The sequence below is a fragment of the Antechinus flavipes genome, chromosome 3, assembly GCF_016432865.1.
Source record: "Antechinus flavipes isolate AdamAnt ecotype Samford, QLD, Australia chromosome 3, AdamAnt_v2, whole genome shotgun sequence".
Classification (NCBI taxonomy): Eukaryota; Metazoa; Chordata; class Mammalia; order Dasyuromorphia; family Dasyuridae; genus Antechinus; species Antechinus flavipes.
In genome coordinates this window covers 482,036,699-482,108,787 of record NC_067400.1, presented here as the reverse complement: position 1 = coordinate 482,108,787, position 72,089 = coordinate 482,036,699, and the positions used below count along the sequence as shown (strand labels likewise).

Genomic DNA, 72,089 nt, shown 5'->3' with positions numbered 1-72,089 from the left:
AGCTGAGCATTTTCTTCCAGGGAAGAAGATGGACACAATGAAACAGGTAAATTCCATTTATTCCTTTTTTTTTTTTAAATAAATATTTTATTTTATTTTATAATAACTTTATATTGACAGAATCCATGCCAGGGTAATTTTTTTACAACATTATCCCTTGCACTCGCTTCTGTTCCAATTTTTCTCCTCCCTCCCTCCACCTCCTCCCCTAGATGGCAAGCAGTCCTATATATGTTAGATATGTTGCAGTATATCCTAGATACAATATATGTTTGCAGAACTGAGCAGTTCTCTTGTTGCACAGGGAGAATTGGATTCAGAAGGTAAAAACAACTTGGAAAGAAAAACAAAAATACAAATAGTTTACATTCATTTCCCAGTGTTTTTTCTTTGGGTGTAGCTGCTTCTGCCATCATTTATCAGTTGAAACTGAGTCTTTCAAAGAAATCCACTTCCATCAGAATACATCCTCATATAATATCGTTGTCGAAGTGTAAAGTGATCTCCTGGTTCTGCTCATTTCACTTAGCATCAGTTCATGTAAGTCTCTCCAAGCCTCTCTGTATTCACCCTGCTGGTCATTTCTTGCAGAACAATAATATTCCATAACATTCATATACCACAATTTACCCAGCCATTCTCCAATTGATGGGCATCCATTCATAATTCCATTTATTCCTAATGAAAAAACCAGATCTAAAAAAAAAATTGACCTCCAAATATAGGGCTCAAGAGAAGCATAAAAAGATAAAAAGAACTCTTGAGAACTGTATTTTTGTTACAGGCATACATAAATAATGCATGTATAAATCAAATTATACAAATTTGATTTCACTGCTATAATATAAAAAAGGTAATTAGTAGTGGAAAAGGTATTATATCAGAAAGAGGGAAAAGGGGACATAAACAGAGAGAGACTACATCCCACAAAGAGGCAAAGGAAACCTATCATATCTCAGGGAATTAAAGGATGTGGATGAATATTGTGTGACTCTTACTTTCATCAGGTTTGTCTCAAAGAAAAAATATTAGACATATTTGGTTTACAGAGAAACTTCTCTCACCTCATTAAAAAATGGGACAGGAAAAGGGAAAAGGAAAATAGTAGGCTAAACAGAGGGAGATACAGAAATAATAAGGGAAAGGGATAAGAAAATCAATTTTGATTTTCGGGATCAAAAGCCAGAATCCTACAATATGTTGTTTACAGGAAACACGTTTAAAGCAGGATGATACATACAGAGTAAAGGTAAAAGGCTAGAGCAGAATCTATTATGTTGTCAAAAAAGCAGGGGTAACCATCCTTATCTCAGATCAAGCAAAAGCAAAATTTGATCTAATTAAAATTAAATCTAATTAAAAGAGATAAGGAAGTAAACTATATCTTGCTAAAGAGTAGCATAGATAATGAAGCAATATCAATACTAAACATATATGCACCAAGTGGTATAGCATCTAAATTCTGAAAGGAGAAATTAAGAGAGTTGCAAGAAGAAATAGACAGCAAAATTATAATAGTGAGAGATCTTAACCTTGCACTCTCAGAATTAGACAAATCAAACCACAAAACAAGAAAGAAGTTAAAGAGGTAAATAGAATATTAGAAAAGTTAGGTATGATAGATCTTTAGAGAAAATTGAATGGAGACAGAAAGGAGTATACATTCTTCTCAGCAGTTCATGGAACCTATACAAAAATTGACCATATATTAGGATATAAAGACCTCAAAATTAAATGCAGAAAGGAGGAAAGAATAAATGCATTCTTTTCAGATCACGATGCAATAAAAACTACATTCAACAAAATGCTAGGGGTAAATAGACCAAAAAGTAATTGGAAACTAAATAATCTCATCCTAAATAATGAATGGGTGAAACAGCAAATCAGAGACACAATTAATAATTTCACCCAAGAGAATGACAACAATGAGACAACATACCAAAATTTGTGGGATGCAGCCAAAGTGGTAATAAGAGGAAATTTTACATCTCTAGAGGCTTACTTGAACAAAATAGAGAAAAAGAAGATCAGTGAATTGGGCTTGCAACTTTAAAAGCTAGAAAAATAGCAAATTAAAAACCCCTTATCAAAAACTAAAATTGAAATTCTAAAATTAAACAGAGAAATTAATAAAATTGAAAGTAAAAAAAACTATTGAACTAATAAATAAAACTAAGAGGTGGTTTTGTGAAAAAGCAAAATAGATAAACCTTTGGTAAATTTGATTAGAAAAAGGAAAGAGGAAAATCAAATTGTTAGTATTAAAAAAAATTATTAAAAAAAAAAAAAAAGAACTTTCCACCAATGAATAGTGTTTGGTTTCTTACAAGGTACTAAATGGAATTGAGGAGATAGTGGTTTATCTAAATCTAAATCTAGTTTAGCATTGATTTAATCCTAACAAATAATGGTTTCCTAGTGATATAATGATTGGTATACACTCAGTGTGGAACATAGAAGGAGAAGAAGCTCTCAGGACCAGAAAGGAAAAGCCCACTAGAAGGTCTTACAGCCTTAGCCAGGATTCAGTCGAAGCAATTCAGAAGCCATAGAAGGCGGGCAGAACGAAGGAAGACAGAGAAGTGGTGGCAGGCTGTCCTGTGGAGAACACTGAAACCAAGATCTGGAAGGCCTCCAGAAAAACTAGCCAGAGCCCCACATGAAAGAGACAAAACTTTGAAAGAGACAATAAAGGATTTGTACTTTATTCCATTGCTGCATTTGTGATTACTGAACTGAAAGGAAGGCTGTCTCCAGAAGCCCCCCAAGAAACCTGCTCCCAGAGAAAATTACATTTTAGAGAACATTAGAGAAGAGGAAATTAGAGCAATAATTAGGAATTACTTTGCCCAACTTTATGCCAATAAATTTGATAATCTAAGTGAAATGGACGACTACTTCAAAAATATAAGCTGCCCAGATTAACAGAGGAGGAAGTAAATTGCTTAAATAGTCCCATTTTAGAAAAAGAAATAGAACAAGTTATTAATCAACTCCCTAAGAAAAAATCCCCAGGACCACATGGATTTACACATGAATTCTACCAAACATTTAAAGAACAATTAGCTCCAATGTTATATAAATTATTTGAAAAAAATAAGGAATGAAGGACTCCTACCAAATTCCTTTTATGACACAGACATGGTTCTGATACCTACACAGATTACTAGGTAATCTGATACCTAGATTGAAAATTAAAGAAAATTATAGACCAGTCTCCCTAATGAATATTGATGCTAAAGTTTTAAATAAAATATTGCAAAAATATTACAGAAAATCTTTCCCAGGATAATACACTATGACCAAATAGGATTTATACTAGGAATGCAGGGCTGATTCAATATTAGAAAACCATTAGCATAATTGACTATATCAATAACCAAATTAACAAAAGCCATATGATCATCTCACTAGATAAAGAAAAAGCATTTGATAAAATCCAACATCCATTTAGGTAATGAGGAAACTAAACTATCACTCTTTGCAGATGATATGATAGTATACTTAAAGAACTTCAGAGATTCTACTAAAAAGCTATTAGAAATAATTCATAATTTTAGCAAAGTAGCATGATACAAAGTAAATCCCCATAAATCCTCAGCATTTTTATACATCACCAACAAAATCCAATGGCAAGAGATACAAAGAGAAATTCCATTCAAAATAACTGTTGACAGCATAAAATATTTGGGAATCTATCTACCAAAGGAAAGTCAGAAATTATATGAGCAAAATTACAAAAAACTTTCCACATAAATAAAATCAGATTTAAATAATTGGAAAAATATTAAGTGCTCTTGGATAGGCCAAGCTAATATAATAAAAATGACAATACTCCCTAAACTAATCTATTTATTTAGTTCTATACCAATCAGACTCCCAAGAAAATATTTCAATGATCTAGAAAAAATAACAACAAAATTTATATGGAAGAGCAAAAGGTTGAGAATTGATTTTATATATATGTATATACATATATAGTGTTTAATATATATATACATATATAGTGTTTAATATATACTTTAACATATTTAACATGTATTGGTCTACCTGCTATCTAGGGGAGGAAGGGGGGGGAGGAGGGGAAAAGTTGGAACAGAAGGTTTTTGCAAGGGTCAATGCTGAAAAATTACCCATGCATATATATCTTGAAAATAAAAAGCTATAAAAAAATTTCAGGTTTTATCTGGAAGTTTCAAAAAACAATTTTCAGACAAATTGCTAACAGGAACATATACTGATATTTTGGCGAAAAAATGTCTCTCACAGTAATGTCACTCACAGTGCAGCTTAATGGAGTTCATAGGATCAAAGGTTCCCCAAGTGAACGAATTCCAATTCCCTTTTCTTCTTTATCTCCTCTATAACACCTATTGGGCAATCCACCCCTTCTTTAATGAATATGCCATGTAATGAGACAGATATTACTTATGTCTCATTGCCCTCAGAATATAGAAAGATGGACATTTCCTTATCCAAGTACATCAGAAAACATGGAGGTGAGGGGGTTAGAAAAAAAAAAGAAAGAAACAGACAGAAAGACAGAGAAAACTGGGAAACAAAAGATCATATCTACTAAGCATTCATTTGCATGCTTTTTGAATGTAAGATGCTATATACTAGCCACTGAAAATACAGTGACAAAGGAAAAACAGCTCTTACATTCAAAGACATGTCTAAAATACTTTGGCTATATCCCATAGTAATAAAAACCATAGAAATAGAATTCCTTTCCAGCAATACCTTTGGGTATTGTTCCATGAAAGAAGAGTCAAAATGATGAAATAGCTGACATGCAATTTGATATCTAGACAATAGATGAAGTACAGATAGAGTTGGAAAGAAAAAGAAAAAAAACTTGGGTATGAACATCATTTACTTTCCCTGTAACCTTTAGCAAATGACTTATTTGGGGGGTTCCAGTTTCTGCTTTTGTAAAATGGTGGGGTTGAACTGAATGTTCTCAGGAATCCTTTCTGCTTCTAAATCCAATGAACCTGTGAATTCTCTATTTCACTGAATGTGAAACAAAGCTATAAGAAAGGCAATGATTTGAGGCTATTAAAAGTGGAACAAAATCCCCACCAACTCTTTTCCACCTTTTCAAGCTTTATTCTTGAGCTGATTTTCTTAGAAGCCAGCAACATTATGAAGAACTAAAAACAAACTCTTTACTCTCTTTTCTTTGAACCAAGTTTCTTTGCAATATTATTAAGCAAAGTCTCGAGAATAATGTAAATGGAGCCCTGCTTACTAACTCAGTATATTACAAAAGTTAAAATAAATTTCATATAACAAATCTGACAAGTATTTAAATGAAAGGATTGCAAAGATAGAATTGGGAGAAAGGGGATTTAAATAACAGAGTACTGGTGCTGGGGACTTACTGACTTTTGCTGGTTGTGTGCCTGTGGGTCCTGTAAATAGCATTAAAACTATGAATACAAGAATGGAACTCTCTTCCTATAAGGGAGAGCCTACCCAGTTGCTTCAGTTCATCAGATGGTAGCAGAGAACAGCAACATAGATAATCAAAAGAAAGTAGCCCACTGGAAACTACTAGAAAAGAGCTGCAAAGATTGTCTCAATAGAGGTGTCCAGCAGAGAGCACAATAGTAAAAGGAACATAGTGGCAAAGGAATCCAACTCAATGGAGAAAGCAGCTTCACTACTGAAATCAACCAAAGACAATCAATTATAATTCGGAAAGTGGAAAAAATGTAAATCAACCTAGAAATCTATAATAGGTATTCCAACACAGTGTCAGTGGAGTCCTTCCCTGCTGGATTTATCATTTCTCATTTTGTGTGTTAGGGATCCCAAGAAAACAATGTGATAAGAAACAGAGCTATGAGAACTAATGGGCAAGTAAGTAGATGAAGGCTCAAAGAATAATGACTGATAAAATTGTTCTCAGAGGGTTGTGCAGAGTTCTGAGACCAATAGCTGCATATATTTATTATAGATGAACAAATCACTGAAAAAAATCCTTTATAGTTTATCAACAATTACCCATTGAGTCTTCTTTTCAACAGTTCCAAGCACAAAGAATAACTGCCACTGTTGGTTGTCATCATTATAATGCAAACTATTGTTATTTTGGTGCTATGATTATAATTACACTTGTATAATTTGTCATTTTTTCTACTAAATTCTAATAAGACATTTTCCCTAATCATCTGTTTAACAATTTTCTATCTAGCCAAAGATACTCAAGAATATCCGGATGTATTTTAGCACAGAAACACCAGAGTTTTATCCCAGGTCCTGACATTTTAGAAACAAACACTTTTTTATTTTTGGTTGCAAAATTAGCTACTCAGCATTCTTACTCATTTGCTTAGGAAAAAAGCTGATACATACCGTGTTTCCCTGATAATAAGACCTATCCCAAAAATAAGCCCTCCCTTTACTGTGTAAGATTCCTGTAAAATAAGCCCTCCCCTGAAAAAAAGCCCTATTGAGATTGCTACTGTAGTGAAGGTGATCCCCTGTGCTACACGCTACATTACGGTACCCTCTGTATGCACCGTTCTCCCCCCCCCCCGCCCGTCTTCCCCTTGGGGAAATGCATGCTCCGAGCTGCATCCAATCAGAGCTGCAGCAGTGAGCATGTCATCCTGTTCTTCCCCAGTGATTTGCTTGCTGGCGCCATTGAGAGCAGTGCCGCAGAGGAGAGCTGAGGCAGAACAACATAAAAACCCGGTATGTAAGTGGGAGTGAGGGGGCATGATGGAGGATAAAAGGGGCATGATGGAAGATAAAAGAAGAACTCAGGGGGCATCATGGAGGATAGAAGGAGCACTCAGGGAGCATGATGGGATTAAAACATTATTGAGGGACATGATGGAGTGAAAAGAAGGACTGATGGCCATAATTTTATTATTCTGTCTGCATGGGTCACCTGTGTTTTGGCAATTCATTTGGATGGAAAGAAAGCTACAGCTGTAATCATCAATAAGGGCAAGAAAGATAAGATTAAACGTGTATCAGGCATTTACGTTCTTGAAACCAAAAAAGCCTGGTGTACACAAGCCGTTATAAGAAAGTGGGTTGATTTAATGCTGCCACTTGTTATGTGAGGTAACCAAAAAGGTCTGATAATCTGGGATTCAGCCAGCACTCACTGCACTAAAGAAATGAAGAACCTCATTACAGACAGAAGAATAGATCAAGTAATGATTCCTGCAGAAATGACTGCCTATCTCCACACCCTTGATATTGCAATAAACAAGCCAATCAAGGACCATTTGCACATGGAAGTCAATGACTACATTAAAAATAGAATGGAAAGAAATCAGCGTGGAAACTTTGTGAAGCCCTGTCTGCAAGAAGTTGTGACTTGGGTGAAGAAGTCATGGGATAAAATTACTGACAGCTGTGTTGCCAAGGCACTACGAGCAGGTTACCTGGACAAGACATGTTCATTTAAAGAGAGCTATATTGCTGGACATAACAGATTGGGTCCATTTCTTCTGAAGGAAATAGAGGCGCAAGACATCCAGGATGGAATTCAGGGTATGGACACTTATGACGATGTTGTTGAAGAAGATGACATGATCATTATTGAATAAAGGTACTTTTTTTGTTCACATTTACCTGGTTATTAAAATTACTGTCAATGTTCATTAAAATAAGCCCTCCCCTGAGAATAAGCCCTCTGGTGTTTTTCTGTCCAAAAAAATTAATAAGACAGTGTCTTATTATCGGGGAAACATGGTACCATAAGGTATACCAGGGGACCTTCACAACCACAACTCTATCATTACACATTGCAGGAACAAAGTCCTCCCAATGCGATGTTTGAATAGAAGAATCATGTACTAGAGATCAAGAATCAATAAATATATTTACAGGAGAGAAGCAGCTAAGGAAATACTACTGGACACTATTAGACATGCCCTAAGCTATCAAAACTCACCATTTTTCATAGCATACTCTAGAATTCTTCTCTAATAATTCCCTTTCATCCTCAACTTGCTTTTCATAATTTCGTCAATTTTTTGGTGTTCACTGAAGCCTGCAGAAATAATATTTGTGGATATCATTTTCAAAGTTCCCTTTCATATACAGGATCTAGAAAAGAATTAATATACTTTTACTTGGCCTTGCCACCCCTGTAACTCAGCAACTATTTTGGGGGGATCCTTATAGTTGTCAACTGTGGAACTCATTCAATTCATCTCTTCCCTATCACATTCAGCATCCGATTTTCACATGTCTCATACTCCTTCTTTCACATCAATTGCCCGATTTTCTCAACTAATGATCTCTGAATTCAGACTACTTCAACCATGAAGAATGCTTATATCTCAGACACTACCTCAAACTTCCAAATACCAGAAAACTTGGTTCCAGATACAAGAAATTCTAGATACCATCTAGAGATCATGTTAAGAAATGTTCAGTGTAAACATAGAGGTTAAATAAAATTGAAAGAATGAAGAGGTTAAGGAAAATATTAATGACTTCTTCCCAGAAAAGGGAAATCCCTTAAGAGTGAGTCTCTTTAGAAGCTTCTGTAGATTACTAATGAGATCCCAAGGTTCTTATAAGCATCCATAAAAGACTTAAGACACACCATCAAGAGTTATGTTGACACTGACGAACACTATTTAGTTTTTTGTAGCTGAAGAGGATACTCTGGATAAAGTCACAGTTAGGAATAATAATCCAAAAATAAAATAAATTCCCAAAGCATTTCAGACAATTTATGACCTACTAAAAAGAATTAGAAGCTTCTACACCCGGATAATATTAACCTTCATAGAAAATATTGACCTGGAAGGACTCTGTGGATGAAGAGCCTGTAGAATTCAATGTTAGAGGGTAAGTATTTGATTAATTTTAAATTATTCTTTCTTCTAAATAGAGATTAACAAAACCTCAAGACTTTACAAAGGAAAAGATCCTAATCTCCTAATCAATTCTGGCATTATTGGCAATAGCTTAAGACTGGAAACAGGTGGTTTCAAAAGTAGATTTTGGAGGCATGAAAAACACCAGTTCCAAATTATAGTACTACAATATTTTAGAGTTAGAAAGAACCTCCCATCTACTTTAAGCTGTAAAATGCAATTGTCCCAAATATCTATCCAGTAGTGATGGTCATCTTGCTTCCATTTGAAGACCTGCTCTAAAGTGAATTCTCCTACTGCCAAGGAAACTATCTCACTTTGACTTGTTTATAATTATTAGGGATTTTTATCATCACATCAAACCTTAATTTGCTTTGATACTTTCATGCATTGCTCTTGAAGACAAACTGAAAACTCTAATCCCTTTTCAACATGAGAGCCTTAAAAATACTTGAAAATAATTGTAATGTTCCTCTAATTCTCCCTCTCTTCAGGCTAAAATTTCAGAAGCAGTTCAAATTATGCTTATAATGTACTCATATTCATGACCCTCTTTGTCCATACCTGAATGTTCTCTCAATGTCATTCCTAAACTACAGCAAACAGAGCAGGATAAAATGTACTATTTGTGGTTTGACCAAAATAGAGTGTGGTCAACAAAGCTATTACAGAAGCCTCTGACTTTGCATTACTAATGAGATCCCCTTAATCTTATATAGAGCCATAAAAGCTTTTCTATACATTAGCAAGAGCTCTGCAAGCAATGATAAATCCTGGAAGTTAAGAATATCTTCATGTAGACCAGAATTACATTTTTTTTGTTGTTGCCTTATTGTATATCTTAGTCTTATTGAATTTCCAGTCTACTAAAAAACCCAAATCTTTATCAAACTGACTTTTTAATATATTTTTTGGATTAATGAAACACATTTTAGTTGCTGTTTACAATTTTGCTTTTATGTCTGTATTAAATTTCATCATAAAAGTTTGAGCCCAATTTTTAACCTGTAGTGATATTTTGGGATCTTGTTTAGGTAAAATTGCAAATTTACTGGAAGTTACTCATCTCACTAAGCTTTTTAAAGTATTTGGATTTGATAAGCATACCATCTATACTTCAATCCAAGGTATTTAACAACACAAAATCAAACAAGAATTCCTAATGCATCCTACTGCAATCCACACTGGATATGACCTTCCAAGATAGCATTTTAAAATTAAAACTACTCGTTATGATTTCACCAAATTGCAATAAATGTCCAATCCAATTCAGTTCATTCTTTCTGTAATGTGGTTTTTATGAAATACTTTGACAAAATTTAGGTTCACTATATATTACAATAGTTCCCTGTATAACCATCACATTAACATGCCATTCTTTTAAAAGCAATCTTGAGCCCCTAAGAACCATTTTCATAGAGCTCCACTATACTGCCATCTTAACTCATTGATTTTCAATTGTTTGCCCTTAATAGTAACTGTACTTCACTGAGACTCTTTTTCATTATCACAAAAAATGGAGACAAAATTCATACTCCCCAAGTTGTCAAGTTCCAACAATGCTTTCTGGAAAGGTAGAGGAGTATGAACAAAGTTTTGTGAGATTTCAGATGTAGAATGGAAAGGGCACAGGCAAATTGCTAGATTGAAGAAAGGAAAGAATCATACCTCTTCTTGTCAGTATTAGGTCTTGGGTGATATCTTTATTGCCTTTCTCATCTCCAAAACAATTTTTAATAATTGTAGAAAACATTATTTAAAGGTCAAGATAAAACTACTATAAGTAAGAATCATCTCTTATACTTACTAGCTATAAAATATAGAACCTCAATATTATCGATGATTTTTATACATGCTATGCCAATTTCAATATTTGCTGCAGGCACTATTGGTTATGAGTAAAGAACTTTGAAAGCATAGTTATAAATAATTATAAATAAAAATAATTATATGAAATGAGGAGGTCAGACATGGCTCTTTCCAAAAAACTAGTATATATGCACTATGTAACTGTAAAGGCTGATGTTCAATAACTTTGTATGAAAACAGAGTTGGACAAAAGATTAAATGATTATACATATTTTTATTCCATTTGAGATCATTTTTGAAACTGGTAATAATGAAGATATATTCTTTGTTGTTGTTTCTGTTTTTTTATCCTTGTTTACAGATTCTTGCTTCCTACTGCTCTACAATCAAAAAGAATGGAGAAAGGCAATTACTCACTAGTGACTGAGTTCATCCTCACCGGGCTGACAGTGCAAGCAGAGTTCCAGTTGCCCCTGTTATTCCTGTTCCTAGGGATTTATGTAGTCACTGTGGTAGGGAACCTGGGCATGATCATATTAATTAGACTCAGTTCTCACCTTCACACCCCCATGTACTATTTCCTGTGCTCTTTGTCCTTCATTGATCTCTGTCAATCAACTGTCATCACACCTAAAATGCTGGTGAGCTTTTTATCAGAGAAGAACTCCATTTCCTACCCTGACTGCATGACTCAATTCTATTTTTTTGCCTTTTTTGCAATTTCTGAATGTCAAATGTTGGCTGTGATGGCATATGATCGCTATGTTGCTATATGCCATCCCCTTCATTATAGTCTTATGATGTCTTATCAGGTGTGTTCATGGTTAGTGAGTGGGGTATATGCATTGGGCCTCATTGGGGCTACAGTTCATATGAGCTGCTTGCTTAGAGTTCTCTTCTGTAAGGAAAATACCATAAATCATTATTTCTGTGATCTCTTTCCACTGTTGAAGCTCTCTTGTTCTAGTACTTATATCAATGAAGTAGTGGCTCTGGCCTTCAGCACATTTAATATCCTTTTCCCAACTTTGACCATTATTTTTTCTTATGTTTTGATCATTGCGAGCATTTTTAAAATTCGATCCACTGAAGGCAGATCAAAAGCCTTCAGTACCTGCAGTTCCCACATTGCAGCAGTTGGTGTCTTTTATGGCTCCGCGGCATTCATGTACCTGCAGCCATCTTCAGTCAGCTCAATGGATCAAGGAAAAGTGTCCTCTGTGTTTTACACTATCATTGTGCCCATGCTTAATCCCCTCATTTACAGTCTGAGAAATAAGGATGTCAAAATTGCCTTGAAGAAAGTGATAAAAAAGAACATTTTATTCAAAAGAGCAATATCAGAATAATTGATTTAAGAAAAATTGGTTTTCAGGCAGCATGGGGGGAAACAGCAGGAATGGGGAGAGAACAGAGAGGTCAATGGAGAGGGAAAAGCAGAAATCTTTGTACAAACTACATATCCTGCTTCACAAATAAAATTAATTTGAGGTCCAACTCAGAGATGCTTTGGGAATATATGTTAAACCAGGGTAAGCTGCATTTCTCTTTCCAGATTTGCCTTTCTCTTACAACTCTGGCTTGCATTTCAAATTAGTAGAATATCTGTGGAATTCATCCAAGGATTGATCTGTACCTTATATTAAAAGTGATGATTCTTCTAGTTTAAAAGAGATGTATAGAAACATAATTTTCATAGATAACCTTTTGTGGATCAGTGATTGCTGCAATTAGAAGTTAAAGTTTCTGAGGTTTTATAACATGAATGATGCACAGAATATCAAGGCTAGAGAAGACTTAAAATTTTCAGTTTCCACCCACTTATTTTTCAGTTCAAGAAATTGTACTCAAAAAGGTATAGAATTTGCCCAAAGTCACAGAACAAGTCAGTAACAAAACAAGGTCTTGAACTTAGTCTCTTCACTCTTGGTCTTTTATCTTCTCTAAAACATTATGTAGTCAACAATACAAAGAAATTAAAAGGTTGGGGGGGAATTACACAAGAGGATGGTATAGGAAAAATATTAAGAACTCATCCACTAACCCCATAACAATGTGGAAAGAAGCTTCTTATTCATACAAACAGCTTTTCAGATGATCTAATGCAGGAGAAATATTTCTGGGAGATGTTGTTCCAGCCATATAGTGTTTTTCTTCCTGTGCAATAAAGAACTAAGATTATCTCCCAGCTTAGAACAACAGGAGCTATCAAAGCTATCAAAGTCCCATGAGCTGTGGGACAGACAATTGTATCACTTGCAATTTTAAAGCAGTGCCTATTGCCGGTGGGGAAAGTTGCACATATTTTCAAATTTTTTCAATGAGTCTATTGTATTTGGTTTTTTTCTTCTCTTATTTTTTTCTTTCCTTTCTTTATTAAAAAAATTATTTGTACCACATGAGAGTTCTCTGAGAAAAGAAAATAAAGGAATATTTAGAGAAATTTTGATCATATGAAAATAAAAGCATATCAATAAAAATATATTTAAAATAAGCATGTATGCAGAATGGTGTATATGAAGTTGCAGCAAAAGATGGGGTGGCATATATATTGAGGAATTAAGAAGGTGGAATTACATTTAGGATAGACTATGACATAATGGAAAGAGGAATTTAGGAAATTTTGTAAATGTCGCTTTGACCTTGGGTGCAAGAGGCCTATGGACCTTCTATTGCAGCCTCAGGCCTTGCAGTTTCCTTCCCTTTCACTAGTAGAAATACGAGTGGTGATTATTAAATTTTCATGTACCAGACCATGAAGTATAGTCTCTCTTCCTCTCCTCTTCCATTCCTTTCTAAGTAAGGAAAAAGCTGATTCAAAAGATCATTTTTTAATACATTCTCTAATTTTTGTTAAAATATCTAGATTTCTTTTGCTATCAGATAAGTTTTATTGATCTAATTCTTCTTGATTAATGTGTTGGCATTATGATTCATTGGTAAAGAAGAAACCCAGGCTCAGAGATAGAATCACTCATGGGAAATGAAGAAAAGGGTTTGTCTCTCCTATCCCTTCCCAGTTGTCATGTCATTTTGAAATACAATTACTAGACAGAGAGGAGTAATTCATCTATCAGGAAGTTGAGGTAAATATACTCCAGACAAAAATAGATACAAATAAGTAGTGGAGTAGAACATCTGGAAGGAAAATTAAAAGCTGCCTAAAGACCAAGGAAGAGCTAGCCCTGATAACAGAGAGTGGGGTCACAAAGAGGGTTGTCAGACATTGAAGTTAAAAAGGTATAAATTACCTTTGGCACATGTTTTCCTTATACAGGTCCTTCATTGCCATAATCCTTTAGATCCTCTAAAAATATGTTTCTGATTATCCCTTCACTCAACCTGCCTTTCTTTCTATTCCCTCTCCTCCTTTCTCTTCTCCCTTTCTCTTACATTTTCTTCCCGCTTTTCTAGCCAATCTCTCACTTTTTTGTCCCTCTTGATCCTCTTAATACACTATAGAATAAGATAAATCTATATACTCAAATGAATATGCAATTCCTTTTTTGAGCCAAAACTGATGAAATTAAGCTTCAGACAATGCACATCCCCCTTATTTCCCTCTACTGTAATAAGTCTTTTGGATCTCTTCATGTTGCATAATTTGTGCCATTTTGTCTTCCTTTTCTTTTTCACCCAGCACAATCCTTTTTCCATGTCTTAATTTCTTTTTTTTCTATCTCATTGCATCAAAATCAACTTATACCCACACCCTATACCTATATATAGCTCTTCTAATAGCTCTAATAAAAGATAACAGTGCTCAAGAGTTATAATTATCATCTTCCCATGTAGGGATGTAAATAGTTTAACCTTTAAAAGTGTGGGGTTTTCTATTAACTGTTTTTCTTTTATGCTTCTCTTGATTCTTGTATTTGAAGATCAAATTTTTGGTTTAGTTCTGGTCTTTGCATTAGAAATGATTGAAAGTCCCCTACTTCATTGGAAATTCATTTCTTCCTCTGAAAAATTACTCAGTTTTGCTGATAGTTGATTCTTGCTAGTAACCCAAGATTCTTTGCTCTCCAGAATATAGTATTCTAGGCCCTCTGATCCTTTATTGTGGAAATTCCCAAATCCTGAGTGATACTGACTATGGCTCCTCAATACTTGAATTGTTTCTTTCTGGCAGCTTGCAGTAATTTCTCTTTGACCTCATAATCCTGGAATTTTGCTACAACAGTTTTTGAAGTTGTCCTTGTGGGAACTCTTACAGAGGGTGATAAATGGATTTTTTTCAATGATTATTTTGTCCTCTTGTTCTAATATATCAGGTCACATTTCTTTAATTTTTTTTTTAATGCTGTCCAGGTGCTTTTTTTTTTGCTCATGGCTTTCAGGTAGTTCAAAAAAAATTTTAAGCATTTCTCCTGGATCTATTTCCAAGTCTCTTGTTTTTCCAATGAGGCATTTTACATGTTCTTATTTTTTTTATTATTTTTAGTTTATTTAACTGATTCTTGATGTCTCATAGAATCATTAGCTTCCATTTGCCCAGTTCTAGTTTTTAATGTGTGATTTTATATCTCCTTTTCCATGTTATTAATTCGACTTTTAAAGGTGTTGTGTGTGTATATTTTATTGTTATTTTGGGTTTTGTTTGGGGTGTGTTTTTTTGGCATTTGGCCATTTGTATTTTGTAAGGAATTGTTTGACTTTTCCAAGCTGTTGACTCTCTCTTGTATACTTCTCTTTTCTTTTCCCAATTTTTCTTCTACTTCTCATTTCACTTTTTAAATCCTTAATAAATTTTCCCAAGAAGGCTCTTTGAATTGAGACCAGTTCATATCCCTCTTGAAGATTTGCACACAGGCATTTTGCCCTCTTCAAAACTGGTGTTTAGATCTTCCCTCAAGCTCTCTTACCATAGAGCTTTCTAAGTAGAAGGTTCTTTTTTATTTCTTGCTCATTTTCTCTTTCTTTTTTTTCCTATTTTGTGATCTTTAAAGTCAAGTTCTGCATCTGGGGCATAAGGAGTGCTGTTCCAAGCTTCCTGTGGAGCTCCGAGCTTCAACACAGGGTCCCTTAGTGTTTAGGGATTTGCTCACAGTTCTGGGGGTAACTGAATTTTGTACTGAATGTTGGTGCCTTCTTTCCCAGGCTGGCAATTTGCTTTCTGCACTGGTAGTACAGGCTATCCCACTGGTCTTCTCTGTTACTATTGACCCATAACTGTGGATCTTGGATGCTGATCCATATTGGGATTAAGGGCTTCCCACTGACTATCCAAGACACTGTTAATGTAGGTTCACTTATGTGAATAAAAATTGAAAGGAACCCAGATCCCAAGACATTTAAATATCTGGAAATATCTCTAAATAATTATTGAGAATCAAAGTGAATCAAACTTATACATTATCAAAAAACTACCTTTTGGATTCCCAAGAAAACACAGTAAAGATAATTTTCAACATTTATTTTTGTAAGATTTCGAGTACCAACTTTTTTCTCTCTTTTTATTTACTTCTCCCCTCTCTAAGAGATCAAACAATCTGATACAGGTTATACATGTATTATCATTTTGAACATATTCTATATTTACTATGTTATGAAAGAAAAATCAGAATCAGGGCTGGGAGTAACCACAAGAAGGAAAAGGCAAGCAAACAAACAAAAAGGTGAACAAAAGTATGCTTCAATCTCCACTCAGTATCAACAATCCTCTCTCTGGATGTGGATGACATTTTCTATCCCAAGTCTGTTGTAATTTTCTTGAATCACTAGATTACTGAGAAGAGTTAAAATCTATCATACTTCATCATCGATCTGCTAACTTCACTCAGCATCCATTCATATAAGCCTTGCCAGGCTTTTCTTAAATCAGCCCACTCATAATTTTTTATAGAATAATATATAACATAACTTATTCATCCATTCCCCAATTGATGGGCATTCACTCAATTTCCAGTGCATTGGTACTACAAAAAGAATTGCTACTAACATTTTTGTACAAGTAGATACTATCCTCTTTTTATGATTTTTTTGAAATATAAATCCAGTTGTAACATTGCTGTATCAAAGGGTATACATAGTTTTATAGCCATTTCTAAAACTAATATTTCTGTTAGTTTTGTTATTGATATTGTCAATTTTGCTAACAATTTTCCTTATATTGAACCAGTCCTGCATTCTTGTCATAAATTTCACTTGATTATATTGTAGTATTCTGGTAATAAGTTGTAATCTCTTTGATGATATTTTATTTAACATTTTTCTTCATCAATATTCATTAGGGAAATTGTTCTATAATTTTCTTTCTCTGTTTTGGTATTTCTGTTTTAGGTATCAGTACCATATTAGTATAATGAAAGGAATTTGGTAGAACTCCTTCTTTGTCAATTTTCCCAGTTTATATGATATTGGACATTTTTCTTTAAATGTTTGGTAGAATTCACTTGTAAATCCATTTAACCCTAGAAATTTTATCTTACACAATTCATTCATGGCTTGTACAATTTCTTTTTTCTAAAATAAGTATTTTATTTTCTCTTCTATTAATCTGAGAAATTATATTTTTGTAAGTATTCATCCATTTCAATTAAATCATCAGATGTGTTGGCATACGCTGGACAAAATTACTTCCAATTATTGTTTCAATTTCCTATTCATGGGTGGTAAATTTACCCTTTCCATTTTTGATATTAGTAATTTCATTTTCTTCTTTCCTTATTCTAAAATTAATCAAAAGTTTATCTATTTGGGTTTCCCATAAAAACAAATTTAGTTTTATTCATTAATTCAATAGTTTTCTTACTTTCAATTTTATTAATCTCTCCTTTAATATTCAAAATTTCAAAATTGATATTTAAATGCAGAGCTTTAGTTTTTCTTCCTATCTTTTTTAGTTGCATGCTCAATACATTCTTCTTCTCTTTCTCTATTTTATTTATGTAAGCATATAGAGATATTCAATTTTCCCCTAAAACTGCTTTGATATGTTGTCTCACTAGTTATCCTTTTGGATAGAATTATTGATAATTTCTATGATTTGTTGTTTGAACTATCCTTTCTTTAGGACTAGATTTAACTTCCAATGAATTTTCGAAGTAATTTCCCATGGTCTTTTATTACACATAATTTTACTGTGTCATGATCTAAAAAAGATACATTCAACATTCCTGCCCTTCTGCATTTGATTGTAAGCTTTTTATTCCCTAATATATGGTTAGTTTTTGTGTAGGTGTCACATCTTGATGAAAAAAATATATATTCCTTTTTATGCCTATTCAATTTTCTCCAAAGGTCTATCACACTTAACTTTTCTAAAATTCTATTCAACTCCTTCAACTCTTTTTTATTTATTTTGTGGTTTGATTTATAGAGTTTTGAGAGAGGGAGGTTGAGATTCTTCCTCTAATATAATTTTGCTGTCTATTTTTCCTACAACTCATTTAATTTTTCCTATAAGAATCTGGCTGCTTTACTACTTGGTGCGTCTATGTTTAGAATTGATATTACTTCATTATCTTTAAGAAGATATAGCTTCCTTTTTTATCTCTTTTAATTAGATCTATTTTTGCTTTTGCTTTGCTTCAGATCAGAATTGCTATCCCTGGGTTTTTGTTGCTATTGTTGTTGTTTTGTTTTGTTTTTTGCTTCTGTTGAAACATCATATATTCTGCTCTAGTCTTTTACCTCTACTCTGTGTATAGCTCTCTGTTTCAAATATGCTTCTTATAAATGACATATTATAGTTTTCTGGCTTTTAATCCACTGAGTCATCCACTTCCATTTAGTGGGAGAGTTCATCTCTATCCCAATCACAGTTAAGATTACCAGTTTTCTATTCCCCTACATCCTTTTTTTACCCTTTTATAGTTTTGTCTCTCCTTCCCCTCCTCACCTGTGCTTTACTTCTGACCTCTAGCTCCCTCAATCTGCCCTCTTTTCTATCTAAATCCCCCTTTTCTTATTCCTTTTGCCTTCTATTTCTTCCATTCATTCTATCAAATCTTCTCTTTTCCTTTTACTTTTTTTCTTTCCTTCTTCCCCTACTACTTTCCTGTAGTATTCCCTATAACTGCATCTTATGCTCTGTTTAATCCAAATCTGAGGAGATTAAATTTTAAACAATGCTCATGGCCATCTCTTATTTAGGATTAGATTGTTTAGTTTCCAATTAATTTTTAATCTATTTTTCATTGATCTTTGCTGAAAAAAAAAAGTATAGTCTTTTCTATTCCCATTCATTCTTCTCCAGAAGACTATCAAAACTTTTCTAAAATTCTATTGATTTCTCCTTAATTTCTTTGTCTATTTATATATATTTTTTAATTTATTGAGTTGTGACAGAACACAGTTGAGGTCCCCTACAAGTATAGTTTTGGTTTTTTTTTCCTTCTGAAACTCATTTAACTTATTTTTTAAAATGTGGGTTCTATACCATTTGATACATATATATTTATTATTGATAAATTCATTGTTCATGATACTTTTTTTAGAAAGATGTATTTCTCTATCTCTTTTAATTATTTTTGCTTTTGCTTTGTCTGAGATCAGAATTGCTGCCCCTGCTTTTTTTTTTAACTTCAGTGAAAGCATAATAGATTCTGGTGCAATCTTTACTTTCTGTGTACTTCTCTGTTTCTAATGTGTTTCTTGTAAACAGCATATTTTAGGGTTGTGATTTTTGATTCACTTTGCTATCTATTTCAATTTTATGGGAAAATTCATCCCATTCACATTCTCAGTTATAATTACTGTATATTTCTCTCTATCCTAGTTTTCCTCCTGTTTGTTCTCTATTTTCATCCTTTCTCTCCTCACCAATGTTTTTTTTGCTTCTCAACATTGATTCCCTCAGGCTTCTGTCCCTTCTGTCATGCCCCTCTTCTCTTTTCTTTCTTCCCTCTAAGTTCCTTGTAGGGTAAGATAGATTTCTATCCCCAATCCTTTGTGCAAATTATTTCTTCTTTGAGCCAATTCTAATGAGAGTAAGGTTCAAGTATTGCCCACCACCCCCCTTCATTATAATAAACTTTTAGCTCCTCTTCATTTGAAATAATTTACCCCTCTCTTGCTTCTGCTCCCAATATTATCCTTTTTCTCATGCCTTAATACATTTTTTCATGTCATCCCTTCAAATTTACATTATATCTACACTTTCTATCTTGTTTGAGTGTTGTTCTTCTTCTTGAAGAGAATCAAAATGACTTCACCATTTTAAGTCAACATGTCTAACTGGATAATCAGACTGATACAAGCTCCAAATTTTCTGCAACCAGTTGGACACAAATAGTTCCTATGAACATTTGAAGTAGATTTCCTAACTTTGCACATCTCATGTTTCTTCTGAACTAATTCAATTCTGTTTTACTCATAAAGCATAACACCTTCTCTGATGGAGGCACACAATATTGGACAGTCTTGTGCCTGTCTCTCATATCATAAACCAATTCTAAAGTTCTTAAGAGATACCTTGATAATGTCCTTGTATCATTTTTTCCAAGTATGGCTATGAGTACTTGCCCTGTGTGAGTTCTCCATAAAATAGGTTTTTTTGGTAAGCATACATTTGACAAGTAATAATAAATGCTTAGCAATTTGGTTGCAAAAATTCCTTATCTCTACTGGAGTTTTGTAAGAATTTTCCCCTAGTCTTTTGGATCTCTCTCTCTCTCTCTCTCTCTCTCTCTCTCTCTCTCTCTCTCTCTCTTTCTCTTTCTCTCTTTCTCTTTCTCTCTCTTCTCTCTCTTTCTCTCTCTTTCTCTCTCTTTTTCTCTCTTTCTCTCTCTTTTTCTCTCTCTCTCTTTTCTCTCTCTCTTTCTCTCTCTCTCTCTCTCTCTCTCTCTCTCTCTCTCTCTCTCTCTCTCTCTCTCTCTCCCCCCTCCAAAGTAAGTCCATTTTCCAAAGATACCTCAAAGTACGTAGACTGCAGGACTCAGCTGTAGAAACCATGTTATCTTGATGTATAGGCTGAATAAAAGATATATGCACAAGGAACCAAAGATCAGTAAATATTTTTATAGGGGAGATAAGCAGCAAAAGAAGTGCTGCCAATAACTTTTAATTTATCCCTAAGTTATCACAGTTCATCCCTTTTCACTGTGCACTCTAGAACTCTTCTAATTACCAATAAATTCCCTTTCAAGAGAAGCTTTTAAACTTATACTTGTTTATTATACTTCTTCCATTTTCTGGTGCTTCTTGAAACCTATCATTCTCCTGAAGACACAATATCTTTAGGCACCCATTTCAAGGATTTAAATGCCTTGTCACACACTATCTAACACATAGAAAGAAAGAGTTAATATATTTTTGCTTTGCCTTGCCACCTGCAGATTTTCAGTCTATCCCCACTATTCAACAACTCATACTGAGATCCTTGTTAGTGTCAATGATGGCCTTCAAGTTTACTTTATTCCTTCATCAATAAGTTTAGTGCTTGACTTTTACACTTTCCTACTATTTCTCAACCATCCCTCAAATCTTCAGGTCTACCAATTACCCAATATCTTTAATTACCATGATCTCTGAATTCAAACTACTTAAATCATGAAAAAATATTATCTATTATTTAGATACTACCCAAGATTCCTAACCCCCAACTCAAATTGGATCCAGAAGTCAGAATTGCTAGATAAAATAAAAAAGAATTGAGAGCAAAAGGAAAATATCAATGACTTCTTTCCAGAAAGAGGTGATCCCTTATGAGATAAATCCCTGTGGAAGTCCCTGTCTGTGAATTACTAATTAGGTCCCAGAAAGCATTTAAAGAACCATAAAAAAAACCTTGTTACATCATCAGAAGCTCTGTTGACACTGATAAACACTGTTTTACCCTATGGCTAAAGAGCATACCCTGGATAAAATCACAATTAAAAATAATTATCTTCAGATCAAATAAATTGCCAGAAGATTTCAGAAATTAGATTATGTGCCCTAATTTCCATCAACATTAAAAAAAGATTAGAAGGCTTTAAATCAGGACCTTAAAAACCTTCATAGAAGACATTTACTTACTAGAACTTTGGGTGAAGAGTGAGTGAAGAGGCTCTAAACTCCAGTGCAGAGAGGTGAGTATTTGATTAAGTTGACATTATTCTATCTTCTAAAAAGAGATTCATGGAACGTGTCAGGACTTCAAAAAAGAAAGGCTATCTTCACATTCCATTCTATCCATCTCTAATAATGGGATGGGATTGAAAAATAGAAACAGGATGTGTAAAAAGTAGGGACTTTGGAAGTTTGAGTAATCACAGCTCAGAATTATAAAATTGCAGAATTATGGAGTTGGAAGGGACTTTCCACCTAGTCCAATCCATACCTCACAACTTCTCTCTAACACCCACAACAGCAGTGGTGGTCATTCAATCTCAGCCTGAAGACATGCACTCAAGGGAGCTTACTCCCACCAAGGCAACTCTAGTCACTTTGAGCTTTTTACAATTGTTATATAGTTCATTCTCACATGAAGCCTAAATGTGCCTTTTTGCAATTTTCATACATTGCTCTTGAATATAACCTGAACAAGTCAAAACGTTTTTTTCATGTGACAGCCCTTAAAAACACTAAGGAAACAGTTATCATGTCATTTTCATTTTTTATTTCTATACCAAACTTTCCCAAATCATTCAAATTATCCTTATATGGCATGTACACAATATCATCCATGACCTTCATTGCTCTTTTCTGGATTTTCTTCACCTGGTTAATGTCTTTCTCAATTATGGGAAAGATTGGACAAAGTACCCAACAGATAGTTTAACCAATGATCACATCTTTATTTTTAGAATCTATATCTCTTTTCATGAAACCTGATATATTAATTCTTTTACTGCCACATTATATTGTCTATCCCTCACCTAAGAATTATAATAATGAGGATTTCTTTTTTTCCCCTAATATTTACAGGTTATTGCTTCTTCTTACTCTGTACTCAAAAAGGATGGCTACAAGTAATTATTCACTAGTGACTAAGTTCATCCTTTTAGGATTGACAGATCAGCCAGAGCTTCAGCTGCCCCTCTTCCTCCTCTTCCTGGGTATCTATGTGGTCACTGTGTGTGGGAACCTGGGCATGATCATATTGATTAGACTCAGTTCTCATCTTCATAACCCCATGTACTTTTTCCTCTGCAGTTTGTCCTTCATTGATCTCTGTCAATCAACTATCATCACTCCCAAAATGCTAGTGAACTTTGTATCAGAGAAAAACACTATTTCCTACCCTGAGTGCATGACTCAATTCTATTTTTTTGTCATTTTTGTAATTTCTGAATGCCAAATGTTGGCTGTGATGGCTTATGACCGCTATGTAGCTATATGTCATCCTCTTCGTTATAGTATTATGATATCCTATCAGGTGTGCTCTTGGTTGGTAAGTGGCGTTTTTGCATTTGGCCTGGTAGGGGCCACAGCTCACACAGGCTGCTTACTTAGAGTACTCTTCTGTCGGGAAAATGTCATCAATCATTATTTCTGTGATCTTCTTCCACTCTTGAAGCTCTCTTGTTCAAGTACCTATATCAACGAAATGGTGAATCTGGTCTCCAGTACAATTAATGTCCTTTGCCCAACCTTGATCATTATTTGCTCTTATGTTTTGATCATTGCTAGCATTTTAAAAATTCAATCCACTGAAGGCAGATCAAAAGCCTTCAGTACCTGCAGCTCCCACATTGCAGCAGTTGGTATCTTCTTTGGCTCTGCTGCATTCATGTACCTGCAGCCAGCTTCCATCAGCTCTATGGATCAGGGGAAAGTATCTTCTGTATTTTACACTATCATTGTGCCGATGTTAAACCCTCTCATCTACAGTCTAAGAAATAAGGATGTCAAAATTGCCTTGTACAAAATGATAGAAAGAAGGACATTCTAATAGAAGAAGAAATGTCATAACAATGAGTTTTCTGCATGCTGGATGATGTGGGGAGTCAAAGATTGAAAGTGGAGAGAGATTTTGGATCAATCAGATCTTATACCCCCACACTTGAAATTAGTAAGAAACTCAACTCAGGAATGCTTGGGTATATATCTTAAACAGCATACAATAAGATCTGATTGATCCAAAATCTCTTATAGCCTGCATAGTAGAAATAATTAACAGCTCAGAAAAACCTAAATACACACTACCATAATTTCCCAAAGGAAAAATAAGAGAAATTTAAATGAAAAGACAAATATAAATGAAATGAACAACAATCTAGAATATTAAAACTATAATTAAATGAAAAAAATCTTGAAGACAAGAAGCAAAAAGCAATAGTTAACTAAAGAACATGTAATCTCTATACAAGCAAAACACAGATTTCCAAGACAGAATTCATAGAGAAAATTCTCACAGATCTTCTAGAATAATATGACAAGACAAAAAAAATCTGAAAATCATAATGTAAGAAATAAGACAAAATACCACTCAAAATTTATGTACACAGAAAACAAAACACCAAACAAAAGAATAAACAGGTCACCTCCTAGGGTGGGGGAGGCAAAAGAATCTATATTGCAAACTCTAAAATATGTAGTAATTAAATTAAATTTAATAATTCTATTAACAATTAACAATTTGCATAACTAATTCAGAGAAAGATGTTTTAATGTTACTCATTGACATATCTGCTTTTATTCTTGATTTGTAACTGTTTACGTCTTCTTGGTATGTTTGATGGTTTCAGTCCTTTCCCCCTTATATTGCCTAATTACTCACTTTCAGATTTCTTCCATTTTGCCATGTATCCTTGTACCTGAACATCAAAACTGTCTCAACTACCTCTCATATTATGAAATTAAATATTCAATAATTTTGATTCCTGTCCTAAATGACCGCTGAACTAAACAAGACTGACTCCAGCTGGTTCCCTTTCCTTCTGTCTTCCTGAGGTCCTATTTTCATTTTAGCATCCTCTTCCTATTATTTCTGGGTTTTAGTTCTCTAGCTAAATAGAGGCTGGTTTGAACAGAAAATCCCATCAAATACTGAGGGGAACTATGATCCAGCCTATTTGTAGTGGGATGATCCTGTATACTTGATGTACAGTCTATCCTCAGGAGCAAATCTTCCTGACGTAGCTTTGTTGGTAAACTTTCATGACTTTCCCATGTCCATGTAAGTGCAGACAGCACTAACTGTTTTTGCCTAAGGTCTGAGTGACCTGCCTTGAACTTTGTATCCTGTTGTAATAAACAGTCTGTATTGAGCATCAATCTTGACTGGACCTAAGTTACTTATGCATCAGTTCGACAGATAAATGGATAGACAGATAGATAGATGACATAATAAACTTTTTTTTTCTAATAGAACTTATTCAGCAAACAACAAAGTAGCTTCTTCCTCAACAGTTTTAGTGTCATATCCTAAAACAGTGGTTCTCAAAGTGTGAAAATGTGATCCCTATGTTTGCCAAAATACATTTCAGAGTTTCCCCACGATCCTTTTATTGGTTCCATGAGATCAAAACTGTTCTAATAATAATACTAAGATGTTTTAATTTCTAATAAAATAAATATGGCTATAACCCACATCTATAAAAGTTTGGGGGAGTCTGAGACCTGCTTGTTGTTCCAGAAATGTATATCACAGTAAAAATGTCAAAAAGAACTGACTCCCTTAGAGTTTCTTAAGCTCACAATATTTGAAGGGATTCCTTGTCATGACTTCCCAAATGTGAAAATCCTAAGTTCTTTTTACTATATATGAAATTCTGTATGTATGATTTTAGTTCCTTGAGGAAGAGTGATTTCATTTGTGCTTCTTTGGCCATCCATCCCCTTGCCATGCTGCTTTGATTCATTTTATCTTTCTCACTTAATGTTTCAGTACCTGCTCTGGAGCCTCAGAGCTTCCTTCATAGATCCATTTAAATCTGAACTACTAATCATCTAGCCTTGGAGCATTCCTTCATGTACATGCTACTTACTTCGACCACAGATAACAGTAATTAGAAACATTATTATTTGTATAAATAAGTCAATTGCCCTATCACTCTACCCACTATCCTTACAATTTTCCAGACCAAAATAGACCTTCCCTGGCCAGACTTTTCTTTTATATATTGTTTTCCCCTTTCAAATATACATTTCTTCAGAGCAAGGACTATCTTTTTTGTGGTCCCAGTACTCAGCACAGTTTCTGAAACAACAGTATGCTCTAATAAATGCTTTTTTACTCATTTATTCATTCTAGTCATTTTATCATCAGCATAGTATCTAACACAGCATAGATACATACTTAATGTTTGTTGGAATAAATTAAAATATGAACTTCTGAAAAGTTGTTAGAGTGGGATTTAATCACTAGGGACTGAAGACTACTCACACCTAGGAGGATTTAATTTTGCTGAATTTGACAGAAACTTAGGAGAAGAGAGATTTTGGTCTTCTGGCTTCCAATTTCTGGAAAGAAAATACAATATTCCATATTGTCTTCAAGAAGGAATCTATGATGGTAGCCAAAGATTCTTGGAAGAAGATAGTATAGAGAAGAACTGGCATCTCTATTATACCCTCGCCCAAGCAAACCACACTAGAGATTAAGATAATTTCCCTTGGCAAGGTTCGAAATTTTCTCTCTTGGTGGAACTGAGATAACTTGCTCCCACTGCATAAATTCATTCATTCTGTGTATTGGCTGATATAGTCTTATCCATATAATCTCTCTACTCTCTGTTTGCTAATAGCTTAAATAAATAAGGTTCATGTACAATTCACTATCATCCAGTAACTGGCCTTCAATGGAAAGAAAGTCAAGACTTAAATATATAATTTGGCCTTTTTCCCCATTAAGGAATAGTGATCAAAATTACAGTTTGAATTTAAAAAGCATTTCTCCTATGCTAATATTATTTAGGGGAGCAAAGAGATATATTTCTACCTTAGTATCCATTCTCTGAGAAGACAAATCCACCAACTTCATGGCCCCAGTCTCCTACTTCTCTCCAGGAAGATATTAAATATTCTTTAGAGACAAGTGGGAAGAGGTTCTGAGTATAATCTATTTTAGCTACACCTGTGCACTAGACCTACACATATCTATGTGGACACCCATAACCTGTGGGAATCATACAACTCTCTCTCTTTTTCTCTGTCTCTCTCTCTCACACACACATACACATATACACACACACATAGTACATGTAGCAACCCATCCACAGAAATATAGCAATAATTTCCAATCATTAATTTTTGAAAAAGAAAAAAATGTGGAAAGGCAGGAGAATATTTTTAAATGTTTTCCTTCCAAGGCTCTACATGATTTTACCTCAAGAGAGACTCAGAGTTTCCAACATGAATAACTTCTGACTAGATAGATTATCAGAACTGAATGAATACAAAGTTTCAGGCTTCTAATGTAAGCATATGGTTTTCAGTTTGTGTATATTCTTGATGCATAATATAAATTAAAATTTTATTTTCTAAATCTTTACATTTTACAGTTTACATTTCTATGTTCTCCAAATTTTTTTAAAAACAAGTTTGAAGGATTTTTTATACTGATTTTCTTTTCTTCTTTTTTGTGATGAATCCATCTCCTTCACTTCTATTCCTCATCTAACCTTTTGCAATTGAATGGGTGTGTGAGATTAGAAATATAAATGACAGGAAATTCCCTTTAATTTAGAAACAAAATTTCTATGATCAGTTTTGCCTCAGAAGTGAATTTACTAAACCTGAAAAGATTTATATGAATGAACTAATGCTGAATGAAGTCAATGGAAGCAGGAGAACAATGATCAACGATGATAGACTTAGCTGTTCTCAGCAAAGCAAAGATCAAAGACAACTCCAAAAGTTTCATGATAGAAAATGTTGTCCACATCCAGAGAAAGAACTATGGAGTATGAATGAAATATATTCACTTTTGCTTGTTTTTTTTTTCTTACTCATGGTTTTTTCCTTTTGTTCTAATTCTTCTTTCACAACATGACTAATGTGGAAATATGATGAATAGGATTACACATAGTATAACTGTATTAGATTGCTTGTTGTCTTCAGAAGGGGAGGGAAGAAAAAATTGAAACTCAGAATCTTATGAAAGTGAATATTGAAATATGCCTTTAAATGTAATTAGGGCAAATTTTGAAATAAAATCCTTCAAAAGCTAAAAATAAAAAAGAAGGGGATTTACTCTTTTCATTCTATAACACATATTTCATTTGTATACATTTTTTTCCTGTTTCTCACAGGAAACATGCTTTATTAGAGGCATAGATAATATATTTCTTCCTGGTTGGATTTTAGAAAAAAAGATATTTAATGTCATTTTAAAAATAATAACTTTTTATTCTCAAAATTCATGCAAAGATAGTTTTCAACATTCACCCTTGCAAAACATTGTGTTCCAACTTTTTCTCCCTCCCTTCCCCCAGCCTCCTTCCCCTAGAAAGCAAATAAGGCCTACACGTTAAACAGTTACAATTCTTCCACATATTTTTTCACATTTATCATGCTGCAAAAGAGCATCAGATCAAAAAGGGGGAAAAAATGAGAAAGGAAAAAAAAAAGCAAACAACCAACTACAACAAAGGTGAAAATCCTATGTTGTGATCTACATTCAGTCCCCATAGTCCTTTTCTGGATGTAGATGGCTTTCTCCATCACAATTCTATTATAATTGAATTTCCTGATTGTTGAAAAGAGCCATGTCTGTCAGAAGTGATCATCACATAATCTTGTGGTTGTTCTCTTGGTTCTACTCACTTGACTTAGCAGCAGTTCATGTAAGACTCTACAAGCTTTTCTGAAATCATCCTGCTAATCATTTCTTATACAACAATAATATTCCATAATATTCATATACCATAATTTATTCAATCATTCCCCCAGTGATGGGCATTCACTTATTTTTGAGTTCCTTGCCACTACAAAAAGGGCTGCTACAAACATTTGTACACATGTAGGTCCTTTCCCCTTTTTTTAAATCATCTCTTTGGGATACAGACCCAGTAGAGACACTGCTGGATTAAAGGGTTTGAACAGTTTGATAGCCCTTTGAGCATAGTTCCAAATTGTTCTCCACAATGGTTGGATCAGTTCACAACTTCACCAACAATGTATTAGTGTCTCAGTTTTTCCACATCTCCAACATTTTATCATTATCTTTCTGTCATCTTAGCCAATATGAGAGGTATGTAGTGATACCTCAGAGTTGTCTTAATTTGCATTTCACTAATCAATAGTGATTTAATTTTTTTTTTATATGACTAGAAGTGGCTTTAATGTCTTTATCTGAAAATTGTTTATTCATATCCTTTGATCATTTATAAAAGAATGGCTTGTATGCTTATAAATTTGAGTCAATTTTCTATATATTTTATAAATAAGGCCTTTATCAGAACTCTTGTATGTAAAAAAAAATTTCCCCAGTTTTCTGCTTCCCTCCTAATCTTGCTGCATTGTTTTTGTTTGTATAAAACTTTATTAATTTAATATAATCAAAACTATTCATTTTAAATTTCATAATGTTCTCTAGTCCTTCTTCGGTCATAAATTCCTTCTTTCTCCATAGATCTAAGTGGTAGACTATCTCTTGTTCTTCTAAGTTGATCAAGAACCCATTTCAATCTTAGCTTGGCATAGAGTGTTAGATGTTGGTCAATCCCTAGTTTCTGCCATAGTATTTTTCACTTTTCCCAGAAATTTTTGTCAAATAGTAAATCTTATCTTAGAATCTGAAGTCGTTGGATTTATCAAAAACTAGATTACTATAGTCATTGAATATTGTGTCTTGTGAACCTAACCTATTCCGTTACTTCACTACTCTATTTTTTTAGCCATTACCAAATGGTTATAATGACTGTTGTTATAATATAGTTTTACATCTGGTACAGGTAGGCCACCTTTATTTGCCTTTTTTCCACTAAAAATTCCCTTTAAATTCTTGACCTTTTGTTCTTCCAGATTAATTTTGTTATTTTTTCTAGCTCTATAAAGTAATTTCTTGGTGTTTTGGTTGGCATATTATTGAATAAGCAGATTAGGTAGAATTGTCATTTTTATTATATTATCTCTGCCTACCTATGAGCACTTGATATACTTCCAATTCGATTCCAATTAGATCCAACTTTATTTCTGTGGAAAGTGTTTTGTAATTGTGGTTATACAGTTACTGGCTTTGTCTTGGTACATAGATTCCCAAATATTTTATGTTATCCATTTATTTTAATTGTAATTTCTCTGTTTCTCTTGCTCCTAGACTTTGTCAGTAACATATATAGAAAAACTGATGATTTATATGGATTTATTTTGTATCCTGCAATTTTGTAAAGTTGTTTCTAGTAGATTTTAGTTGATTCTCTAGTATACTCTAAGCATATCATCACATCATCTACAGAGAGTGATAACTTTGTTTCCTCATCACCTACTTTGATTCCTTCCATTTCTTTTTCATCTTTTATTGTTAAAGCCAACATTTCTTTTTTTTTAATAACTTTTTATTGAAAGAACCCATGCTAGGTTAAATTTTTGCAACATTAACCCTTGCACTCACTTCTGTTCTGATTTTTCCCCTCCCTCCCTCCATTCCCTTGCCCAGATGGTAAGCAATCCTATACATGTTAAATGGGTTACAGTATATCCTAGATACAATATATGTATGTGCAGAACCAAACAGTTCTCTTGTTGCAAAGGGAGAATTGGATTCAGAAGGTATAAATAACCTTGGAAGAAAAACAAAAATGCAAGCAGTTTATATTCATTTCCAGTGTTCTTTCTTTGGGTGTAGCTGCATCTGTCCATCATTGATCAACTGAAACTGAGTTAGATCTCTTTATCGAAGAGATCCACTTCCATCAGAATACATCCTCAAACAGTATGGTTGTTGAGATCTATAATGATGTCCTGGTTCTGCTCATTTCACTTAGCATCAGTTCATGTAAGTCTCTCCAAGACTCTCTGTGTTCATGTTGCTGGTCATTTCTTACAGAACAATAATATTCCATAACATTCATATACCATAATTTACCCAACCATTCTCCAATTGATGGGCATCCATTCTTTTTCCAGCTTCTAGCCACACTACAAACAGGGCTGCCACAAACATTTTGGCACATACAGGTCCCTTTCCCTTCTTTAGTATCTCTTTGGGGTATAAGCCCAGTAGAAACACTGCTGGATCAAAGGGTATGCACAGTTTGATAACTTTTTGAGCATAGTTCCAAATAGTCTCCAGAATGGCTGGATGTATTCACAATTCCACCAACAATGTATCAGTGTCCCTGTTTTCCCACATCCCCTCCAACATTCCACATTATCTTTCCCTGTCACTCTAGCCAATCTGACAGGTGTGTAGTGGTATCTCAGAGTTGTCTTAATTTGCATTTCTCTGATAGTGATGACCGCTTATTTAAAATCAGCCAGAGTCAGGAATTCAGATTAAGGGAAAAATCTTCAATCTTTATTCTTTTTGAGGTGAAGGGGGATTGCAATAGCAATATGGGCAGCTGCAACAGGAAGCCAAACCAGCAGAGGTGAAGGGATTGCAGGTGAAGGAGGGTCATGATAGCAATGTGAGCAGCTGTGTCAAGAAACCAGCCAGCAGTCTCTCTTTCCACTTCCCTTTCCACTCCCCTGCCTCCACCCACCAAAATTATCATTTCCTATACAACACATCAGGACTTGCACAAAGAGTGGGTGGGGGCCATTCTTTCTCCAAGCATATATATTAATAGAGTATGGTCCAATCATTATTTAGCCTCACATGCTTGGGACCTCAGTGCATCAACTCAAGCCTCAGCCCATTACATCTGATTAATAATGATTTGGAGCATATTTTCATATGGCTAGAAATAGTTTTAATTTCTTTGTCTGAGAATTGTCTGTTCATATCCTTTGACCATTTATCAATTGGAGAATGGCTTGGTTTCTTATAAATTAGAGTCAATTCTCTATATATTTTGGAAATGAGGCCTTTATCAGAACCTTTGATTGTAAAAATGTTTTCCCAGTTTATTGTTTCCCTTCTAATCTTGTCTGCATTAGTTTTGTTTGTACAAAACCTTTTCATTTTGATATAATCAAAATTTTCTATTTTGTGATCAATAGTGATCTCTAGTTCTTTGGTCATAAATTCCTCCCTCTTCCACAGGTCTGAGAGGTAAACTATTCTATGCTCTTCCAATTTATTTATAATCTCATTCTTTATGCCTAGGTCATGAACCAATTTTGACCTTATCTTGGTGTATGGTGTTAAGTGTGGGTCAATGCCTAGTTTCTGCCATACTAATTTCCAATTTTCCCAGCAATTTTTGTCAAATAATGCGTTCCTATCCCAAAAACCGGGGTTTGTCAAATACTAGATTATTAAAGTTATTGGCTGTTTTGTCCTTTGAACCTAACCTATTCCATTCATCAACTAGTCTATTTCTTAGCCAATACCAGATGGTTTTAGTAACCGCTGCTTTATAATGTAATTTTAGATCTGGTACAGCTAGGTCACCTTCATTTGATCTTTTTTTCATTAATTCCCTTGAAATTCTTGACCTTTTGTTTTTCCATATGAACTTTGTTGTTATTTTTTCTAGTTCATCAAAATAGTTTTTTGGGAGTCTGATTGGTATAGCGTTAAATAAATAGATTAGCTTAGGTAGTAATGTCATCTTTATTATATTTGCTCGCCCAATCCAAGAGCATTTAATATTTTTCCAGTTGATTAGATCAGACTTAATTTGTATGAAAAGTGTTTTGTAGTTTTGCTCATAAAGTTTCTGATTTTCCCTTGTCAGATAGATTCCTAAATATTTTATACAATCAGTAGTTACTTTAAATGGAATTTCTCTTTGTAACTCTAACTATTGGGTTTTGTTAGTGATATATTAAGAATGCTGATGACTTATGTGGGTTTATTTTGTATACTGCAACTTTGCTACAGTTGTAAATTATTTCTGATAGCTTTTTAGTAGAATCTCTGAGATTCTCTAAGTATATCATCATATCATCTGCAAAGAGTGATAATTTGGTTTCCTCATTACCTACTCTAATTCCTTTAATCTCTTTCTCAACTCTTATTGCCGAAGCTAGCATTTCTGATACAATATTGAATAGTAATGGTGAGAGTGGCCAATCTTGTTTCACTCTTGATCTTATTGGGAATGCATCTAGTTTATTCTTATTACATATCATACTTGCTGATGGTTTTATATAGATACTACTGATCATTTTAAGGAAAACTTCATTTATTCCTATGTGCTCTAGAGTTTTTTTAATAGGAATAAATGTTGGAATTTGTTAAATGCTTCTTTGGCATCTATTGATATAATAGTATGATTTTTTCGTTATTGATATAGTCAATAGTTTTCCTAATATTGAACTAGCACTGCAAACCTGGTATAAATCATACTTGGTCATAGTATTATGTTGGTGATAAGTTACTATAATCTTTCACTAATCATTTATTTAATATTTTATCAATATTCATTAATTGGTCTATATTTTTCTTTCTCTGTTTTGTAAAGTACTCTATGTATTTTAGGTATTAGCATCATATCTCTAGTATAAAGGAGTTTGATAGGACTCCTTCTTCCCCTATTTTTCCAAATATTTTGTATAATATTGGAATTAATTGTTCTTTAAATGTTTGGTAAAATTCACTTATAAATCCATCTGGCCCTGAAGATTTTTTTTCTTAGGGAGTTCATTAATAGAATATTAATAGAAATAGAAATTAATAGAAATAAAATAGAATCATTAATAGAAATAAAATAGAATCATTAATAGAAATAATTAATTTCTTTTTTCTAAAATGGAATTATTTAAGTAATTTATTTCCTCCTCTGTTAATCTGGACAATCTATTTTTGTAAGGATTCATCCATATCACTTAGATTATCAGATTTATTGGCATACAGTTAGACAAAATAGCTCCTAATTTTTACTTTAATTTCCTTTTCATTGGTGGTAAGTTCACCGTTTTCATAATTTCATTTTCTTCTTTCTTTTTTCTAATCAAATGAACTAAAAGTTTATCTCTTTTGCTATTTTTTTCATAAAACCAACTTTTAGTTTTGTTTGTCAGTTAAATACTTTTGTTTCTTTCCATTTTATTAATCTTCCCTTTTATTCTCAGAATTTTAAATCTGGTATTTAATTGAGTTTTTGGTTGACTTTTTATTGACAGAACATATGCATGGGTAATTTTTTACACCATTATCCCTTGCACTCACTTCTGTTCCAACTTTTCCCTTCCCTCCCTCCACCCCTTCCCCTAGAGGACAGGCAGTCTTATACATGTTAAATATGTCATAATATATCCTAGATACAATATATGTGTGCAGAACTATACAACTCTCTTGTTGCACAAGAGTTGGATTCAGAAGGTAAAAATAAACTGGGAAGAAGAACAAAAATGCAAGTAGTCCACATTCATTTCCCAATGTTCCTTCTCTGGGTATAGTTGATTCTGTCCGTCATTGATCAATTGGAACAGAATTAGATCTTCTCTTTGTCGAAGATATCCACTTCCATCAGAATACCTCCTCAGTGTATAATGATCTCCTGGTTCTGCTAATTTCATTCAGCATCAGTTCATGTAAGTCTTTCCAAGCCTCTCTGTATTCATCCTGCTCGTCATTTCTTATAGAACAATAATATTCCATAACATTCATATACCACAATTTACCCAGTCATTCTTCAATTGATGGGCATCCATTCATTTTCCAGTTTCTAGCCAACACAAAAAGGGCTGCCACAAACATTTTGGCACATACAGAACCCTTTCCCTTCTTTAGTATTTCTTTGGGGTATAAGCCCAGTAGAAACACTGCTGGATCAAAGGCTATACACAGTTTGATAACTTTGGGGGCATAATTCCAGATTGCTCTCCAGAATGGTTTGATCCATTCACAATTCCACCAACAATGCATCAGTGTCCCAGTTTTCCAGCATCCCCTCCAACATTCATCATTATTTTTTCCTGTCATTTTAGCCAATCTGACAGATGAGTAGTGGTATCTCAGAGTTGACTTAATTAGCATTTCTCTGATCAATAGTGATTTGGAACTTTCTTTCATATGAGTAGAAATAGTTTCAATTTCATCATCTGAAAATTGTCTGTTCATATCCTTTGACCATTTATCAATTGGAGAATGGATTGATTTCTTATAAATTGAGAGTCAATTCTTTATATATTTTGGAAATGGGGCCTTTATCAGAACCTTTAACTGTAAAAATGTTTTCCCAGTTTGTTGCTTCCCTTCTAATCTCGTTTGCATTATTAATTGGGGTTTTTATTTAATGTAATTTTTAAGGTTTGTTTTGTTGTTTCCATTTCTGGAGGTATAACAAGTTTTATTAACATGACGATATTGCTATGCAATGCTGAATTTACTGATATAGTATATCCTAGAAGTCTGAATGCTAATATATATATTGCTATATCTGTATATTTAATAGATTATATATTTGCTCTGTTTTGATACATGAAAAATATCATTATTGCTGTTTCTGTGATTTGAATTCATGTCCTTGTAATATTTTATTGCTAACACAGTTATTATTCCAATATTAACTTCTTTTGCTGTGGCACTTTACATTTATTAATTGTATTAATTATTGTGTATTACTATCTCTAATCTCTAGAAAAAAATAAGAACTAATGCAGATGGATGATACTGTCTTCCTTTTGCAGTTTAAAAGCAGAATAGTCTGATAATATTATTGATAGAACTAGATCTTAAGAATTATGATTCAGAAAATAAAAGTATAATGACTCAAAGAATGTAAAATTAATTGATTATTGTTAAAGCTTATGAGACAACTCAAAGTTTTTGTAGGCCTGCCTAGGAATTTGGACTGTGGAAATATGCCTGAGAAAATGACTTTTTTCTTAGTTGGAGGTTATTCTTAGGATTTCCATATTCAACCACTTTCCAAGGAAGAATTGCTCAAAGAAGCCAAAACAAGAGGAGATTACTTGACTTATTACAACCTTTTGGAAACACTGGAAGAAGGCTACCATTGAGGCATGCTTTCTGATCTGATCCTTAACTTTATGGGAAATACTGTAATAACTTACTAAGGAAAGTAGCTTATTAAGAAATCTAGGTTTTGGGTGATCACTTTATTTCTTCCCATGCACAGGTAAAAAAAAAAAAAAAAGCAGCTTTCCTCTTGTGTCTTGCAAAGGAAGAGCCAAAATCTTTTGAAAGAGAAAACTGCCTCAATTTTTTATTTCTCTGCCCATGAATGTGACTTTAGTCAAGACAGATTATAAAGGATAAACCAAGAAGCTGCTAATTTTAATGCAAAATATCCTCAGAGGAGGCATTCCTATAGTCACTGTGTTTTAAATCCATCATTTCTGCTTCATCTATGAGTAAGACTGAGGTCATACATCTATGACAGACATCATAGCCCTAAATTGGTGTTTTCTTTGGATGTGAACTATATTCCCAATAGAACAATATTAGGAGATGTGTACTAGAAAGATAAGAGTAAGCCTAAAAAACTGGAAGACCCCTGAGCCAGATAAAGTGATGACACTGGCAGAAAGCTGCAGTTAAAAATATCACTGATGCATAGCCAAATGTCACCAGCCATAAAATTTTAGCTGACATATATGAGAAGCACAGGACAGAAGACTATTTAGTTTAGTCTCTAATTCCATGTGGAGTGAAGGAGAAAAATCTCAAATTTTCTTTAGGGTAGAGTAATATAGGTTCAGAGACATACAGATAAGTATTGTGAATCCTGACAATGCAGGTAAGGTTACACTGCAGAGACTGAACCAGAGCTTGCTACATGATTCTGGTGCATCCGATCTCATCATCTGCTGACATAAAAACCATTGTCAACTATATCTGAAGTGAGACAGGTAATCCTGGCAATATAATAAGAAAGGCTCAGTCTCAAATAGCTCTGGGCCTTATATACTGTTTATAGAAGAAAAGAAAGGCAAGAACACAACAATTACTGATTACAGGAAAACGTTTAGGGACAAGCACAATTGTACTTTCCTTGGAGAGGCAAAAGAACGAGGGAACAGAGAGCAGGAAAGCCTTATATAAGAGCACTATCATTAGGAAATCATCAGATTAATAGACACAACTTCTATTAAAACTAAGCTTTGACTATCTATACTTGAAGATAATGCAGCATTGGTCCTACAAAAACTATGCTATATCCTCTTCTCAGCTTTTAAAAAGCAGGGTGAACGTGAGAAAGAGTACCTAAAATTATTCATCTATTTCCTGAGGAGAATGGACAGAGGAAATGTCTGGGAGTCAGAGATGGAACATGTCTTGTTTGGAACAGCCAGGAAGTCTATACCACTATATCAAAGACTAGGGGTATGTGAAGAGGAGAAAATGAATAATAAAGTATAAGGAGACTAAAAAATGGGGAGAAAGCTAGATTATGAAAGGCTTTTAATGCCAATATTATAAACACCTTGAGGGCAAAAACCATATCTACTTTCTTTTTCTCAAGGTACTTAATACTTAAGGACTATTGATCTATTATCAGAAGCAGATCAGACTATTCCTTCACACTTAAGACAGTCTGGTCAAACTGCCTTCTTACTGTTCCTTATATACAGTACTCCATTTCTCATCTCCAGTCTTTGTACAGGCTGTGCTCCTTGTCTAGAATGTCTCCCCTCCTTATTTTCAACTCAGAATCCCTAGTTTCCATCAATGCTCAGATGAATTAGGTTTTCCCTAATTTTTCCAGGTGCTTATACCATTCCTCAAAGTATTATCTTGCATCCAGCATGGCAAAGTTGACAGAGAATCAGTTCTTGAAACTAGAAATACCAGGCTTAGGTTCAATCTCTAAGTGACACATTCTGTGACCTTGACTGTCCCTTAACCTTTTAGAATCCCCCAAGCAATTCATTAAAATTATAAATTATGAGAGAAGGTGCCCATCTACAAGGGTAGAGGGAGTCTCTTCTCCTGGAAGTTCTATATCAATAAAATCATAAGTCCAGTCTATCCCTCTATCTATATGAGGATATGTGTGTACACATACACACATATGTATGTGTAGACATATACATATACATGTGTGTATACACATGAGATATTAGCATCTAGAGTACTATGTGTAAAGAACAATAAGAAGGGCAGTTGTTTTAATATTATATAATTGGTGGTATATGTGTACATATTCATGCAGTATTGTACCAGTAAATGATTAAAAACTAGTTTCTCTAAGAGGAAAAAATGTTGCACAACACACTTTAAAGTTTAATCTGTATTATTAACATATCCATCCATCCATTCATCACTTTCTTAAGTCTATACAATCAACAGAACAATAAATCAAGTCCTGTTTTGTAGCATTTGTAGCTAATTTGTGAAATATAAATGCTCACATTGAAATTTTAATCATTAGCTCAGTGCCATTTTGAATTGGCTCCAGACATCCATATATATATATATATATATATATATATATATATATATATATATATATATATATATACACACACACACACATATATACTTTTATGTACAATATACTATATATACATGTACACATTAAAGCATAATACATATTTACATATACACAGATGTATATATACAAATACATAAGTTCCAGAAAGATAAGATAAGCGAGGAAATCCACTTCTAGAATTCAGTCAATTGATCTTCTTGGGTAGTCCATGCTCTTCCTTGAACCTTCTTCAAACTTTCTTCCTGGTCCATATGGGGATCATATATTAGAAATCAAAGCCATGAATTATTCAGGAGTTTTGAAAAGAGCAGGAGTGAGTTACACATTAATCTGAATTCCTGGGAAGAATATCAATAAGTACTGAACAGAAAAGAGTTTGAAGGAAATTTTGTTTATATAGCATATTCATTGATTCCTTCAACAAGCATTTATTCACTGTTTACTGAGAACACAACCTTGCAATAGATGCTAAGAAAGTTTTTAAAGTTACCTTTATGGTTTCTGATCTCAAGATACTAGTGAAGAAAAGACTCTCATGAATTATGAAAAGAACTCTAGTTTCTATCCAAAGAAAGAGATTGGCTTCCCAGGAAAGATGATATCAGGAAACAAATTTGGAATAACTTCCCTTTGGATTCAATTTTTTTCCTACTTCTGGGAAATGACTCTCAGGAGAAGTTTCAATTCCCAATAACTTTTCTAATGGCATTCTTCACATTCTTATTTCTAAGACTATAAATCAGAGGATTAAGCATGGGGATCACTGTAGTGTAAAATACTGAGGATACCTTCTCCTGATCCATGGAGTTGCTAGAAGGAGGCTTAAAATACATGAAAGTGATAGATCCAAAGAATATCCCAACAGCCATAAGGTGGGAGCTGCAGGTGCCAAAGGCTTTGGACCTGCCCTCAGTAGAGCGGATGCGTAAAATGCTGGACAAGATAAAAGTGTAAGAGACAATGACAGCTAGAGTAGGAGCTAAGGTGTTAACTCCCCCAATGATAAAAAGAAGGACTTCATTAACATGAGTGCTTGAACAGGAGAGGGTTAACAAGGGAAGAATATCACAGAAGTAATGTCTGACAACATGAGATTCACAAAAGGATAACATTGCCATGCGACTAGTATGTACCGTGGCACCAAAAAATCCCAAGGAATATACCACAAACATCATTATAGAGCATGCTCTTTGAGACATGAGAACATTATAAAGCAAAGGACTGCAGATGGCAACATAACGATCATAAGCCATTGCTGTCAAAAGGTAACCTTCAGCAATGACAAAAATTAAGAAAAAATACAACTGGGTCATGCACTCCAAAAAGGAGATAACATTCTTCTCAGTGACAAAGTTCACTAACATTTTAGGGGTAATGACAGAGGAATAGCAGAGGTCAATAAAGGATAAATGACCGAGAAAATAGTACATGGGAGAGTGAAGTGGAGAACTGATAGCAATTAGTAAGATCATGCCCAGATTCCCTACCACAGTAACCACATAGATTCCCAGGAACAAGAGAAAAAGAGGAAGCTGGAGCTCTGGCTTATCTGTGAGCCCCGCGAGAATAAACTCCATCACTGTAGAGTAGTTTCCTGTGGCCATTTTCTTATAAGTAAAAACTGTAAAGATTGAAGAGAAGAGTTATATTCTAGACAATTCTCCCCCCTTAAAATAGAATGTCACACTCCTGTCCATGTTGGGGTTACTTTTAGAGGTCTTGAGTATATTATTAGTAGAAGCATTAGGACATAGGTTAAATAAATACCTTGTAGAAATTAAGGAGATTGGAATCCTCTGTGAGGTGAGAAGTTAGAATAGATGTCACATCCAATTCTAATATTCTGTGATTCCAAACCATACTGTCTACTCCTGGATACCCTATCTTCATCAATATTCTCTGAGAACTTTGGGAAGGATATATAATAGAACTAGAGGATTTGTCCTACAAGATCCTCCTACACTTCTGCTTTGTGAAAAAGATCATACATCACTGTATTTAAGCCCTCTCAGAAATGTGTGAAAATTACAACTTTTCTAGCTTACCAAGAATGCACCTTTTAAATAAAATCCCCATAGAAACACTCAGTGATATCATAGGAACAAAACCTACTGCTTCATTCTGAGCATAATTTAATGGAATCTATAAGTCAGAGGTTCATAAAGGAAGAGCTTATTCCTTTTTCCTTTTTATCTCCTCCATAGCACCTGGTGGACAATAAAGTCATTTTTATGAATGAATGATTGTATAAGACATGTACTTGGACATAATTTGTGTATCTGTTGCCCTCAATCTATAAGGAAAAAGGTATTTCTTCTCAGTCTTCAATCTAATCTATGGCAATAAATGATGCTAAGTAAGGAGTCTGGCTTCTTTGTCCAATTCAACCCAATCAATCAAATATTTACTATATACTTAGTGCATGTAAAAAGCACAGTGATAGCCACTGGAATACAAAGAATAAAAATGAAAAGGACCCCTACTTCAGGGACCTAATACAGCTCTGACTATATTTCAAATTAATTGTAGCCATGGAAATAAACTTTATCTCAAAAAAATACTCTGGGCTTTTCCTCCATGAAAGAACAATCAGAGTAATCACCAAAGTTCCATAATATACAAACTAAAGCAGCCAAGCAATGGGAAAGGGAAAAGGGAGATTGCAAATAGTCTCTACAGGTGAGAGCTCTGAAGTAAACAAATACTCTTTTGAAAGTATGATTGGTTGTTAACATCAAAAGTCCCATTGCTTTATAGTCCTCCCTTCTTACACATTGATGTGCCCTGCTTTTACAAAAACCTATCCAGATTGCAGAGAAGTAGATAGACTTACAATTCACCTCATGGTGACAAGAACAGCTAACCTGGATATTTATAAGAGGGTCTAATGAACTACAGCAGACAAGGCTTCAGGAAAGGAAAAAAATCTAGTTCCCACACATAGAAGAATACTTAGACCATAATATGTAAGGCATTTTAACTGCTCACAAAATCAGAGTCACCGTGCACAGAATATAACAGTTTTTCCATGTTTGTAAGATACTCTGTCAAAATATTTTTAAAACTCTAGAGTATTACTGCTTCTACTCCATAATTATACTTTTAGCGTGTATTAAGCAATGGGTAAAATATCAGAGAGGAAAAAATTCAACATCAAAACTACATCTCCAAAATTTGGAATATAGTAAAAAAAATGAGTTATAAACATTTATTTATTGATTTCTTCTTTGAGGATCCCCATGCCAAGAAGACCCTTTTCTTTTTTATTCCTTTCTAAAAATCCTGTTTTCCAGAGCCAAGGCCCAGCAAACAAGCTGTGTCCCAAGTTTGGTATCACAACAATTTGTGCTAACCCTTTAGATGAACTCAGACACAGGACAATCCCAAAATAGTTTCAAGCCAGAGGAAGGTGGTTCCTGAACTAGACAAGCACTTGCAGTACCCTTGTTCCATTTATAAAGTCTTGCTATGAATCAAACTTGTCTTATTGTTGCTCTTACTCCTCATTGTCAGTGGCTTACTACTAGCCACTAGTTTGTGTATTAAGATTTGCCCACTCTAAAGTGTATGTGCTCCTAAAGGAGGTCCTTCAAAGGAATAAAGAAAGCTGCTTGCTTATGAACTTTGGTTTTAATTTTCTATTTTTCAATGTTAACTGTAGTTGTGATAGTCTGTGTGACTTGTTCAATATTTTAAAAGTTTACAGAAGTTGCAAAACTTCTGTGACTTTTTGGTCATTTATTTACAGGCTTTCTAGCTTTTTTGAATAAAAACTGGCTGACCATTGGACAGGGATATTACGAAGGAGATTTCTTCGCAAGGACTAAAACAGATGATCTCTGTTATCCTTTTCAACTCTGAGAGTCTGATTTTAGACTTTGGGTGTTTTTAAGGGTAATATCTTTGTAAAGATCTTATTTTCTCTGAGCTTTGATTTTCTCATTTGTAAAAGGAAAATTTTGAACAAAGGGGCTTAGATGTTCCTTTATTGCTTTAATATGCTATGTTTTCTAGGGCTTCATTTCTTTAAAACCCTGCACTTTCAAATAAAAAACCAAAGAGGAAAGAGACATCGAGTTTTTTTTCAGCTATAGTGACTATTTTAGTGACAAAGGAAATAGAAATAAAACTTTCTGTCATTAGCAATTAAATGTATACTTAAATTCACAAACAAAATACCTTTATTTTTCTGATTCAAAAATTAAAAGGGGAACCTTCTATCAGAGATAGAGCTGAATCCACTGGGAAACACAGATACTCTTTTAGCCTAAGACAAAGTTGACATTCATATTGACCCCAAATCAATTTATGGAGAATAGGTGCAAATGAGAAAACCCCTAAAGACATAGACCTTGGATCTAAACAGTATTTACTTCCTGTGTAAGCTTAAGAAAATCACTATCTTTCTAGGTTTCATTTCCTTCCACTATAAAATGAGATGCTTTAACTAAATGATTTCTAAATCTTATTATCCTGTGAATATTATTTGTTTTTCGTGGAATTGAAAACAAAAATATTGGGAATAGGCAGATTTTGATCAGCTGGAGGTAAAACAAAGGTTATATGCTTTACCAATTCCTTCCCATGGAGGGGGGATTTGGGAGAGGGAGAGGAGGGTTGCTCTTGAACTAATTTGTATAGGAGCCAGTGACATAAGGGAGAATTGAAAGGAAGTGTTGTAATTTCGTTATGCCAAATCATCAGGATCATTTAAAAAGAACCAAAGCTTGTGACTGGCATATGACAGGAGTTAAAAAGAATTTCAAATCATAAATCAGATGAGAGTTTAGATGAAAGGATCCCCAAGGGGCAGAAAAAGAATTCAAAAAACAGATATTTTAGGCCTGAGGACTTGCTGACTTTTGCTGGTTAATTGGTTAGTGGTAACTGTGGAAAAAACCTTAGAACTAAAGTTAAAGGAAATGAACTTTCTGTTTACAAGAGAGAGGCTGCTATGTGCCGCTGATGTCCATCAGATGGTAGCAGAGAGTCGATAGACTCTTCTTCCTTTGAGAGGAATTATTATCAAAGGAAAGCTGCTCAAAGGAAATAACGAGAAAAGAGCTGCAAATAGGAGCTCAGTAGACATAGATATCCAGCAGAGAGCACTGTTGCAAACAGAATATAACAGCAAAGGAATCCTACTCAATGGAGAAAGCAGCCTCCCTGATGACATCAACAAAAGATATTAGTTTCCCTGAAACTGATAGAGATGTGAATCAGTCTAGAAACCCATGTGCCTTGACCACAAATGCTCCCTATGCATCTGTCCCAGCAGAGGTGGTGCCTTATCACTGGTATTCCTATCAGTGTTCTCTTCCTTCGGGTAAGAGTGTGCTGCTGTGTACATAGAAGTTTTATGATATCACTGTTGCATAGTATGCAATACTATGTCATTAAATACATTCTGCTTTGAAGCAATGTGTCTTTTAGTTGGTCTGTCTTTACAAAAAAAGAAGAAGAAGAAGAAGAAGAAGAAGAAGAAGAAGAAGAAGAAGAAGAAGAAGAAGAAGAAGAAGAAGAAGAAGAAGAAGAAGAAGAAGAAGAAGCAATAGTGAGAGCTCATTACCTATAGGTGTGAATGGATGCTGACCCAAAAAAAGAGGCTCAAACTGAGGGGCACTTTATTGGGAAACACATGGGAGGATAGGATTACATTACTCTCTTGTTGATTAGCAAAGCCTCTGCAAATGACAAAATCCTTTCATAACAAAATGCAAAACTGTTCAATCAATTGTTCAATTGTTCAATCAATTACTGTTGCTTTGTTGCTTTTATTAAATACAAATATTGGGGGGAGTAGGACAACTCTTGTTCTCTTTTGAGGGCATTGTACAAGTTCACTCTCCCCTACCCAACTCAGAAAGCCCCTAATTTTTCTACCAATTAGAATCAGTTTACCTAATCTTGGATCCTGTCTTATATCTTGTTGTTTGTGTGTGTGTGTGTGTGTGTGTGTGTGTGTGTGTGTGTGTGTGTGTGTATTCAGGATCTTGTGACAAAACTGAATAAATCTGGTTCAGATTTGTTATGCAATTGGCATGCATTGCTTAATAAATCAAATGCTAGGAAGCTTAAATCTTTATTTCCTCAGCTACTTCAGATTTCATCTACTACATTAGCTACAACTGGAGCTGAACAAATCAATCCTGGAGCTTCAAAGGATGAAAGTATTCTAGTGGTTCAGGGTCTAAAACTTAATTTGTAGACTACCAATACATTGAATATCTGTCTCCTAGTTCACAAATATCATTGGTACCTGGGCATTATAAAGTCATAAGTAAACAGATGACCTTACTGAATCTGTATCTATAATCCTGAGAAGATTTTTGAGAAACCCAAACCCATATTGAATATATCCAGGGAACTGAGAATCAATTGGTTACAAATGAAAGGAAAAGGAAAGAAAAGGGATGATTCATACTTACAATTTACCAGATAATCAACTTCAGGGAAGTCAGGGGGCTTTTCTTTCAGAATTTGTTGTTGGTAGATATGACTTTTTAAGTATGAGTACAATGGCACAATTCTTCTAAAAGAATATTTTGAACTAATATGTAAATCTAAAAACTAAAAATCATTTAAGTAAAAACAGCCCCACAAGATAAATCAGGATTTTTCTCTGACCTTTCAAGAAGTTCAAATTGATTTTGCTGAAGACATTTGCCTCCCAGGACATAATGAGAGGAAGATGGGAAACAAGCTATTTTAATGTATTGAGATAGGGAATTAGAAATACACAAGTCCCTGATTCCCATGGGACGATACATCTCTGGAGACTAGATTCTTGGAGGGAGACACAATTAACAACAAAGCAATTAAAGACTTTAGGAAATATCCCAAGAGATCAGGGTCTATGAGGAATAAATAAACATGGGGTCAGAAATAAGTACCACTGGTTGCTAAATACAAATATTCACAATGACCTTTCCAAGTAATTACTTAGTGGAAAATATCTAAGGAAACTTCATGAATGCCTGCCCAACTTTGTCTTTGGAACAGAGTTGAAAGTTATATCAACTTGAGTTCCAAGACCAAAACAAAGACAATTCCTACTGTTACCACCTTAGTTTATCCTTTGTTAACATTAACCTGAATGACTATGATAGCTTCCTAACTTACTTTCCTTTCTTCCTTCCTTCATTTCTTTCCATTTTCTCTTCAATTGTACCTCAAATCACTGCAAAACACTTGGCTTATGGAAAAATCAAGTCTTGTCAATCCTCTGCCAAAAATCTTTCAATGAATCCTTCATGATCAAGTACAAATGCTACTTGGTATTCAAAATTCTTCACACTGTGGTATTACCTAACTTTTCTTCACTATTTCCTCTCATAATTTGCATTTTTCATTTGAGGATAATCCTTATGCAATTTTTGATAATAATGATGTGGTCCTGAATTTTCGTCTCTTTCCATATATAAATGCATATGACAGCTATTTATTCAAGGTTTATTTGTAGGTATGTCTTTAGATGAGTTTATGTGTATGTTTTACACAGAAGATCTTTTGCTTCCATCATTAGAAAGCTTTTGAATGAGCTCTTTCACCGTTTTGTCTGGAGGTTTCAACTGCAATAATCCAACAAATCTAATGGAATCTATTCTTTCACATTTTTCTTTACTATTTATTACTTGATGAATAGTGATCTTTGTCTTTTTGAATTTATTTTTCTAGATTTTTCACCTGTTTATTACATACTTTAAGAATCTCTGTCAGTCTTCTTACTCCTATTTTTGACACGCAAATCTTAATCTTTCTATAACTGCTATAGAATAAGATCATTGTTTTTTAATTGAAATTTTATAGTTTTTTTATGATGATACTTTCAAAAGCTGTTATAGTCTATTTTAAAATTCAGAATGCAGGGGACAGCTTGGTGATCCAGTGGTTAGAACATTAGCCCTGAAGTCAGGAGGACCTGAGTTCAAATATAACCTCAGACCCTACCCTGGGCAAGTCACTTAAGCCCAATTGCCTCAGGAAAAAAAAAAGCAGAGTGCATATTATATATATAGTCTCATATTTGATAGACATTACCTGCTCTAAATATATTCTTCCTATCACTGTTGATTTTGGGGGTCAGTAATCTAAAATATTTATACATAGCTTTCTCCTTGATATCTTTATGCGCAGAGATGAAGGAATTTGTAATTATTGCCTTCATACATTATACCTATGTGACCTGTGATTTCAAGTTCAACTTTTTCAAATCAATTTATATTAAATTGAGTTGAAATTAAATTCTTATACCATTAGAAAAAAATATCCTATAAACTGAAGAAGCTCTTTAATATGTTTTTATTGGAGCTATATAACTGAATGTCTTCCATGTGCATTGAGTGATTACACATGTCCATTGATATTGTATATTGAAAAAATAAGATATTTTATTTTCATTTCTTTTTTTAAAAAAATTTGAAAACTATGCTTAGTTCTATTTAGCAGAGATAATAATAAGTTTAAGGCTAGGAGGAATAATAAAGGGCTTAAAGTGTTTCCCTGAAAATAACAACAAAAAAGCTTTTAATATTATTTGTTTTAAAGGGAAACAATTTTCTACAAAGATATCAAACATTTTCCTAACTGCAGTACAATTATTTATTTTTATATGTTTATAGTAGAGAAATCAAGAGCGTTAACTGAATTACAGGTTTTGCTTGTTCATATTTTTTCTCATTTATTAGTCAACCCACTAGCTAAAAGAACTCCTAAGGAAACTAGGAGGTATATGGAAAAAAAAATATTGGGCATGGAAAGGGAAAGCTATAATTTCTTAACCTATCTCAGGGAAGAATAAGAGTTACCATGACTGGAAGAAGCCTCAAAAGAGTCAGTCAACCAAAAGTGACCTGTAAACCCTGTATAATTCATATCCAGTTGAATTTTTGAACCAAGGGAGCATAGACAGGAGAATCAGCATAAAATTTGTGTCTAATCAGTTGGGAAGAATGAGTGAAAATCATTTCTATAAAGTGATAAGAACTATACTAAGTTCTGGGATTGCAAAGAACAAAAAATATTCAGACAGTTCCTGTTATCAAAGAACTTAAAAACATTTTCAAAATGGTGGAATGAAATGAGCATTTTTGTTAAGATTTCCCAATATAGCCTCCTAAGAATATGTTGAACTGAATTTTGAGATGGAAAACCAAGGAAGAAGTCACAGTGAGTCATTTTTCCAGCTCAAAGCAGCTTAGGAAGATAGAAAAAAAACCATCCTATACACTGGGAAGGGGACTGATTGGGAGCATGATATGGCAGTCAGCTAAGGTCCTTAGAGAATCATAGCAGCAATGACTGTAGTAACAGGAATGCCCAGAACCAAAGGATGGTAAAGAAATTTAACACTTGGTTAGAAAAAGATTTCAGGGGCAGCAAGATGGTACAGTAGATAGAGCATCAGCCCTGAAGTTAGAAGGACCTGAGTTCAAATATGGTCTCAGACACTTAATACTTCCTAGCTGTGTGATCCTAGGCAAGTCACTTAACCACAATTGTCTCAGCAAAAAAAAAAAAAAAAAAAAAAATTTCAAGTTACCCTTGTACTATCCTAACACTGGTAATATGATGAACCATCATATGACAGCACTGTCACTCATTTACTTGGTTGTGGGCTATAGTTCTAAGACAGAGAAAAACAATTGGTTCTGCTTGTGTAAAGATCAAAGATCAAATCATAGATGAGGAAGGCAGTAACCAGACTTCTCCATGGATCATCACTTTGGAAGCACCAAATATTTACTGTATCCATTGAACTTTGAAAATAACAGAAACTCATTAAAGACAGAAGATCAGACTAGACATTATCTCCACATCCATAAGGAATAGAATCTAATTTTTACATGAAGTCCAAAGTCAAGAAATAGGCCAAAAAATGAGCAAATGACAAGAAAATAAAACAAAACAAAGAATTTAACTACAAAAAGCTACTATGATGACAGGAAAAATATCTGCAAATAAAACCTGAAAAAAAATGCAGACTGAACATAAATACAAGATGAATCTCTAGAAGTATTAAATAAAGAAGTTAGAAAAGTTTAAAATGATTCTAAAAATCAAATGAAAGTGGCAGAAAAAAATTGGGGAAAGAAACAAATGCAATGAAAGAAAATTGTGAAAAGAGAATTGGTAGCTTGAGGCATAAATATGCTAAACAAATACCTCTTTAAAAATCAGAATTGGCCAAATGGCAAAATAGATACAAACCATCACTAAAGAAAATAGCTCCTTAAAAATTACAGTTGATCAGATAAAAGCTAATGATTTTATGAGACATCGGGATACAATAAAACAAAATTCAAAGAAAAAAAAAGAAGAAAATGTGAACTATCTCATAGGAAAAACGACTGACCTAGAAAATAGTTTGAGGAAAGATAACTTGTGCATTATTGGACTGCCTGAAAGACATAATAAAAAAGAGCTTAAACATCACATTTCAAGAAATTATAAAGGAAAATTGCCTTGATATTCTAGAACCAGAGAGCAAAGTAGAACAGAGAATGAAATTACATCCTTTGATTTAACCACAAAAAGCAAACATTTTAGATGTTTTTAGATACCTGAATTTAAGTATGCAGAACATTAAATATAAAGACATAGCAAGATAATGACTTGTCTCAATGCTGTTTTTATTTGATCCCTATTGAAAAAGGTGAAAAAAATTAATGGACAAATAGACAAAGAATAATTGGCTTTTATAGAGATTTCATGTTTGTCAAACATTTTTATTTTATTTTATTAGTTGATTCTCATGACAACTTTTTGAAGTTGTGGCATTATCCCTTTTTTATTGATAAGGAAATTTTGTCAGTGAAAAGTTGTTTGCCAATATCAATTAATAATAAGATATCTCAGGATTCAAGATGAAATATCAACAACAACAGAAAAAAACTTGAAATCTATATTGCTCCTTCAACAATATTCAATTCTTCAAATAAGACTTTTCTCCTTACTACCTATATCACCCTGGGAAAGTACTTAACCTCGCTGTAAAAAGACAGTGTTGGAATTGATGGAATCTAAGATACATTTCACTTCTAAAACTATGGTCCCATGTTTTAGAATATAGTTTTCTCCAAACTTTTTGTTATTACATGACTGCAATAAAAATATTTTGAGTATGTATCTCCAAATATTCATTACATAGATATATTAGCATATTAATACATTATTATCTCTAGATTTTCCCACAGATACTACAGATATTGTTACATATCTTTAAGAGCCAAATGAAATGTTGCAGAAAGGGAAGTTTCACTGGTAATTTGGGGTTTAGGTTGCAAATGACTTTCTAATGAAAGCAGAAAAATTTAGGGCTTAACTTTGTGAAGATCTATAAGGAATTTATGGATAATACACAAAGAAATAAGATTCTTTTATAAAGAAAATTTTATGAAGAAGGCTTGATGTGTTAAAAAACATTAAACTATATTCTGAAGAAACTGTTATCTATAATAGCTGGAGAAAGGACTGAAAAAATAAAATGCTTGCTGGAAAATTGAATTTTGCTTTATCTCATTTATTGAAAAAATGAAAGAATTCAAATAAACCATTTATGCTCAGGATAAGTTATCAGACAAGACTAAAGACATCATCTAACAAGGCAATTGAGATGAAAAATATTTCTGTATAAATAAAAGGAAAAAAAAGTAGTCCAGGTATACTTTCATATACATCATATATGCAAAATACAAAAATACAAGATGTTTTTGTGGAGAAAAGGTACAAATTGCTTTGGAAATTAGGAATGGATTCATGAAAAGTAACACTTCAAATGAAGTGAAGAAAACCAAAGATGCTAAGAGTTTGGGGTGAGAATGGAGTTACTACAGGTATTAAATAGCCAGTATATATCATCAAGATGAAGATGGAATGCCATTTTGGAGGGGACTAGTTGATCATTATGGTTAATTCAGGATATGAAGAGAGGAATAACATGCAAGTAAATTGGGACAGTAGGAAGAGGCCAATGTGTAAAGAGTTTTAAATAACATATTTTCACTTCTTTGTCTTTTCCATGCTTCCAATCAGCTTCTGATAATAAATGTAATGTTGTTGAGTTACTGCATTCATGTCCAAATCCAATGACTCCATTTGGATTTTCTTGGTACAGGGACTGGAGATGTTTGCCATGTCCTTCTCCAATTCATTTTACAGATGAGGAAACTGAAGCAAATAAAATTAAGTGACTTGTCTGGGGTCCACAACTAGTAAATGTTTGCAACAAGATTTGAACTCACATCCTTCTGACACCAGGACCAGCATTCTATCCACTGCACAATTCTAAGTACTTATAAATGTCAAAGAACATAAGACAAAAACATAAAAATGCCTTTTGCATTATGAGGGTTCAGTCAATTTGACAATAGAAAAGAAATTTCCCTCAGGAAAAGTTTACAAGTCAAATGAACTTGCTCAAATTTCTCACATATTGTAACTGATATAATAACATTTCCTACTAACTTTTTAAAAAAAAATAAAAATGTTTTCTTCAAAACTGATATTTCTTAGTTGTCTGTTTGTTATCTATTTATACTATACTAGGAATGTTTAATTATTGTTCTGAGCAAAACTAGCCTATAATATGTCTATTATAGGAGTCAGAAAACAATCTGTATCATCTTTTAATAGAAGCTTCGATGTCTAAAAGCATAGATTTTCATATTAAGAAAAAAATTGTACTTTTGTATTGTTATTTAATTTGTGCGGCAATTTTAAGAGAAAAAAGAAAACTGCAACATAAAAAGGACTATAATTTTTTAAATAACTTTTTATTGATAGAACTCATGCCAGGGTAATTTTTTACAGCATTATCCCTTGCATTCACTTCTGTTCTGCTTTTTCCCTTCCCTCCCTCCATCCCCTCCCCCAGATGGCAAGCAATCCTTTACATGTTGAATAGGTTACAGTATATCCTGGATACAATATATGTGCAGAACCGAACAGTTTTCTTGTTGCACAGGGAGAATTGAATTCAGAAGGTATAAATAATCCAGGAGGAAAAACAAAAATGCGAGCAATTTATATTCATCTCCCAGTGTTCTTTCTTTGGGGGTAGCTGCTTCTGTCCATCTTTGATCAATTGAAACTGAATTAGCTCTCTTTATTGAAAAGATCCACTTCCATCAGAATACATCCTCAAACAGTATCATTGTTGAGGTATATAATGATCTCCTGGTTTTGCTCATTTCACTTAGCATCAGTTCATGTAAGTCTCGCCAGTCCTCTCTGTATTCATCCCGCTGGTCATTCCTCACAGAACAATAATATTCCATAACGTTCATATACCACAATTTACTCAACCATTCTCCAATTGATGGGCATCCATTCATTTTCCAGTTTCTAGCCCTACAAACAGGGCTGCCACAAACATTTTGGCACATACAGGTTCCTTTCCCTTCTTTAGTATCTCTTTGGGGTATAAGCCCAGTAGAGACACTGTTGGATCAAAGGGTATGCACAGTTTGATAACTTTTTGAGCATAGTTCCACATTGCTCTCCAGAATGGCTGGATGTGTTCACAATTCCACCAACAATGTATCAGTGTTCCTGTTTTCCCACATCCCTTCCAACATTCCACATTATCTTTCCCTGAAAGGACTATAAATTTAATTATGCTTAATTTTCTTGGAAGAGATGATGGTGAGGTAGTTGCATTTTATCTACATCATTTGGACATTTTCTTTTCCCCAACAACTTTTCATGTACTGCCTTCAAGAATTACTGATGAGTAACACTGAGCAAAGGATGAAAGATTAAGATATAATTTATTGAATAGGATGTTAGAAATTCAATGTCTTCTACTCCTGTTTCTAGTGCAGGAATCAGAACACAAAACCCAGGCTCTGGACTAAATTGACTGTGACTTTATCTGCAGAATGCTTCAGCTTTAGAGGAGGAAATAATGCCTAGAGATATTATCATAACCAACACTTGATAGGAAAAGGAAGAATTTATTTTAGATATGATATTCTCATGGAATTTATTGGAAACACTGAGAAGATCCAGTAGATTCTTTCTCTGGGATTAGACTCCACAGAGCAGAAATTACAATGCCCATGTTTACATACAGTACCACAGAACTTTTTTTTCTCTTAAAAAGGGATTTTATCTTCTATTCAGCCTATAAATCCATACAAGGGACTTTCCTATTTTCTTCTAATCTTGATTCCAAGAATTTCTCTCTTGAACAATGTTTTATGCCCATCATCTCTAGGATTTTTCTACATAATTCAGAAAATAAAGGAAAGTATGAGATCAGAGGATTAGAACACTAAAGTGAGTTCTACGAAGAATACACAGGTAAATAAGAAGTCTATATGCTTCTTTCAACATGGAATCAAGACAGTTACACTAAGGTATCCTATAACTATTCAAAGGAAAATATTCTGCTCACCAGGTATAATATTAAAGCTAGGATCATTGAGGTTTTAAAGAAGTTAGATCCTCTACTTTTGTGCATTACTTGGATATATGAGAGTTTATATTACACTACACACAGATACATACACATACACACACACACACACACACACACACACACTATACTTACTTCTTTAGGTATATATTTTATCCATTCACCCTGAAGTCCTGAAAAATTGTAATTCCTTTAGGATGACTCAGTTTGATTTTGGAATAAAGGAATACATAAATGAAGTTGGAATTAAAATATCATGTATTAGTCAATTTTGCTTTTTGATTAAAGTATAATGGCAATACTCCAGGACTAGGAGGATTTACAATTGAATTCTATGAAACATTAAAAGAACAATTAATTCTATATTATGCAAATAGTTTTTTTTTAAATAGAGAAAGAAGGGATCCTCCTAAAATGCTCCTATGATTCAAAATAGGAATAGTCATAACAAAAAAATAGAATTAAATAAATAAATTTAATTAATATTAAAATTAAAAATTAATCAAAATGTTAGCAACAGGGGAATGGAGTCAAGATGGTGGAGAGCAGACAGGACTTTCTGTGATCTCCTGTGACCTTCTCTCAAACCAACAGAATATTAAGCCTCTAAACTAGATTTGGAGTGAAAGAACCCACAAATATTTGGAGTACAATACATTCCCAGAAGAAGATACCTTGGAAGAACTTCAGAAAAGTCTGTTTCAAATGGGCAAGGGGACAGTCAGCTGAGCCCACACTGTAGCACAGAAACAGGCCAAGAAGCTGGAGTGGAGAATCAGAGAGTTGCAGCTTCCCCACACAATTTCTTTTATGACACAGACATGGTACTGATACCTAAACCAGGTAGGTTGAAAACAGAGAAAAAAAATTATAGGCCAATTTCCCTAATGAATATTGATGCTAAAATATTAAATAAAATATTAGCAAAAAGATTACACAAAATCATCCCCATGATAATATGTTATGACCAAGTAAGATTTATACCAGGACTGCAGAGCTGGTTCAATATTAGGAAAACTATTAGCATAATTGACTATATCAATAACCAAATTAACAAAAACCATATGATCATCTCAATAGATGCAGAAAAAACCAGTTGATAAAATCCAACATCCATTCCTAATAAAAAACACTCAAGAGTATAGGAATAAATGGACTTTTCCATAAAATAGTCAGGAGCATAAATTTAAAACCTTCAGTAAGCATCATACGCAATGGGGAAAAACTGGAACGTTTCCCAATAAGATCAGGAGTGAAACAAGGTTGCCCACTATCACCATTATTATTCAATATTGTATTAGAAATGCTAGCCTCATCAATGAGTCAAGAAAGAGATTAAAGGAATTAGAGTAGGTAATGAGAAAACTAAACTATTACTCTTTGCAGATGATATGATGCTATACTTAGAGAACCCCAGAGATTCTACTAAAAAGCTATTAGAAATAATACATAACTTTAGCAAAGTTGCAGGATACAAAATAAATCCACGTAAATCCTCAGCATTTTTATACATCACCAACAAAATCCAACAGCAAGAGATACAAAGAGAAATTCCATTCAAAATAACTGTTGACAGCATAAAATATTTGGGAATCTATCTACCAAAGGAAAGTCAGGAATTATATGAGCAAAATTACAAAGCACTTTTCACACAAATAAAGTCAGATTTAAATAATTGAAAAATATTAAGTGCTCTTGGATAGGCTGAGCAAATATAATAAAGATGACAATACTGCCTAAATTAATCTATTTTAGTGCTATATCAATTAGACTCCCAAGAAACTATTTTAATGACCTAGAAAAAATAACAACAAAATTCATATGGAAGAACAAAAAGTTGAAAATTTCAAGGCAATTAATGAAAAAAAAATCAAATGAAGGTGGCTTAGTTATCTATACCTGGTCTAAAACTATATTATAAAGCAGCAGTCACCAAAACCATTTGGTATTGGCTCAGAAATAGATTAGTTGATCAGTGGAATATATGAGGTTCACAAGACAAAATAATAACTAACTATAGCTAACTAGTGTTTGACAAACCCAAAGATCCCAACTTTTGGGATAAAAATTCATTATTTGACAAAAACTGCTGGGAAAACTGGAAATTAATATGGCAGAAATTAGGCATGGACCCACACTTAACACTATATACCAAGATAAGATCAAAATGGGTCCATGATTTAGGCATAAAGAACAAGATTATAAATAAATTAGAAGAACATAGGATAGTTTTCCCCTTAGACTTGTGGAGGAGGAAGGACTTTGTGACCAAAGAAGAATTAGAGATCATCATTGATCACAAAATAGAAAATTTTGATTACATCAAATTAAAAAACCTTTGTACAAACAAAACTAATGCAAACAAAATTAGAAGGGAAGCAACAAACTAAGAAAACATTTTTACAGTTAAAGGTTCTGATAAAGGCCTCATTTCCAAAAAATATAGAGAATTGACTCTAATGTATAAGAAATCAAGCCATTCTCCAATTGATAAATGGTCAAAGGATATGAATAGACAATTTTCAGATGAAGAAATTGAAATTATTTCCACTCATATGAAAGAGTGTTCCTAATCATTATTGATCAGAGAAGTGCAAATTAAGACAACTCTGAGATACCACTACTCACCTGTCAGATTGGCTAAGATGACAGGAAAAAATAATGATGAATGTTGGAGGAGATGCGGGAAAATTGGGATATTGATGCATTGTTGGTGGAGTTGTGAACCAATCCAACCATTCTGGAGAGCGATCTGGAATTATGCCCAAAAAGTTATCAAACTGTGCATACCCTTTGATCCAGCAGTGCTACTACAGGGCTTATATCCCAAAGAACTACTAAAGAAGGAAAAGGGATCTATATGTGCCAAAATGCTTGTGGCAGCCCTGTTTGTAGTGGCTAGAAACAGGAAAATGAATGGTTGCCCATCAATTGGAGAATGCTTGAATAAACTGCGGTATATGAATATTATGGAATATTATTGTTCTGTAAGAAATGACCAGCAGGATGAATATAGAGAGGCCTGGAGAGACTTCCATGAACTGATGCTAAGTGAAATGAGCAGAACCAGGAGATCATTATATACTTCAACAATGATACCGTATGAGGATGTATTCTGATGGAACTGGATTTCTTTGACAAAGAGATCTAACTCATTTTCAATTGATCAGTGATGGACAGAAGCAGCTACACCCAAAGAAAGCACACTGGGAAATGAATGTAAATGGTTTTTATTTTTGTCTTGCTTCCCAGGTTATTTTTACTTTCTGAATCCAATTCTTCCTGTGCAATAAGAGAACTATTCAGTTCTGCACACGTATATTGTATCAAGGATATACTATAACATATTTAACAATGTATAAGACAGCTTGCCTTCTAGGGGAGGGGTTAGAGGGAGAGAAGGAAAAAGTTGGAACAGAAGTGAGTGCAAGGAATAATGCTGTAAAAAAAATTACCCAGGCATATGTTCTGTCGATAAAAAGTTACAATTTAAAAAAAAAGAAATAAATGTGAATTTAAAGTGAAAAAAAAATAAAAGCAACTCTTAGTTTCATTTATTAATTCAATAGTTTTTTTACTTTCAATTTTATCAATTTCTCCTTTTAATTTTAGAATTTCAAATGCAGTCTTTGTTTGAGGTTTTGTAAATTGCTCTTTTTCTACCTTTTTAAGTTGCAAGCCCAATTCATTGATCTTCTCTTTCTCTATTTTATTCAAGTAAGCCTCTAGAGATATAAAATTTCTCCTTATTACTGCTTTGGCTGCATCCCACAAATTTTGGTATATTGTCTCGTTGTCATTCTCTTGGGTAAAATTATTGATTGTGTCTCTGATTTGCTGTTTCACCCATTCATTCTTTAGGATGAGATTATTTAGTTTCCAATTACTTTTTGGCCTATTTACCCCTGGCTTTTTGTTGAATGTAGTTTTTATTGCATCGTGATCTGAAAAGAATGCATTTACTATTTCTGCCTTTCTCCATTTAATTTTGAGGTCTTTATATCCTAACATATGGTCAATTTTTATATAGATTCCATGAACTGCTGAGAAGAATGTGTATTCCTTTCTGTCTCCATTCAGTTTTCTCCAAAGATCTATCATACCTAACTTTTCTAATAATCTATTTACCTCTTTAACTTCTATCTTATTTGTTTTGTGGTTTGATTTATCTAATTCTGAGAGTGCAAGGTTGAGATCTCCTACTATTATAATTTTTCTGTCTATTTCTTCTTGCAACTCTCTTAACTTCTCCTTTAGGAAGTTAGATGCTATACCACTTGGTGCATATATGTTTAGTAGTGATATTGCTTCATTGTCTATGCTACCCTTTAGCAAGATGTAGTTTATTTCTTTATATCTTTTAATTAGATTTAATTGTAATTAGATCAAATTTTGCTTTTGTTTGATCTAAGATAGGGATGGCTACCCCTGCTTTTTTGACTTCACCTGAAGCATAATAGATTCTGCTCTAGCTTTTACCTTTACTCTGTATGTATCTCCCTGCTTTAAATGTGTTTCCTGTAAACAACATATTGTAGAATTCTGGCTCTTGATCCAGAAAATCAAAATTGATTTTCTTATAGCTTTCTTATACTTTTCCCTTATTATTTCTGTATCCCCTTCTATTTAACCTACTCTTTTCCTTTTCCCTTTTCCTGTCCCAATTTTTAATGAAGTGAGAGAAGTTTCTTTATAAACCAAATATGTCTAATATTTTCTCTTTGAGCCAAATCTGATGAGAGTAAGATTTACACAATGTTCATTCCATTCCCTTAATTCCCTGAGATATGACAGGTTTCCTTTGTCTCTTCATGGTATGTAGTTTCTCTCTTTTTATCTCCCCTTTTCCCTTTTTATGACACAATCTCCTTTCCACTACCAATTCCCTTTTTTATATTATAACAGTAAAATCAAATTATACATGCATTATTTATGTATGCCCATAACAAAAATACAGTTCTCAAGAGTTCTTTTTATCTTTTTATGCTTTTCTTGAGTCCTATATTAGAAGGTCAAATTTTTTGTTTAAATCTGGTTTTTTCATTAGGAATAAATGGAATTCACCTGTTTCATTGAGTGTCCATCTTCTTTTCTGGAAGAAAATGCTCAGCTTATCTAGGTAGTTTATTCTTGGCTGTATTCCAAGTTCATTTGCCTTTGAGAATATCAGATTCCACGCATTTTGATCCTTTAATGTGGAAGCTGCTGGATCCTTAGTGATCCTTATTGTTGCTCCTTGGTATTTGAATTGTTTTTTTCTGGATGCTTGTAATATTTTTTCTGCAGTCTGATAGTTCTGAAATTTAGCCACAATATTCCTTGGAGTTTTTATTTTGGGGTCTTTTTCAGAAAGTGCTCATTGAATTATTTGGGCAGTTCTCTTTGATGATTTCCTGAAAAATTGTGCCTATGCTATTTTTTTTTTCATTGTGGTTTTCAGGGAGTCTAATAATCCTTAGATTATCTCTTTTAGATCTGTTTTTCAGGTGTGTTGTTTTTCCAAGTAGATATTTAACATTTTTTCTATTTTTTCCTTTTTTTTTTTTTTGGTTGCTTGATTGATTCTTGATGTCTCAATGAATCATTCATTTTCATTTGTTCAGTTCTGATTTTTAATGAGTTATTTCCTTCATTAACTATTTTTACTTCTTTTGTATATGTCCAATTGAGTTTTTAAATGAGTTGTTTTGTTCTGTGGAATTTTTTTTCCCATTTCATTAATTTTTTTTAATGAGCAATTTCCTTTTTCCAATTCACAAATCCTAATTTCCTGGGAGTTCTTTATCTTTTCCACTTCACAATTTCTGTTTCCTGGGAGTTCTTTACCTTTTCCAATTCACATTTCACGAAATTATTTTCTTTTCTACTTCATCAAATCTTTCTTTTAATGAGTTATATGCCTCTTCCATACTGTCTTTCAGAGCTTCTCTCTTTCCTTTCCCCATTTTTCTTCTAGCTCTTTTTAAAGATCTTTTATAATTTCTTCTAGGAGAGCCTTGTTTGTTGGGGACCAGGTTATATCCCCCTTTGGGGTTTTGTCTGGAAACTGTCTCCTATTAGTCTCTTCAGGGTTGGAAATCTGCATTCTTTCTGTATAGAAACTATCGATAGTTAGAGCTCACTTTGTTTTTTTACTCATTTTTTGAAAAGCTTTTGGGGTCTGCCTTCAGGAGTTAACCAGCTTCCTCTACACAACAGGAACAAATGGAAAGTAGCTGTCCTGTGAACAGGCTGCAAAAAGTAGCTGTGCTGTGGAATGTGACTGTCCTGGGAAGAGCCCCATGCTGCACAATGTGGCTGTGCAGTTTCACTGAGGTCGTGCTGAGTCACTCTGATGCTAGGTGGGTGTGGCCAGGTCTTGTGAAATTCTGGCATTTTGGGGTACACTCTACCTTTGGCATTTGTGTACCTTCTTTGCTGATCTACTGCTTTGCAACCAAAGTAGAGCAGGCAACCTGCGGTAGAGTCCTCCCTGAAAATTTTCCACTCGCAGAAACTGCACCTCACCTCTGGCCCAGTGTGCACTGGCCTCCATGTTCTGCCTTACTGCCTGCACTGGCCTCCTCCTGCCTGATTAAGACAGACCTTTTCTGGCAATCTTCCAGATTATTTTTGGCTGGTAATTTGTTGTACTCCCAATCTTCATGGATTCTACCAGTCAAGCACTATTTCAGAGGCTGAATTTGGTAATCAGTAGTGAGGTAACAAGGGGAGCTCAGAATGAAACATGTGTCCTCTCTGCCATCTTGGCTTTGCCCCATCTCTTGGCTCTGCTAAAATTGAAATTGTGTGGCATTTAAAGACATTCTCCTGGGACTTAAATTCAGTGATGTAGGACCTTTATCACATAGCAAAAGTACAGTAGCATCTAATGCAACAAAGTTTTCAGAACTATTATGTGATCATCTCAGAGTCCTCAGGCACCCTAGGAGTGATAGAGTGATAGAGAAGACAATATGGGCAGAAATCATAGAACTTTAGAGTTGTGTATAATCTTAGGGGTTATATATTCTAACTTCTGAACTTTGACATGAATCTAATCTATTGAATTCTTAGGAAATATTTATTAAGCCTATCTATGTCCTAGTACTTCCATTGATGATTTCCTTACAATCTCCAAAGATAGACCTAGAGTGGGTAAGAATGTAGAACTTTGCTCTGGAAAGGGGGAATTGCATAGAATGTAGTTGTTTTTCTTCCATCTCCACTGTTTTTAATCTATCGGAAAATACTCAGAGGAAATGTCTCTTCAGTGATGGAAACTACCTTCTCATCACTCATGGATCCCCCAGAGCTGCTATCTTTTCACAATTTCACTGATTCTCATCTTTAGCGATTGCTACTAATTGATACTCTAGTATCAGAGTAGAATAATTCCAATGTAAATTGGCTAAACTTATGAAACCTCTGAAAAGGAAACAAGAAAACAAATAAAAATTGTATTAAATCTATTTTCCCCCAAGAATTCAATCAGGAAGAAGGAATTTAACTTTGCCTCTAAGGGAAGTATAATTCCTAAAAAGAGAGAACAAAATTTAAGCAAAATGTGTTTTATTGTGAAGACTAAATCCTCTTCTGAAGGAAAATCAACCACATTACAAATTTCTAAAACTTCCTTCCTAAATCAAAGGAAACTTTCAGCCAGAGCTTCCATCTTCTCTTACTCAGTCTTACTCAGTTTCAGATAACACCGCAGTACTATATAAGGAATGAAAATAAAGGAGGTAGCTTCAGGAGTCACCATCCCAAAAACGAGAAAAAAAATATATTTTTGAAAAGATCCTTCTTTCAAAATTCCTTCCAAAACTTTGGAGAACAAAGAAATGTGAACTGTATGACACAGTTTTTTTAGGAAAAAATTCCAATTTAAATAAAAGAGCATGAGTATAAATAAACCTGAAAAAGATGCCTGGGACTTGGGACTATTTAATGTTGATAATCAGTCAAGCCGGAGGTTAAGTTGAAAGCCCTACTTTGATATCATCATTTAGAAATGAGCTTCTCTTGTGGATCAATGGTGTAGAACTTTGGAAAGAAATCATTAAGTAATATCCCCCACCCCCAAATCACAGAATCTTTTTTTTTTGTCTTTCAAAAATTATAGACCAAAGAATTTCAAGGGAATTAATGAAAAAAATGCTAATGAAGGTGGCCTAGATGTGCTAGACTTAAAACTATATTATAAAACTGTGGTCATCACAATGACAATAACCAATAATTTGGTTATTAAAAAATAAAATATTATTGAAATTTGAAAAAAAAAATTTGGTATTGGTTTATACTTAACTGTGGATAAATCTATATCTGTATTTATAAATATTTATATTTATATATATTTATATATATAAATATAAATATTTATAAATATGATTATAGGTATATACAAACATACAAATATATTAGATATGCTCATACACATATATGTAAGACTGCTTATTTCCACCTCTCATTTGTCTCTGAAAGTGGACAGCCTCTCATTCACCCTCTAAGCTGAGATTACCCAGTGTACATTTTACTCTTTCTCTTTTCCCTTACTATCCTCACCCTATTTGCTCTTTCTCTCCTTACTCTTCTGCTTTGCTTCTACCTATTATTTTTTTCTCCTAATTCCTTAAGCTACCTACCCCTCTGAAAATCCCAACCTTATCAGCTCCTCCTACTCTATCCCTTGCCTTCTTAAATCTTTCTGAATGTAGAACACTTTTATACCCTTCTAGATAGATATTATTTAGTTGTTTACCTCTTTGTTGCTTCTAATCTGTTTTCCTTGACTTGGGAACTTTGACACTTGACTATGATATTCTTTAAGTTTTCCTCCTAGGATCTCTTTCAGATAGTTATTGTTGTGTTTTTGTTTTTATTTTTCCTATTTGTATTTTTCCTTCATTATCTAGAACTTCAGGACTATTTTCAGTGATGATTCCCATAATATTGTGTGAAGATTCTTTTTCTTTTATCATAATTTTTACTTAGACTATTTCATTATTTCTCTTCATTCTGTTTTACTAATTAGTTGTTTTTCTGATGATGATGTTTTTCTTCTCTTTCCTATTCTTTTGATTTTGTTTTATGGTTTTTTGATGTTCCAGAATGTCATTAGTTTCTCCTGCCCAATTCTAGTTTTCAAGAAATTATTTTCTTCTTTAAGTTTTTGATTCTCTATTTCATGTTGGCTGATGTTTCATAATATTTTTTTTCTTGAATTACACTTTTTTTTCTGTTTTTCCCCTCCATCTCTTTTATGTAATTTTAGAAGTTCTCTTAAACTTTTTTAAAAATAAGGCTTTTTATGCTTGGAACTATTTGAGGTTTCTCATTGAAAAAAACAGTGATTTTTTTTAAAAGCTCCATTATTTTTTCTGAATATGAACTCAGATCGTCTTTATCTCAATAGTAATGCTCTATGGAAAGGTTCTTTTTTGTTTACTCATTGTTTATTTATTTATTTTTGTTTTATCTTGTCTTTAGCAAGTACTAGTGTAATCAAATTATAGCTCTGAACTATGGGAACTGAAGCTCCAACCCTCAGATCTTTCTTATTGTTTCTGAGGACTGTGTTTGGGCCCAACTTTGGGCCCCTCTCCACTTCACTCCTCTTTTAAGCCAGAATTAGTGTCCCCAACCACACTGTCCTATAAATGTTCTACAATCCTTCTGATGGCTGCTAACTACAGCTAACCTTTTTATTGTAGAACTGAAATTAGAGACTCTGTCCTACTTCAAGTGTCCACAGCCAAAAATGTCCCTGCTCCTTAGTTTAGCACAGCCCATGGTGTTGCTGGTTAGCACAGTTGTTCTTGGCATCCCTTAAGAGTGGAAGATCCTTAAATCTTCTCTTACTCAGTCTTCAGACTCTCCCCACTCTATCAAAGATGAAAATCTTGGGTTTAGGCTTCCTCGGAACTAGTTGCCCCTAGGGCCTATGCTTATTGAAACTGCAGACTCAGCCTGGAGGTTTTTACTCTTTACTGAGACTCTTCTCCTGAAGATTGGGTCTTTCCTGGGATTTTATCAAGTTGTTTTAGGAGAATAATTGCTTTATCCTATATTTGTTTCTTTTGCTCTGAACCATCTTTCTTATTTTTACAATGGAGGAAATTTGGAGAATTGAAAGTTTTCTGACTTACTCCATTATCTATCTAAATGCCAGGTACTTAAAGACAACAATGAATTGCAAATAAACCTGTGAGAAATTAATTTGCTACTATTATATTAACAATAAATTATTGATTTTTTTACAATATACTTTTACTACTTCTGTTTTAGTCAAGACTTCACTCCTGAAAAAGTCAATCAGTGGATGAAAGAAATGACTGAATAATGATCACCTCTAGCCCTATAGCAACTGAGGACCTGTGTTTGATTTCCTTAAAAACAGGATCCAGTTTGAGTGAGATTCCTCCTGGGAGTGAATAAGCTTTTGTCCCTGTGTCTCTTCATTTTAGTTTGGGGTAACCTAGTTCACGAAGGTGAAAAGTAGCCAGGTATAGATTCAAATAGCTTTCCTCAGCTATATTGCTGGAAGCTTTAAAGTCTTATGATAAAGTCATATTCTTAGCAAAAGAATAGAGCAAGTTCATCCTGAGGAAAGTAGGAACACCACCAAGTTGACTGCAAAATCAAAAGTCAAGAAGCATGGAGGCAGTTTGGTTGAGAGGCAGTCTTAGGCCCAGAGATGGTGGGGAGGGGTTGAAGGTTGAGTAGGTGATTGAAGAGCCTTCCACGGTTGAGGGATACCCAACATAGCTGTGCTAACTAGAAACATCTTGGGCTGTACTATATCAAAGGGCAAGGACCCTTTTGTCTGTGGGCACTTACCCTAGCTGAGGACTCTTGGCTTACTTCTTCTTTAAGTGTTCACCAGTCAGGATTGAGTTTCTCTTGTCAGGAGTTCTCTCTCAGAAAAACACTCCTGATCTCCTGATTCAAGATGTTTCAGAGTTTCCCTTGCCTTAGATTATTGAGAGAAATCAGTGATCATTAATTTATTGATCATTGACTAGATATTAATAAATTGGTTTTTATGACCAGAACTTTTGTTTCTTGGAGTTTTATCTGTAAGGAAACTATCTCAGCTGATAGCAAATAAAAATCAGAGAAGATATATGAATGAGAATATATTAGCCAATACACAGAAGAAATGACTTCTCCCAATGACAGCAAGCTATCTCAATTGAACCAAGAAGAAGAATCTCATATCTTGCTCAAAAAGAATTTCCCTGAAATCTCTGGCCTGATAAGTTTGGGATAGAAAATGATTGAGATATTGTCTCTTCTCTATGTCACCTTCTTCCCAGAATTTTTTATCTCTTTCTGTGTTAGAATGGAATAATTTATTTTCTTTCTTGAAGTAAAGCCAAGATCTCTTCTTTATTAAGCCTATTCTCAGAAAAGTGCTCTAATCTATTTATATTAATTCTTCTGACAATCTTTTTGCCTTGGGCCTGCCCCTTTTGTTAAATGTGAATATTCAGGTTGGAAAGGGTGAATTTATGATCAGTCCAGCATTCTGTGTCACACTAAAATGGAGGGAATGTTGGTAAATGATTTTTTGTTTACATTTGATTGTACACTTGATGTAGTCTCTAAAACAGAGGTACAACAAAGTATGGGTCAATTTTCTATGGCTTGTGCTAATTTTGGTCTAAAAATTAACAGCAAGAAAATATTCTATCAGCTATCTTACCATCAATATGTAAAATCAGCAGTTAAAGCAAATGGAGAAGTTTTGAATACTGTGGATAAGTTTACTTCCCTTTGCAAGGTAATTCCAGAAGTATATATGTCAACAATGAGGTTGATATATGCATTGCCAGAGTGTTTGGGGAGCTTCAAAAGAAAATGTTGAAGAGAGGAAGTATTAGACTGATTACCAAAATGAAACATTATGATAACATCATTGTCTATGAAACCTGAACAGTATACCAATTCATGCCAGGAAACTGAGTTGCTACCATTTCAATTGTCTTAAGGAAATTCTAAAGATCACTTGGCAGAATAAGATACCAGACACTGAGGTCCTTTCTCAAACTAAACTGCAAAGAATTCAAATTCAACTGCATAGAACGCAACTTTATTGTGCTGTTCACATGGTTCCAATGCCAAATGTATGTTTAAGAACAAGATTATTTTATGACTAACCCACACAAGATAAGTGCTCACAAAGTGGTCAGAAAAAGTGATGCAATGACCTTTTCAAGGTCTCTGGAAAACTTTAGGATTGATTGTATGACATGGGAAACACTAGTGAATTTGTGTGCCTTCATCAGCATTGTGTGCCTTCATGAGAATAAGTACTATGTTTTATGAGCAAAACAGAATTGAATTAACTCAAAGTATATGAGATTGGCAAAGGAGAATCTATCCCAAATGTCCATAGGCATTATTTCTATCCAACCTGAGACAGAGAATTTGAAACTTGTATTGATCTGATTAGACACAGTCTATTAGCATATTACTATTACTTTTAACATTTTAGCATAGTAATATCATTTTGGTCCTCTTCAAGATTGAAGAACAACAACCAAGCAACATAGAAAGTGTATGTATAAAGTAAATTTGAAGGGATGACATGAAAAATATATTAAGGGGTGAGAAAGAAGATTGTATTGGAAACATAAAAAAAGGAGAGAGAGAATAGAATAAATTATTTCAAATAAAGCTACAGTCTTATTTTCTTTGGAAAATAAAGAAAAATAGTGGAAGGGAAGATAAAAGGGTGAACTTTGAACATAGCTCTCCTTAAAACTGACTCAAAGAAGGAATAATACATACAATCATTTAGATATAAAAATCTATCCTACCTGTAATGAAGTAAGAAGAGAGAAAGAAAATAGAATAGGGGCTTAACAGAAAAGAGAACATTTTGGGGGAACAGAAAGTCAGAAACAAGACACTAATGAGAAAAGTAAGGATGAAAAGAGAAAACAAAAAGGAGGAAAAATAGTTGATAAAGGTAAATACACAGTTCATAATCATAATAGTGAGTATGAATGCAATGAATTTTCTCAAAGAATTAAAGCCAATAGCAAAGTGATCAAAAATTACAATCCTACCATATGGTTGCAAGAAAAACACTTGAAGCAGAAAGATACACAGAGAGTAAAAGCAAGGGACTGCAGCAAAACTGATTATGCTTCACCTGAAGTGAAAAAAAAAAAAAAAGCAGGAGTAGCAATCCTGTTTACAGATACAGCAAAAATAAATCTAATTAAAAGTGATAATGCCAGGAACTACATTTTGCTATTAAAAAAAACTACTTTAAGGAAGAAACAGATAGAAACCTATACTTGTAGAGGGCTTCAGTTGTCACCTCTCATAACTAGATAAATAAAAAATAAATAAATAAACAACAAAGAAATTAAGGAGGGAATAGAAAAGAATATGTCTTTCTTTTTTCAACAAAGGACAATGGAAATACAGATTACAATTAACTGGAAATTAAGCAATCTAATCCTAATGAATAAGTGGAGCAAAGAACAAATTAGAGAGAAAATAATTTCATTAAAGAAAATAACAACAATAAGAGACCATTGTGATGCAGCTAACATAGAAGTTAGGGACAACTTAATTTCTTAAAGTACCAAAAGAATTTCATAGAGCTACAAAAAATAATAACAACATTCATCTGGAAGAAGAAAAGTTCAAGAATATCAGGGAATTAATGAAAAATGAAAAAAAGTCATTTATCCTATTTTGGGTAAAATTTCTTAAACTGAAAAACAAGTGGGTTTGAACTGAAATTTTAAAATTCTTTCCTAGCCTTAATATTCTCTGTCTCATTCATGTTGTGAAACCTCAGAAATTTAACTTATACTTGCAGCCATAATTGACCCACAGGAGGTTATTCATGACAATTACATTTCCATATATATTTTTTCAACTAGAAGAGTAATGTCTTTAAAAATAAGAAGCAGATCAATCCATGGTTGAATTTCAGAGATATTCTACTAATTTGAAATGCAAGCCAGAGTTGTAAGAGAAGAGCAAATGTAAAAAGAAAAATAGAGCTTCCCCTAATTTAAGATATGTTCCCTAAGCATCTCTTAGTTGGAGTTCAATTAATTATATGTGTGAGACATGTATGTGGTTTGTACAAAAATTTCTCACTTTCCTTCTTCCTTTACATCTCCCTTTCCCTCTCGCTGTCACCCCATCCTTGTTTCTCCTCAGAATCTGTTTTCCTCAAGCTAATTATTCTGATATTGCTCTTTACAATAAAATGGTCTTTTTTATCACTTTCTTCAAGGCAATTTTGACATCCTTATTTCTCAGACTGTAGATGAAAGGATTTAACATGGGCACAACAATAGTATAAAACAAAGAGGATACTTTCTCCTGATCCATGGAACTCACTGAAGATGGCTTCAGATACATGAATGTAATGGAGCCAAAGAAGACACCAACTGCTGCAATGTGGGAGCTGCAGGTACTAAAGGCTTTTGATCTGCCTTCAGTGGATGGAATTTTTAAAATACTAGCAATGATCAACACATAAGAGCAAATAATGATCAGGATTGGGCAAAGGACATTAAATATACTGGTGGATATATTCACTAATTGATTGACATAGGTACTCGAACAAGCAAGCTTCAAGAGTGGAAGAAGGTCACAGAAGTAATGATTGATGCCATTTTTTTTACAGAAGAACACTCTAAGCAAGCATCCAGTGTCAATTGTGGTTATAACCAGGGCCAATGCATATACCCCAACCACCAACCATGAACATACTTGATAAGACATCATAATATTATAACGAAGGGGATTGCATATGGCAATATAGCGGTCATATGCCATGACAGCTAACAGGTGACATTCAGAAATTGCAAAAAAGGCAAAAAAGCAGAATTGAGTCATGCATGCAGGGTAGGAAATAGTGTTTTTCTCTGACACAAAGTTCACCAACATTTTGGGGATGATGATAGTAGATAGACAGAGATCAATGAAGGACAAACAGCACAGGAAATAGTACATGGGGGTGTGAAGATGAGAACTGAGTATAATCAGTGTGATCATGCCCAGGTTCCCCACCGTAGTGACCACATAAATCCCTAGGAAGAGGAATAAGAGAGGTAATTGGAGCTCTGGCTGGTCTGTCAGCCCTATGAGAATGAACTCAGTGACTAGTGAATCATTTCCTTTCTCCATTCCTTTTGATTGTAGAGCAGGAGGAGGCAAGAATCTGTAAATATGAAGGAAAAACAAAAACAACAATTAAAGGGACGTCCTTGTTATTATCAGTGTCAAAAATGATCTCAGAAAGAATAAATTTATGTATAATAATATAATCTTTTTGCCTAATTTTATTGTCCTACATACAGTTTTGATCATCAATTTTCACAGTTACATAATGCATGTATGCCAGCTTGTTGGAAAGTGACATATCTGATCGCTTCATATAATGTAAATATTTTTATCCTTATAACCATTCATGATTTCAAAGTTCTTTACTCATAACCAATAGTGTATGTGGCAAATATTGAATTTTGTATTTGTAAAAATATTAGATGACTTTGAAGTTTCTATTTCTTATACTGGTAAGCATAAAAGATAGAGCCTAAAATTTATTCTCACTTGATGATTCTCATTTTACAGTAGTTTTATCTTGAATTTTAAATAATGTTTTCTAAAATTATTAAAATTTGGAGCTTTGCATTTTATTTGTATTTTAAGTGCTTCTTCAAAAGCTTCAGAGATAAGAAATGCAATAAATATATCACCCAAAGTCTAATATTGATGCAATTCAGAAAAAGTTATGATTCTTTTATCTCTTTAATCTTTCAATCAGAAAGAATGAAGTGACATGAAATGGACGGAATTGCAATTTGGTGCACTCACAAAGAGTTGTCTTATACTTTTAAACACCATCTTGAAAGGTAGTATCCACTAGAGTGCATTGGGGATTCTTGTTTGATTTGGTGTTGTTAACTAACTTGGATAAAAGCATGGATGGTATGCTTATCAAATTCAAATACTGTAGAAAGTTTAGCAAGATGAGTAACTGAATTACTGTAAATTTGCAATTTACCCTAAACAAGATTCAAAAATGTCACGACAGTTTAAGAATTGGGCTTAATCTTTTATGTTGAAATTTAATACAGATATGCAAATTGTGAACAGCAGTTAAAATGTGTTTCATTAATTCAAAAAATATAACAATATGTTTAAAAGTCCAGTTTGTTTGACAAAGATTTGATTTTTTAGCTGTCTGGAAATTCAATATACCAAAAGACATATAATATGGCTCTCAAAAAAACCAATGTAATTTTGGTCTATAAGAAGATATTCTTAACGTCCAGGATTTATCATTGCTAGCAGAGCTTTTGCTGATGTATAGGAAAGCTTTTATGGTTCTATATAAGATTAAAGGGATCTCATTAGTAATGCAAAGTCAGAGACTTTTTGTAGTAGCTCTATTGATAGTTCTACCACATTCTACTTTGATCAAACCACAAATAGTACATTTTATCCTGTTCTGTTTGGTGAAGTTTAGGAAGGACATTGAGAAGCTGGAGAACAGTCAGGAACGGACAAAGAGGGACATGAATATGAGAATATTATAAGGATAATTTGAAGTACTTCTGAAATTTTACCCTGGAGAGAGGGAGAATCAGAGGAACATCACAATTATTTTTAAGTATTTTAAGGGCTGTCATGCCGAAAAGGCATTAGAGTTTTCAGTTTGTCTCCAAACAATGGAACTAAGAGCAATGCATGAAAGTATCAAAGAAGCAAATTAAGGCTTGATGTGAAGATACAAATCTCTGATAACTATACACAAGTCAAAGTGAGATAGGTTGCCTTGGTAGTAGGAGAATCCACACTACTCTATAGATGTTTGGGACAGTTGTAGTTTATGGCTTAAAGTATATGAGAGGTCCTTTCTAACTCTAAAACGTTGCAGTGCTATAATTCTGAACTGGTGTTTTTCATGCCTCCAAAATCTTTTTTTGAAACCACCTATTCCCAGTCTTCAGTCTTATGCTATTGCCAGTAATGCCACAATAGATTAGGAGCTACCTTTTCCTTTGTAAAGTCCTGAAGTTTTGTTAATCTCTATTGAGAAGGAAGAATAATTACAATTAATCAAATGCTTACCCTCTAACATTGAATTCTACAGGCTTTTCATTCACAGAATCCTTCCAGGTCAATATTTTCTATCAAGATTAATATTATCCAGGTATAGAAGGCCAGAAGCTTTTAGTAGGGCATAAATTGTCTCTGAAATGCTTTGGAAATTTATTTTATTTTTGGATGATTATTGCTAATTGTGACTTTATCCAGAGTATCCTCTTCAGCTATAGAAAAATAAATAGTGCTCATCATTAATTCTTGATAATGTGTCTTAAGTCTTTTATGGCTGTGTATAAGAACCTTGGGATCTCATTAGTAATCTACAGAAGATTTCAAAGAGACTTATCTCATAAGGGATTTCCCTTTTCTGGGAAGAAGTCATTAATACTTTTCTTAACCTCTTCATTCTTTCAATTTTATTTACCCTCTGTGTTTACATTGAACATTTCATAACATGATCTCTAGATGGTAGCTAGAATTTCTTGTATCTGGAACCAAGTTATCTGAGTTGGTATTTGGAAGTTTGAGGTAGTGTCTGAGATATAAGCATTCCTCATGGTTGAAGTAGTCTGAATTCAGAGATCATTAGTTGAGAAAATTGGCAGTTGATGTGAAAGAGGAGTATAAGACTGTGAACATCAGATGCTGAATGTACTGGGGAAGAGATAAATTGAATTAGAGTCCCACAATTGACAACTATAAGGATCTCAAAAAAGTAGTGGCTGAGTTACAGAGGTGGCAAGGCCAAATAAAGAAGGCAAATAAAGAACATATTAATTCTTTTCTGGATCCTGTATATGAGAGGGACCTTACAGCTTTGAAAATGGTATCCACCAATATTATTTCTGCAGGAGAGTGGTAGGCTTCAGTGAACACCAAAAAATTAATGAAATGATGAAAAGCAAGTTGAGGATGAAAGGGAATATTAGAGAAGAATTCTAGAGTATGCTGTGAAAAGTGGTGAGTTACGATAGTTTAGGGCATTTCTAACAGTGTCCAGCAGCATTTCCTTAACTGCTTATCTCCTGTAAATATATTTATTGATTCTTGGTCTCTAGTACGTGGTTCTTCTGTTCAAGCAGCATATTGGGAGATCTTTGTTCCTGCAATTGTAGCGATAGAGAGTTGTGGTTGTGAAGGTCCCCTAGTATACTTATGGAATGTATCAGCTTTTTCCCTAATCAAATAAGTATGAAAGCTGAGTAGCTAATTTTGCAAGCAAAGATAAAAAGGTGTTTGTTTCCTTCATGTCAGAACCTGGGATAAAGATCTGTGGTCTTTTTGCCAGTTTACTTCTGGGTATTCTTGTCTATTCTTGGCTAGATAGAAAATTGTTAGACAGAATATTAGAGAAATGTCTTATAAGAATTCACTAGAAAAAGTGACAAATTATGCAAGTATAATTATAACCATAGCACCAAAATAACAATAGTTTGCTTTATAATGATGACAATCAACAGTGGCAGTTATTCTTTGTGCTTGGAACTGTTGAAAAGAGAACCCAATGGTCAATTGTTGAGAATACTATAAAGAGATTTTTTTTCAGTGATTTGTTCAACTGTAATAAATATATGCACGCTACCCAACACTCTGTGAACAATTTTATCGGTCAATATTCTTTGATCCTTCCTCTACTATTAGTTCTTACAGCTCTGTTTCTTATCACATTGTTTTCTTGGGCTCCCTAACATACAAAGTGAAAAATGATAAATCCAGCAGGGAAGGACTCCACGGACACTGTGTTGGAATACATATTATTTAGAAGTTCTTCAGGTTAGGCAGATATACAGGGAACTTATGTGGTAAAAACACATAGATTTCTAAAGTGATTTATATCTTTTCCACTTTTAGAATAATTGATGTCTATGGTTGATTTCAACCAATGATGCTGCTTTCTTCACTGAGTTGGATTCCCTTGCCACTATGTTCTTTTTACTATTGGGCTCTCCTTGGGATACCTCTATTGAGATTTATTTTTGCAGCTCTTTTCTAGTAGTTTCCAGTGGGCTGTTTTCTTTTCATTACTTATGTTGCTGTTCTCTGCTACTATCTGAGGAACTACAGAATGGTTGGATCCATTCGCAGAATGGTTGGATCTCTCTACCATTTTCTAGAATGATTGGTTCCATTCACAATTCCACCAACAATGTATCAGTGTCCCAGTTTCCTCCCATCTCCTCCAACAGTCATCATTATCTTTTCCTTTCTTCTTAGCCAATCTGAGGTATGTGTAATGTTATCTTGGAGTTTATTAATTTGCATTTCTTTGATCAATAGTGATTTGGAGCATCATTTCATATGACTAGAAATAGTTTCAATTTCATTATCTGAAAATTATCTGTTCATATCCTTTGACCATTTATTAATTGGAGAATGGGTTGAATTCTCATAAATTTGAATTAATTCTCTAAATATTTTAGAAATGAAGCCTTTATCAGAATCTTTGAATGTAAAAATGTTTTCCCAGTTTATTGGTTCCTTTTTAATTTTGTCTGCATTAGTCTTCTTTGTACAAAATCTTTTTAACATCATATAATCAAAATTATCTATTTTGTGATGAATAATGATTTCTACTTCTTCTTTGGTCACAAATTCCTTCAT

At 33.8% G+C, this 72,089-nt stretch overlaps 4 protein-coding genes across 4 annotated transcripts; 2 read left to right on the top strand and 2 right to left on the bottom strand.

Moving 5' to 3' along the window:
• Positions 1-11,053: 11,053 nt before the first annotated feature.
• LOC127558044 (olfactory receptor 150-like) lies at positions 11,054-11,992 on the top strand (the record flags this gene model as incomplete). Its single annotated transcript, XM_051991274.1, has 1 exon — positions 11,054-11,992. A coding segment is annotated over exon 1 (930 nt), but the record flags the coding sequence as incomplete, so codon positions are not given.
• Positions 11,993-22,539: 10,547 nt separating this feature from the next.
• LOC127558043 (olfactory receptor 150-like) lies at positions 22,540-23,487 on the top strand. Its single transcript, XM_051991272.1, has one exon. The coding sequence runs from the start codon at positions 22,555-22,557 to the stop codon at positions 23,485-23,487; it is 933 nt and encodes a 310-aa protein (XP_051847232.1). The 5' UTR covers positions 22,540-22,554.
• Positions 23,488-31,852: 8,365 nt separating this feature from the next.
• Positions 31,853-39,612, bottom strand: LOC127557329 (olfactory receptor 8D2-like). Its single transcript, XM_051990685.1, has 3 exons — positions 38,689-39,612; positions 33,817-33,828; positions 31,853-31,867 (listed from the first exon to the last, which is right to left on the bottom strand). Exons 1-3 carry the CDS (start codon positions 39,598-39,600, stop codon positions 31,853-31,855), a joined length of 939 nt encoding a protein of 312 aa, XP_051846645.1. The 5' UTR covers positions 39,601-39,612.
• A 27,014-nt stretch (positions 39,613-66,626) lies between these two features.
• LOC127558042 (olfactory receptor 8G1-like) lies at positions 66,627-67,590 on the bottom strand. Its single transcript, XM_051991271.1, has one exon. It carries the CDS (start codon positions 67,560-67,562, stop codon positions 66,627-66,629), a length of 936 nt encoding a protein of 311 aa, XP_051847231.1. The 5' UTR covers positions 67,563-67,590.
• Positions 67,591-72,089: the final 4,499 nt, after the last annotated feature.

Excerpts from the sequence above, each read along its gene's own strand:
- LOC127558042 (XM_051991271.1), bottom strand. The coding sequence starts at position 67,562 with ATGGAGAAAGGAAATGATTCACTAGTCACTGAGTTCATTCTCATAGGG.
- LOC127558043 (XM_051991272.1), top strand. The coding sequence starts at position 22,555 with ATGGCTACAAGTAATTATTCACTAGTGACTAAGTTCATCCTTTTAGGA.
- LOC127557329 (XM_051990685.1), bottom strand. The coding sequence starts at position 39,600 with ATGGCCACAGGAAACTACTCTACAGTGATGGAGTTTATTCTCGCGGGG.